General features: G+C 34.2%; 4 protein-coding genes, 1 long non-coding RNA gene and 2 pseudogenes across 6 annotated transcripts; 4 read left to right on the forward strand and 3 right to left on the reverse strand.

The window, feature by feature from the left end:
- The first annotated feature begins 7,426 nt into the window (after positions 1 to 7,426).
- On the forward strand, positions 7,427 to 11,213 carry LOC120190869 (PXMP2/4 family protein 4-like). Of its 2 annotated transcripts, none has more exons than XM_039193912.1 (4): positions 7,427 to 7,804; positions 8,233 to 8,455; positions 8,906 to 9,030; positions 11,055 to 11,213. In XM_039193912.1, the coding sequence occupies exons 1-4, from the start codon at positions 7,481 to 7,483 to the stop codon at positions 11,136 to 11,138; spliced, it is 756 nt and encodes a 251-aa protein (XP_039049843.1). In that variant the 5' UTR covers positions 7,427 to 7,480; the 3' UTR covers positions 11,139 to 11,213. The 2 variants fall into 2 exon arrangements, with proteins under 2 accessions (XP_039049843.1, XP_039049842.1); XM_039193911.1 differs by lacking the exon at positions 11,055 to 11,213 and adding an exon at positions 9,126 to 9,373 and having other exon boundaries at positions 7,430 to 7,804.
- Positions 11,214 to 16,871: 5,658 nt separating this feature from the next.
- LOC120191097 lies at positions 16,872 to 21,323 on the forward strand (annotated as a pseudogene).
- Positions 21,324 to 24,160: 2,837 nt separating this feature from the next.
- LOC120191096 lies at positions 24,161 to 25,138 on the reverse strand (annotated as a pseudogene).
- A 19,987-nt stretch (positions 25,139 to 45,125) lies between these two features.
- Positions 45,126 to 46,401, reverse strand: LOC120191022 (zinc finger protein ZAT10-like). The gene has a single exon (XM_039194026.1). It carries the CDS (start codon positions 46,078 to 46,080, stop codon positions 45,271 to 45,273), a length of 810 nt encoding a protein of 269 aa, XP_039049957.1. The 5' UTR covers positions 46,081 to 46,401; the 3' UTR covers positions 45,126 to 45,270.
- Positions 46,402 to 50,321: 3,920 nt separating this feature from the next.
- Positions 50,322 to 53,756, forward strand: LOC120191023 (adenine phosphoribosyltransferase 1-like). The gene is made up of 7 exons (XM_039194027.1): positions 50,322 to 50,568; positions 51,138 to 51,248; positions 51,346 to 51,456; positions 51,721 to 51,813; positions 52,048 to 52,197; positions 52,438 to 52,496; positions 53,368 to 53,756. The coding sequence occupies exons 1-7, from the start codon at positions 50,376 to 50,378 to the stop codon at positions 53,419 to 53,421; spliced, it is 771 nt and encodes a 256-aa protein (XP_039049958.1). The 5' UTR covers positions 50,322 to 50,375; the 3' UTR covers positions 53,422 to 53,756.
- Positions 53,757 to 61,242: 7,486 nt separating this feature from the next.
- LOC120190929 lies at positions 61,243 to 62,839 on the forward strand. Its single transcript, XM_039193944.1, has 5 exons — positions 61,243 to 61,893; positions 61,990 to 62,247; positions 62,327 to 62,392; positions 62,501 to 62,566; positions 62,703 to 62,839. The coding sequence occupies exons 1-5, from the start codon at positions 61,243 to 61,245 to the stop codon at positions 62,793 to 62,795; spliced, it is 1,134 nt and encodes a 377-aa protein (XP_039049875.1). The 3' UTR covers positions 62,796 to 62,839.
- A 5,490-nt stretch (positions 62,840 to 68,329) lies between these two features.
- On the reverse strand, positions 68,330 to 69,032 carry LOC120190988. The gene is made up of 3 exons (XR_005522655.1): positions 68,963 to 69,032; positions 68,476 to 68,553; positions 68,330 to 68,394 (listed from the first exon to the last, which is right to left on the reverse strand). It is a non-coding gene; the product is annotated as an uncharacterized LOC120190988 (long non-coding RNA).
- Positions 69,033 to 72,089: the final 3,057 nt, after the last annotated feature.

Below are 72,089 nucleotides of genomic sequence, written 5' to 3' on the forward strand. Positions count from 1 at the left end.
TACCTCTATTCTCAATAATATATATGGGCAATTGAAATACAAAGTAAAGTGAAAGTGGTACAAGAAGGTAAGTTTTGTACATGCATGATATGATTATATATGTTATTGTGTAATAGATACATGCATATTGAAATGTCATGAAGGAAATGGTAAGAATGCATATTCATTTATTGCCTCACTAAGTCTATGACTTAGCGTGTAATGATTTACACATAGGTACCAAGAAATAAGAAGATTCAGAATAGCAGTGGCACGGACAGCAACATTACTAAGAAATTAGATCGGAAGTAATTGACAAAGTAGGTATTTTGTTGTGTATAAAGTGTTGGTATGTAATAATTGGTTAATTATGAATGCTCTGATCAATTTTGTATTAAGTGGTCTCTTTTATGTAAATTAAAGTATTTTGTTTTAAAGAAAGTTTTAAATTCCCGGGATTTTTCTTTAAGAATCAAAGTTTGAAAAGTCAATGTGACATCTCGAACTTGTATTCGGGTCAAATATGAGTTAGGGGTGTTACACTCAGAATTTGGTTGTTAAAATAAAATGAATGAATAGTATAAAGATTTACATGTAAATTATTGTGTAGGATGGAATTGAAAGGAATAAGGAATGGAAGGACAATAGAGTAATTGCAAGGAAAAATAATTAAAGAAAGGATAAGTATATATATATAAGGATACACGTGGGTGGAAGGGAAGAAAACACTCAAGGCTTCCAGAGTTCTCTTCTTCTTTTTTCTTCCTTGTGCGTGTGAACCAAAGCAAAGGTAAGATTTCTGATTATTGAGTTTCTTGTTAAATTTAAGATTGGTTTTTGATTATTAGATGATAACTAAGCTTAAGTTATCTTAACATCAAAGGATGATGGAGTTAGGAGAGATTTAAGATTTAAAGTTCTTAAATGAAATCTTGTAATAGAGTTCATAACTAGAATTTAAAGTTAAATTTGACTTGTCATCAATCTAGTTAAGATATACGAGTGTTAAAAGTGGAATTCAAACATATTGAATTATTGATGTAATTCTTGAATTACATATGAGGGATATGATTTGGAGGTTTAAGATGAAATAAATAAATATAAATTGGTTTAAGGATGTGTACTAGAGTTAAGAATGAAAAAGGGGATTAAACATGAAGGATTTAATCCAAAATGAATGAATTTTCGGGTTCAAAAAGAGGATTCTGGGCAGAGTGCATCGATGCATATTCATAGTGCATCGATGCATCAAGGTTAAAACCCAGAAATTGTTTGAAGGTGTATCGATGCACAGGTAGTGCATCGATGCACTCTTTTAAAATAAAAAGATCGAATGCAATTAGTGCATCGATGCATAAGGCATGTATCGATGCATTCCATTAATAATAAAACATCGAATACATTTTATACACCGATGCACAAGTAGTGCATCGATGCATACCTTCATTAAAAGAGGAAATTGACATTTATCTTAATCTAAAGAGTGAACCATTAGAGTATATTAGCTATAATATTGATATAGATCCATGTGTGATTATGTAGATACTAAAAGTAAGCTTATTCCGGAACGATCAAAGGATTAGAATCGAATCAAAGCAAAGCTAAGGTGAGTGCATACTATATGTATAGTATAATGGAGTAAGACTTGTGATAAGTCTAATCCCTATATTGATTTTCATAGTACAATAGTTGTGAACATGCATACATGATAATTATTGTAATACATGCATAAGGCATATATATGTTCATGTGATTGGATAAATGATGTATATATATGAATAGATTCAAATACACATGTGATATGATATGTAATATGAGAACATGACATGAGCTACATGATCACAAGAGAAATGACATGAGCTACATGATCATAAGAGAAATGACATGAACTACATGATCACAAGAGAAATGACATGAGTACATGAACATATAAAATATAAGAATAATGCCCATAGTATACGAAATGAGAGCTATAGGTGTAATTGGCATGCCAAGAGTCGAGGGTATAATAGTCCTTCGGGACATAGTCCTTTGGGATGTAGTGGTCCTACGGGACATATATAACAGTCCTTCGGGACGAATACTGAACTAAGGTTTGGTGCCCCATTAGGGAATTGATACGAGCTGTGGTGACAGTATTAGTGCACAACCTCAATGTACTCACATACCTCTATTCTCAATAATATACATGGGCAATTGAAATACAAAGTAAAGTGAAAGTGGTACAAGAAGGTAAGTTTTGTACATGCATGATATGATTATATATGTTATTGTGTAATAGATACATGCATATTGAAATGTCATGAAGGAAATGGTAAGAATGCATATTCATGAAGATATTGTTGCATATTCATTTATTGTGTCACTAAGTCTATGACTTAGTGTGTAAGTGATTTACGCGTAGGTACCAAGAAATAAGAAGATTCAGAATAGAAGTGGCACAGACAACAACATTACTAAGAAATCAGATCAGAAGTAATTGACAAAGTAGGTATTTTGTTGTGTATAGAGTGTTGGTATGTAATAAGTGATTAATTACGAATGCTCTGATCGATTTTGTATTAAGTGGTCTCTTTTATGTAAATTAAAGTATTGTGTTTTAATGAAAGTTTTAAATTCCCGGGTTTTTTTTTCTTTTCTTTTCTTTAAGAATCAAAGTTTGAAAAGTCAATGTGACATCTAGGATTTGTATTCGGGTCGAATATGAGTTAGGGTGTTACATTTAGGCTACTTTTCTTTCCTCCAACAAAAGATTTATATGGATGAGATGGGTTTTGAGTTATTGGAATGTTTAATCACAGTGGAAACGAAAGGTTTGTTTCTCCCACCTTTATCAGATTGAATATATACTTGAGTGGCAATTTGATGGAAATGGACCCCTACTTCTCTAATGATATCCATTTATTTTCAGGATCAATGTCGTTTAGCAACAATTCTCCAATAATTCTTGTCTAAACTAGTATTAAGTTTTTAAAGTTATTCCATTTTCTTAACTTCACTCCTTTTGAAGGTAAATAGAATAAACAAACCAAGGAAAAAAAGAGAATAAACTCTACCTTTTTAGATATCATCTCTTGAAAGTATCATACAGTTTTAATATTTTTCATACGACGCTCTTAATTCATTGATCACTAGGTTTCATCTAAACTAATCTTAGCTGACTCAGGAAATTTAATTTTGGACCTCAAAAAACTTGGGTTATCTCAGGGTTAACAACCTTATTAAGATATTTTATGTAGTACATCATATTCGATCAATAGTGCACATTGGACCATTTAGCGTTGAAGGTGGTTGAATTTCAATTTCATGTGGGTATCTTATCAAATTTGGTTCCCATTCAATCATGTTGGCAAGCTAAAAGGTTTCTGCATTTACCTTGTTATGATCTTTATTCAGTTCAGTTTGTAAAATGGAAAGCTGACTGTGGTTTCAGATTTCAGAATCCTCGATCTTTATATATTCAGCTCACCAGCGTTGCTTTCCATCAATCAACATATTTGATATTTTATGTTTCTAAACAAAGTTTAGTTGCTTTCATTTTCTAAACTCTTTTACGCTCCAGTTTGCTTTCTAAAGATTGTATTATGGCTCAAGTTACATGCAACTTAGTAACAAGGGTTTATTTCTTGGGGAAAAAGCTTTGGCGTTTGCTGGTATGTCACTTTCTGAAATTCAGCAATGTGCTGCCCTTTTATTTGGGAAGTCTCACGTGCACCAGGGAAAGACAATACCATAAATGTTATTATTTTTTTAATATTTTTGATAAAAAAATTATTTAAAAAATTATTATTAGACGTTTTACCGAGTTTGTTAAAATCTCCGATAAAGTATTGCCTAAAACATTATTTTTTTTACCGAAAATATTAATATTAGACACTTTATCAAAAATATTAAAAAACATTAATGTTTCAGATAAAAAAATAATTTTTTAAATTTTTTTACCAAAAATATTAATAAAATAATAACATTTCTAATAATATCTTTAATTAATGGTATTTTAAAACTATTGTACGGCAATACTTCCCTTTTATTTGGGAACTTCTGTAGTGTGGCGATTAAAAAAGGGCTAAAAAACGGCATGACATGTTAAATAAGTGATCGGTTAAAATTTAGACTGGTTATGTTATATCATTTAACCGGAAATATTATTAAGTACAATAATATATTAGGTAGCGCTTATATAATGTAATAGGTAGCTCTTATATAATGTAATAGGTAGCGCTTATATTAACATATTTTCTAACTAAACATGTATATTTAAACCGATATCATTGCAAATTTACCTATTACATTATATTATTGGTTTTGATGTTTTTGGGATTGATACAATTTTAAATGTATTGACACTTTATGTGTGCACCTCGTCGTGCTTTCATTTTTAGAAAAAAATATCGACACATATTTAAAGAGTGTCGATACATAATGTAAACATATTTGCTAATTAACCAGTATATTTTTACCGGTTATATTGTAAATTTACCTGTTACATAATAATTATCGATTTCGATATTTTTTGGATCGACACTTATGCGTGCACCAGTTTGAGTTCTTCAATCAACAGTTTCAATGACACAAAATCTTAACAAAAAAAATAAAACTAAAACTTACATAACTTTATCCTATCGAGATAATAAAAGTATATCATAAATTTGCGTTTAGAGATGTCTGTTTCTGGGTTTTTTGTTCTTTGAGAAACTGATAACATGGTGGGTTTCCCAGTGTTATTCTTTTGTTACTGTAAAGTTTTTGTTCTTTTCTTACTGGGTTTTGCTTAAAATATCCAACTTTTTATATTAAAAAATAAAAATTCTGAAATAAAAATGATCACACAAGCATACTTTTTTACTACCGGTTTTGTCATTTCGAGACCGATTTTGTCATATTTTTACCTGTTATATTGTTATAGATCGATACATTTTTATAAAGCATCGACACTTTATTAGTGTTATAACTTCTTTTCTTTTAAATTCCAAAAGTGGCGATACTTATAATAAAGTATCGACACTTTCAACATATCTGGTAGCTCTTTACCAGTTTTGTCATTTCGATACCGGTTTTATCATTTCGAGACCGGTTTTGTCATATTTGTATATGTTATATTGTTATGGATTAATACATTTTTATAAAGTATCGACACTTTATTAGCGCTATAATTTCTTCTCTTTTAAATTTCAAAAGTGTCAATATTTATAATAAAGTATCGACACTATCAATATATCCGGTAGCGCTTTACCTGTTTTGTCATTTATAAAACGGTTTTGTCATTTTTTACCTGTTATATTGTTATAGATTAATATATTTTTATAAAGTATCGACACTTTCAACATATCCGGTAGCGCTTTACCTATTTTGTCATTTATAGACCGGTTTTGTCATTCTTTTACCTGTTATATTGTTATGGATCGATACATTTTTATAAAGTATCGACACTTTCAATATATCCGGTAGCGTTTTACATGTTTTGTCATTTATAGACCGGTTTTGTCATTTTTTTACCTGTTATATTGTTATGGATCGATATATTTTTATAAAGTATCAACACTTTTAATATATCCGGTAGTGCTTTACCTGTTTTGTCATTTATAGACCAGTTTTGTCATTTTTTTTACTTGTTATATTGTTATGGATCAATATATTTTTATAAAGTATCGACACTTGCAATATATCCGGTAGCGCTTTACCTGTTTTGTCATTTATAGACCGGTTTTGTCATTTTTTTATCTGTTATATTATTATGGATCAATATATTTTTATAAAGTATCGACACAAACCGACAAATTAAATTTGTCGGTTGCTAAATTTTTTAATATTTCTTCATGATTTCCACCTATTATATTATTATTACTCGATATTTCCGGTAATGCTAAATCAAATTTATCAAATATCTTTTAATATATCTAGTAACGTCATATATTAACCGTATATTAATCTACCTTTCCAAAACAATCCCCTTTTGATTTGCTTTTCGTAAAGACATTTTCTTTATTGAATTGACACCCATCTAATCTGCTTGTAAGCGTAAGTTCAAAGCCATAAGCCCATCATTAATTATAGGAACGGGTATATACATAGGAAAAATGGTAAAAATAATACTCAACATTTTACTGACTTTCAATTTAACTCTTGATTTTTTAAACCATCACTTGAGGATGATGACGTGAATAACATATCATCAATAGTGGTAGATCTAAAAATTAAAAAATTGGGTTTAATATTTTAATATTTTATTCTCAAAATTTTGAGATATGTAATTTTTTTTCAATCCTATTAATAAATTAAACTAAATTTAATATTTTTCTCAAAATAATAAGTATGCAATTGTTCTCTTAGGAAGTCACATATATCCACTCATGATCATCAATGACATAAAATTTTATTAATATCGTATCATACTATTTTTATACTATATTTTTAATTTCTTTAAAAATACAAAAACATTCTTACACCAAAATAAGTAAGTGTTTTAAGTATCAAGATATTGGAAGATGCACATACTTATATCAACGTAGGTATGTGTTATTTGCTACATTTTTTTTTTTTTACTAATGTTATATGTATGATTTGTATAACGAAATATCATATTGAATTATTTGATAAAATTAATAGAATACGTTAAAAACATAACATAGAAAACCTTTTATTATATGCATCATATTATTTTATAATAAGTATTAAATTTATTAGAACCACAATTTTAAAAAAAGAAATAAAATAATTTTGTATCATAATAATAATATTTTTATTTTATAATATTTAAAATTATATAATATCTAACATAAATTAACAACTGAAGAAGAAAGTAAATTGCAAAATTAGAGATTATCATAAGATTTAAAGAAATAAAGAAGATTGTAGTTTTGAAATAATTCATTTCAACTTTAGATATTGGAGGGAGTGGGATTCTGGGGAATCCAAGTCAAAAATTATATCGTAGTTAATTTCAATACCTTTGAAGGGAATGTTCTTGAACCAAATAAGAATGTGATTCCGGAAAATATTATTGATTCAAATACCCCTTAAGATCTTAGATTTGAAAACATATAATCGAGAGTTTTTCAGTTAAATATTATTTTATAATCATCTCATCCTAATAAAAAAAATTGTTTTATTAACTCTCTTATCAGCTTGAAGTGATTAAAACAACTTTGTGATTAATCAATGTAGACTTTGAAACAAAGTGGTGTTTCTAATCGGCACCAGCAAGAGCATCCAGAACTAAACATATCGAAATGTTTAAGAGTCGAGTGTTTTTTTTTTTTTTTGCTTGCTATAGAAAAGAAGCCAATTCTACAAACACTGCTCTGAAAACTCATCTGCAATTGGGTCGGGTTTTTTACAATCGCTTGCTATAGAAATGTGGTTCCTAGCATTTCAAATGTTGACCCTATTAGTAAGGGATCAGAGCCCATTACAAATATTGGTTGATTGGCCTCTAATCGCTAGATCATATTTCATAACACCGGACCAGGCTGTGTCATCGGTTGAAGAGAGCGTTGCAGAAATGGCCAGTGGCGGCAGCACTCTCAAAAGCTTAACCAAACGCTGCCTTCTTCGACTCTCTTCCGATAGCCATTCGCTATTCCATGGAAAAAGCTTCAACGAATCTCCTCACATCAGTCAAAGATGGAGAGTTTACTCTTTTTCCTTCCCTCGTAAACTCACAAGTTTCAAAGGTTCTCCTACTCTGCGTACCTTTTCAACCTCGTCATCGTCGTCAAAGGTGGGATTATTGGGATGGTATTTAGGGAAGCTCGAATCGAACCCAATTATAACAAAATCTATCACAACTTCTATTATATTTGCTTCTGCTGATTTTACTTCTCAGGTGAATCCCGTTTCTTTACGTTTTCGCTTATCCCAAATTGACAATTCAAAATTTCAATATTGCGAACAAGGGTCTGATTTTTTTTTTCTTTTGCATTTTAATTGCTTTATGGAAATAGAAGCAACTTGTTTTAATGAAGTTGCCGTTGAATTTTAGGTGTTTATTGATGGTTGCATTAACAATTTGTTATATATTGAAGGAATTGCCTTGCAGTAATGCAATTATTTTATCTTGTTGAATTTATCTGTTACTTTTTCTTGAGTTAAATTAACTTCCAAAATACCTTTGAGCTAATCAGGTTCCAAACATGGTACTTCTTTATTATATTGTTTTTTATATCTTCATTTCTATAATGCTATTGCTTTATTATATGGTGATTTACCATAATTACGTTTCCTTCGCACATTTTGTAATTAACATCTTCGTAGATGATCGCATCATCTTCTGGTTATGACTTCATACGGACATTACGGATGGCTGGATATGGATTGCTTCTCTTGGGGCCATCGCAGCATCTTTGGTTTAACTTTTTGTCAAAAGCTTTGTCTAAACGAGATATGCTGACTACCTTCAAGAAAATGTTTTTGGGGCAGGCTGTCTTTGGACCTCTGACCACTTCCGTTTTCTTCTCCTACAATGCGGCATTACAAGGTAACTCATCCTTAACCCTTTTTTTTTCTTTAAGCAAGTTATTGTAAGTGCAATGTTGGGACTTGGGGCTTTCTAAAAACTATATTCTCCGAATCTCTGCTTGATTGGGAATTCTATTGTCCTCATGGAGTTCAGCAGGTGACATAGCAAAGGTATCAACCATCATTATTTCATAAATTCTCTTCAGCTGAAAACCGGAGACCTCGTCTTGGATGAATTGTAGCTCTAATGGGGCCTTGTTATTGTTTTTGTCCTTTATTGGCTAGTTTCAGAAGTTGAACCCATCCTCGAAAATGGAGCATGATAGCTTAGTGCTTATCACAAGGGTTTCAAAGATGAAGCCCCAGTTATTTTCTTGTACTTATTTTATATAACTAAGTTCCAGGTTGTTTGATGTTGGTGTTCCTATAATAAAGCGTTGCCCTTTGACTTCTTATTGTGTTTCCTTAGGTGAAAATGCTGAAGAGATTGCTGCTAGATTGAAGCGCGACCTCCTCCCAACATTGATAAATGGTGCTATGTTCTGGCCATCCTGTGATTTTGTTACTTATAAATTTGTGCCTGTTCATCTCCAGGTATTTCTGGGTTACCGCCATCTGTGTTTTCAACTTTCCCATATCCAATTGCTGTGTGACTATTGACTAATACCTTGGCTAACATTTTCTGGCAGCCCCTAATGAACAGTTCATGTGCCTATATATGGACAATCTATTTGACATACATGGCAAGCTTAAACAAAGTGAGCATGGAGTAGTGAAAATCTTTTAGTTTACTCAACTATCAAACTGAAATTTGTCCTGGAAGACATGAACGACAACTGAAAAGCAACCTTTAGTATTGAATATTTCCTATAATCGATAAATATGCCTCTAGTTTTGTAGAGTTAGAATTATATTGTCAGCGTTGCTCTCATTCAGTTTTTGGGTCCTCTATTTTCTTTATTCATTTATTTGAGCAATTTACATCTATTGAAATCGGACTGGCTGGTTGCTGCCTTGTTCTGTCTGATTAGTAATATGTTAAAAACCTGTTAATAAATCTGGATTGAAATGTTCAATCAGTTAAACAATCTATTTTCCATGCGTGTGTGTATATATATTTGTAGTTAATTTGAAACGCGATCCAGGATAGAGGAAGACCGAGCCATATATTAAACTATTGGTCTGCATGAGCCATGAGCTGTCTACCAAGTGAATATAAATTACAAGGATCAAGGAAGGATGGGTTTTATGGGATTGCTCCTCTCCCTTTTTCTTTTTTTTTTAAATTAAACTATTTATATATATCAGCTGTCTACCAAGTGTTCCATCTTCCATCAATGTTTTGGTATTTGGTTGATGTTTGAATCTTTATGGCCTTATTTATTCACTTCACTTCATCAATCTTGATTTGCTTAAAATTTGTAAAGGTAAAATAACTAATATGAGAGGAAGATAAGCTAAAAATTAACTGTATTTGTAAAAGACAATATTCAATGATGTATAGCTTTTTTTACTATAAAAATCACAAATTCTCTTATATTAAAATTTTGCGAGGGATTGCATTTTTTAAGCCTTCTAATTCTAAAGATTAAATTTCATTATTTATTTATATGACATGTTACTTATTAAGAGTACTTAATCATCCAAAAATCTTATTCATTGAAGTTTACTTTCTTTTAATAATATATATTGCAATACATAAACTTAATTATCTAATAATATATATTGCATTACTTAAACTTAATTATCTAATCGAACATTATGAATGTTAAGAATATGGACGTTCAAAGTCAAACGGGTGAGAGTATTTTTATAATATATATTATCTTATACTTACCCCGTATTAAGTTTCTTTTTTACGGTTTAACACTGGATTCAACTAAGGGATTTGATATTCAGCAGTGTTCTAGGTTTTGAGATGATTGTTTTGTAGTTAATCAAGCATATTTATCTTTCATACGTTGGCGGCGGTTTTGTCTGAAGTTGTGTGCCAAAGCTTCTTTTAGTTAGGAGAGTTGTTTTAACAAAACAAAAAGTTCTTCCGAGTTTTAATGGTTGGTGATGTCTGAGAAAAAGGAAACAGGCGGTGGGGAAACAAAGTGCCTTGGCAGTTGTCACAAACAAAATGCTAAAGGATATCGGAGTCAAGAGCGTGCTCGCATCCTCGCCACATATTTTTCTTCTTCTTCTTCTTTTTTTCTTCTGCCGCTTTGAAGTCTTCATTCATTTCTCACAATGACACTGTTCCTCCCCTGCAAAAACAATGGCAATTACTCCCTTCTCCGCATCCCTACAGCCAGAAGAGACCAGACAATGAAACTCACGTGCTTTATTTTATTATTCACTTACCCACCATTAAAGTTTCAAGCATTTATATTATATATATTTATGTATATTTACATGTTCAATCCCCTCAAAGGCATGGCATGGGCAGCTCTTAGGCACTAGAGACAGTAATCACTAGCCACATATTTCATCTCCTTATCTCCACGGGTTTTCTGGACGACCTTGGAGTTTCTCAAATCTGGGGTACTGACGAATGCTTGTTTCTTTTTTCTTTAAATATATTTTGGTAGCTGAAACATATTCATGCGCTCACTGTTGCTTCATATAAAGAGTTCTTCAGAGTTTTTTTTTTTCAAGGGTTGCAGTTAAGAAAAACTAACTCTTTGTTCGGAGGAGAACTCATCATCAGCCGTTGACATTGCCATTATGAAGTACCCTGGGATTTGGGTTTTCTTCTTTGTGGTGGGGGCAGCGTTGGTTGCCTTTACCATCATCTTCAGCAGCTCCTCCATTTCTGGTAAAAGTTTTAACTCGTACTCTTCTGTTTTTTCTTCTATTAAATTAACATAATCCATTTGTCCTTTTAAGAGAAAATTTCTGGGTTTGTTCTCGTAAATGGACCACGGGTAATTGCTGCATTGGGAGCTGGAGTGAGTAATATTATAGATAAATGCAATAATGCAAGGGTTTTTAACCTTCTTCCATCTGATATTAGTTATAGTTGAAGAATACTATTTTGCATGAAGACTGAAAAGTCATTTAAACCATATTATTTTGAATTTCTTTATTTGTTAATTATCTGATTATATTATCATAATACTTTTAACTTCAAGGTTGCGTGGGTTTTTTTTTTCTTTCTTTCTAAACACAGAACTCATATTTTATCATGGATCATCTTAAAATTCTAAAAAAATATAATACTTCGTTAAAGGAGAAATAAACACATACAATCTCATTTGTTTATGTGCACCAATGGCAGTCGTGGAGTCGGTTAAGTGAATTTTTTTTCTGTAACTATGAATAATGTAAACATCTAATATGTCAAATCAATCATCCCAATTATCATAACACTACAGATGTTAGCTTTAATGCACAAACTTTGGTAACTGCACTTGGCTGGTTGCCATTTAATGAATTAAATGACCTCACTACATCCTATTTCTTGTATAAAAAAAAGGTTTACGGTAATAATTTTGGTCAATCGTCTTAAATTCGTTATTCTCAAGCTGTCTTTAACTTCAACTCGTCTTTGTTTCTTTTTTTTGAGTTGTTGCCTTGCTGGCTTAGGGTTATGCAATTATTTATTGCTCAAATTCAGTGGTATTTATAACTAGTTGATCCACTTATAGGCTATGTTTGGCCCATATCTAAATCATGCCAATAAAACAATGTAGCTTAAAATTGCAGCTTTGAATGTCAATGTCAATTGATGATAATCAAGCAACGCTTTCACGGACTTGATTATCAGAATTATCTTCTTTTCTTAGCCAATGATCAAATGCTTCTTGCTGAAGTTAATGCATTGTGTTAGTAAATCTAGTAAAAAAAAGTAGCAGCAACCAGAGACATATATCACTATAGGAATCAATGATAATTACATGGAAGCAAATTCTTAAATGCCCTCTCATCCCAGATATGGAGTTTTTGCAGCATGGTGATGTTACGAGGGTAACTGGAACAAGTAGGAAGCTGAAGGTATCATCTATGGCCACAACCAGCTAAGAGAACCCTTGTTTTTGTTAGAATTTTGAGACGTTTTCTCATCTGAAATTGCAGGGGATTGGCGATAGTCCAAGCAATGAAAAGCAGAGGAATGTAGATATGGAAGATTACAGTCCCATTGATCCAGATCCAAGCTCAAAGGCATCTATAAAACCGGGCCCTATTGAGCATGGTAGTCCTCTTATTCCATATATTCCAAAGCCCTCACCTCCTGATAATCCCAAGATTGGTGGTTCCACTTAGCCATCTGAAAGTCAATTCTATCATTTGAAGAATGTGGCTATGGAATCTGCATCATCTCGTATTTTAACCAGCCGTGTTTTCGAATCCTCTCCACTCGATAACTTCAAGTTGCATATGTATACAGCTTATTGTGTTTGTGTATTGACCTTGCATTGTTAATGTCATTTCTATTTTAATGGATTAACAAGCATATCTATTATCTGCTGACTTATTCCTCAGTTTGCAAAAGTATGTTGGTTTCTACTTTGGTGCTTTGTCAATGAATATTTGATGAATATAAGCTGTAATTTTCCTACGTACTGGGGTTGAGCTACCATGCAACTAACAGAAAACAAGCAATGAACACGGATAGGAAACAATCATGGTGCGGCGCATGGGGTGCCTGCTTAACCAAAGACTAATGCTAATATAAGAAGAGAAGGTGACCAAATCAACTACCCTCAGAAAGGAACGAAACTGGAATTGTTTATGTCACCAACCCCATTGACTATAACACACAAATTAACCACATTTCTCTGCTTTTACTTCAAGTTCATGCCAGTACTGTTTTTATTGGTTTTCCTTTATATTTTCAAAGTGACACACTTTGGCCTATCACCTATTGAAAAAAGCTCATAGCTTTAAGTGTCAATTTCTTTCTTGATCCCAACAGCTGAATGGAAATAAAAGAGTTGCAAAAGCCACTGCATTCATTTACCTTTCTTTTGGTTAGCTGTGCCTTGTGGAAAGTGGAAAGTAGATATCAATCTCATAATCACCAAAGCAATGGGACCGTAAAAAACTCATTTATCTTGGCCATTGCTTCACCTACCATGTGGTTGAGTTTAAAAGCATTTCTTGAACAGGGATTAGTTCCTTTGCCTGCAATGACATTTTGGATCTTCAACTTTGACTCCGATTTTAATCGACTCTTCATCTATACCCACCTATAGTTGTTAGGCAGATGTCAGATTTCTGACCAAATAGATTAAACTATACCCATATGCTATCTTAGTCAATCATTTTCCGAACTGGCAACTCAATTCATGTTGATAGACTTATTATCCAGCTTATGTAGTGAAAAAGAAAACTGTCTTTGCTTAACTGGAGTTGTAAATGGTGCTGCTGGAGGAACCGTTAATCTCTCTTTATTGCCGGATTGGGTGATCATGGAGAGCAAACCAGTGGAGATAACTTTAATACCAATTACAGAAGGCTTGTTTTTCATGTGTTCAAAAAGGAAAGGAAACTCTATACGAGTGGGGAACAAATGTTTTTGTGCGTCTGCTGCAAGCAATAGCTTCATTAAGCAAAGCTAAAAGCCATGATATCATATTGGAAACAGCAGACATAGTGATAAGTTAGACAGACTACTCTGATCACATGTGTTTTTCTTTTTGATCAAAAAGCACAAACCATCAAGGTTTCGTCGATCCTTTTCTTTCTCTGCCATGTTATCCATTTGGGTTTGATAACCTTTTTCCTCTTTTTTCTGTCAGCTTTGTGGGGTTAATGCATGCAAGATTCAGAATTCAGCTTTTTAATATCTTTGAATCTTATTTATAATTTTATCACTGCCCAGATGATAGGCCCACCAGCCTACCACAAAAGCTTTAAACTCCAAATCCTGGTCCCTGAAAATTCTGAGAAATATATATATATATATATATATATATATATATATATATATATATATATATATATGATATGTAGGACAGATGGGAAGATAGAGTGGCACCGAAACACTACAAAAGAGTTGTCTAGGAAACTCGAGTGCAAGAGAAGGAAAATTGCTTTTTTTCTTCTTGGGGATGGTCCTTTGATGGAATTTAATGGAAGCTTGTGTTGGTGTCCCGAAACATTGTGATTATAATTTGTAACACTTTGGGAATTTTAGGTCTTCATCTTTTTTTCTTTCTGTAGTTCATCGAATCAAATTTGTCCATGACAGATTCTTTGAGAGATGCTTTGGACAAAACTTTAGGACCTCACACACACAAAAAGGAAGAAAAGAAAAAGAGAATTGAGTTCAGTACTTAAATGCCTTACGAGCCTGACTTAACGCACAAACAATAAAATTTCAACGTACGTATAAAGATTGTTTAACTATGTATTTATTTATTTATATATGGATGATATTTTATTTTTATTTTTAATTTTTTAACTACCGGAGATCTTCCACGAAAACTACTCTCAACCTGGTGTTGACCTACCTCTCCTTACCCCAATACATATGAGAATAGGATTTTGTTATTGTTGATGTAATAAGCGTACAGTAAAGACAAATGATTAACAACACATGTCTGCTAGGGCGCGACCACACCGCTAATTAAATTGACTAAGATTCCTAATACAATCAGTCTTTTCAAACATTTTTAGGGCTGAAAGATTAAGCAAAATTTTAAAATTGTCTATATAATGAAAATATAATATATTATTTTGGATAATTAATTTAATATTTTAAAAAATAATTAAATTTTATCAAATATATTTTTTTTAAGAAAATACAACTAAAACTAGTCCATTAAGTTTTTCTTGTAACATTAGATTACGCAAGTAAGATTTGAGCAATTTTAATTTTAAAAAACTTTTTTCAATTATTGTAACTGTCAGAGAATGATTAATAATATCACACATGCAATAATTGCATTGAAAAAATAATTAACACGTTTCAAAAATTTTAAAATATCAAGAGCCTCAATTTTTCTTTAAGTAAAAATTCTTGAAGTAACTTTAAGTCAGCATATAAGTCATAAACATGAATATCATATTAACCACCATTCTTAAGTGCATCTTCTAAACGGTTACAACAATATTTTAAATTTAAATATTCTAATGAATGTAATTTGTCATAATAAAATAAAAAAACATAACATATTTTCATATTGTTTAAACCTCCTATCAAATTTAAACCTCATATTATCCGTATTGTTCAAACCTTCTAACCAATTGAGTATATCGTAAATTTGTATGTGAGAAATGAGCTTTTAGGAATGAAATTAAAAGGGGACCATAATAAAAGTTATTAGGATTCAATAAATATGATATAAGGGCCCATGGTAAAAATTTTAATGGGATTTAATAAATATAGGATAGGAACTTACAGTAAAAATTAAAAGGGACCCTAAACAATTGTTTAGGGTATTTTCTTTAAAGTCGACTCTGATACCAGTATAACGAGTAGATACATATGTAAAAAAAAATCAATTGTTAAAATAGTAATATCTTACTTATATTGATGGTCATTTATAGGTAGCGGTAAAGATGTGGTACGAAGAATAGAGCATGCTCCGGTTGCTACTTGTTACCTCCATTTCCCCACCCTAAGAGCAACGGATGGAGGCTTTTTGTGTGTCTTGATAGACTTTGGACCTTTGTTGCTTGGTCATTCCTTTTCTTAAGATTGTTTTTTCCTACATGTATCCTTTTGCATTTGTAAAGTAAACGCAATCCTAAAGTTGGGATATGTCCTTGTTGGACTTCACAGCATCACAACAACCATTGGGGTAGTAAGATTGATAGATTAATAGTCACTAGCAAAATTGATCTCACTACAAATAACAATTAAGCTTCTTCTCTTTTTTTCTTCTTTGAGATAATTGCAAAAAATTCATTAACCATAGAAAGCTACAATAAAACCAATGACCACCACAAGGTAGCCAACCAATCAACCTATACAAACAAATTACTGCTTAATTACAATGCCCCATTCATTAAACAATCTATTATTTAACACACGAACAGAAGTGTCCAGCAACCGCAGCCGGACCTCCTCAACAACACTCCTCCGAGTTCCCCCAAAATCACGAGGCTTTTGTTCCGCCGACTGGTAGCTATTTAATCCTGCTCCATTCTGATTATTTGTAATCGCCTTTCTTTGTATTTTTTTACTGTTCTCAGTCTTAATCCAATGAAATCCATGGCATTGACCTTAAAGATAACGGTCATGCAATAATAATAATTTAACGCTCTCTTAAAATAATTTAAATTCGAGCGTCGTTAGCATTAGCGTAACGTCTCTGAAAATTTTCACAGTTTTCTTCCCAACATTCCCAAATCCACCTCACTTTCTCCTAAACTTATCCCCCACTACCACTCGCCTCCACGTGTAATTATTTTCTAATATTACCATCATCTACAGATGTTACCACTTTTCTAAGCCTCTACGCGATTTCTTAGAAAAACGACGACGTGATGCACTCACAATTTCGCCTAAAATGCTCACTCCTTTCTTGCTTTCTCGCTCTTCCTCTCGTTAGTAGCTAACGGTCATTTAGTGTTTCTGCTTCGTTTGTTTTCCCTCCCCGAGATTTCCACCTACACCCCCAGCACTAGGAAAATATGTTAAAGTGGGAATTCTTTTTAATTAACTTTAAACTCTGATTTTTCTTCTTCTTTTTTGTTGGATGTGAGAATTTTCAGGAGGGTTTATTGGGTTTTGGTGGAGAGTGAGATTAAAAATCACTGAGATTGGGGGGATTCAATTTTGTGAGTGTACCAATGGTACCTACAGTGTCCCCAGAGGTAAACCCCAAACAGCGTGGTGGAGGGCCACTGTCACACGGCCAATGCCAAAACCCATCACGGCCTCCTTTAATGCCGTCCGACCCCGACAATGCTATCGCTCCCCGCCGTCAGAAGTTCCGTGAAGTCACTTCTCGTTATTTTTCCACGTCGTCATCCTCCTCAAATTCCTCAATGTCATCGTCTTCTTCTTCAGCGGCTTCTACCAAGTGGTGCCCGTCTCCGTTTGTTTCGAAGTCAACGACTCCATCAACTATGAAGCGCTCGCAATCGGTGGAGCGGAGACAGGCGGTGACGCCACGGCCTAACAATTATATGAATTTGAGAAGTAGTGACGGTAACAATAACGGCGAATTATCCGCCGCTCAGAAGTTGCTCTTCACTTCAGCGAGAAGCTTATCTGTTTCGTTTCAGGGAGATTCGTTTTCCTATCAGTTTACCAAAGCTAAACCAGCTCCATCTCCAAGCGCGGAAAGGAAAGGTACTTCGGAGAAGCGAAAGTCAACGACGATCACAACGACACCGGGCAGAGCAACAGATCAAACGGGGAATTCAAAGACGGAGCGGTTGCCAGTACGCTTTAGTCAATCGAATTCGATGACTCAAACCGTGGATTGCACCGACGAGAGGAAGAGGTTAAACGGATCCGTTAACGGCAATGTAGTTAGGGCACTACAAAATTCCATGATTGACACTAGAGATTCAACGGGCGTTACAGCCATTGGATCCGAGGCTCAATTTGATCCCTCGGCTTCGGATACTGAAAGTGTTTCTTCTGGTAGTGCAGGAGCTCCTGAAAGTTCTTGTAACGTCTACAGATACTTTAAGCATGGGACTCGTGGGATAATAGTTCCGGCCAGGTTTTTGCAAGAGACTAATAGTCGGTTAAGCCGGGCCGATCCTGTGTCGCCCGTTTCTAAGAAAAATACGGCTCATTCCAAGACAATAATTCGACCAGACAAGTTCAATACTGATAGTCCGTTGTTATCTCCGAAAGGTGTAGTGAACAGAAGAGGACAGTTATCACCAATTCGTGGATCAGCTCGGCCTGCATCCCCAAGTAAACTTGGGGCGTCCTCTAATTCTCCTTCTTTGAGGGGAATGAGTCCATCTAGAGTGAGGAGTGGATCGGGCTTTACTTTGGTAAATGCTCCGTCAATTTTGAGCTTTGGTGGTGATGTTTTTAAGATGGATAAGATAGGGGAGAATAAGGCTACGGATGCTCATTTGTTGAGGCTACTTCATAATAGGCTGTTGCAATGTCGTTTTGCTAATGCTAGAGCAGATGCTGCTATGTCTTCCCAGACGTCTAATGCAGAGGTATGTGTGAATTGCTCTCATGTTGCGTTTTACCATTATATTTGCATGAAGTATCTACTATGCTTGCCAGTGTTGTGTGCTTCTGTTTTGCATTATGTATTGTTGCATCATTGCTTGGAATTCACCCTTAAAATTTAGTTTAGATTCTATAATAAAAATTGGCACAGTGTTCTTAGCAAAATTGGAACTCTCAAGGTCAGTTCTGCTTGAGAAGGCTTGGCACTTGGCCTTTTAGTTATTCTTTTGATTGAATATAATTGCTTTCATGTTATAGAAGTAGTTTTGTTATTGCTTTCAAACAGTCCGTGAGAGTCATTTTGTAGCTTAAAATGATAAGAAGTTTAGGTGAAGGGCTGGATTATTTACATGTAAACTGCATTTCCATTTTAAACTCTCAAGTTTTTCTTCCCCTCTGTAAACAGTTTTCCATTATAAATTCTTACTTCTGCTTGTTTAAATGGATATCTTAATGTGAATCTTTAATAAGTGAAAGGATGAAGATACTAGAATGAAAGAGGGAGCTTAATGATAGAATGGTATAAAATGAGAATGCTAATGCTTATCAAAGCCACCTGAAAGACACTTAATTCAATAGATTGTGATTTCCAATTCAGAATGGAAGTTCAAAAAGCCGAACGTCTGAAAGGCGGGGCTGCCTTATAAGTTGCTGATCTTCATGCTTTAAGTAATTAATCAAAGAGGACTTTCACTGTATTTGGGATGATCTGATCACATTAGAGGCAAGCAGGTGTTCTGGACTATATGTTCCAATGAAACGGCAATGGTTGAATGATTTTAGTCCGAGAAAGGAGAAACAGGGGAAATAAGACCTGCATTCACTATATCTGGAACAATCTGATCAAATTAGAGGCAAACAGAGTTTCCACACTAGGTGTGCCATAGAAACAGCAATGGTTGAATGATTTTATTCTCAGAAAGGAGAAGCAGGGGAAATAAGAATTAGATTTAGATCTTTCATGTTTTAATAGTTGATGTAATTAACATTCATTGTAATTATTATTATTAATTATTATTATTATTTTGCATTGTGTAAGGACCTTGGTGTAACTATCGTATTGTTTCTGAGGTCACGTACATTAGTTAAAATCTGATGAAAGAACTTTTCTTTTGCAATTTATTGCCACAGAAAAGTCTATAGCGCATGGAAACTACCTCAAAACTTCGAGAATCTGTTAGAGCCAAAAGAACTGAGTTACAGTTTCTTAGGCAAGACTTGAAGCTGATTTTGATCCTCAAGGGGCAAGTAAGAACCATCTCTTCATTTTGGAATTGTATCTTGTTGACTTGACCTTTTGATCTTCATAAAATTGATTATCTCTAGTTTCTCATTGTTGACCTTTTCCATCACATTTCAAACTGTGTATCTCTCTCTCTCTGATCTGCTCTATCTTTGCCATCTCTTCCCCATCCCATTTCCTCTCATCCTCTTTTCTTGTCCTTGTAATTGAAAGTATAATGGATTTACATTCAAGTTGCTCCTATCTAAAGAAACCTGATACATATTCGTGTCAACTATTATTGCATGTTTCATTTCATGTATTTACATCTTTTTTATTTATGAGTTCAGATGATGCTTTGGATGAATGGGATGCCCTGGACCATGATTATTGCAGTTCATTGTCTGCAGTACCGAAGCTTTGATGGCTAGCACACTCCGCCTTCCAGTTGTTGCTGGGGCAAGGGTAATTTCGGTCTTGGGAATTTGTCAATCTCCTTTAAGCTGTGATATTTCAGTTGCCAAACGTATTACTGTATTAGCTTTTTTGGTAAAAGGAACATCTTGGTTGGTCTTCGTTGTACAGGCTGATATCCCAAAATTGAAGGATCCTATATGTTCAGCAGTTGACATAATGCAGGGAATTTCATCCTCCATATGCTCATTGTTCTCCAAGGTAATTCTTCTTTGTTTCTTTCATCCTTAGCCGCTGTTTCCTCTTGTACCCTTCCCACGTTTCTTTGTATATGCTAATTGAATTTGTCGATTGTCCCTCTTTTACATGCAGAGCACAAACTTTATCTTTCCTAATGTCCTGATAAACTGTTTGTACTCTATGTAGAATCTTTTCTTACTTGACCAAGGCAACCAGAAATTGGTTTGTATAATTAGAAATGCTGTATACACGTATCAAGAAGTTTTCATGCACCACAGTGTGAAAGGTTGATCATGTTATAAGAATAAGCCTTGAGCTTGTATTATCTTTCGAGTCAACTGGATTGTGATCATATTGGTTGATGTTAGTTTTGGCAGTTTGCTTTTTCCATCAGTTCTACAGTACTAAGGATGACACAGGTTGATCAATTATGCATCTTGCTCTGGGTTAAGGATGACAATGATAAATACAAGCTCACTTGCTTTAATGACAATGGAGATATTACCTTTGTTTTTTGGTTTGTCGTTTTATGCTTTGATCTAATGCCTTTATTTTATTTTTTGGTTGATAGGTTGTGAAGTCAACTCTTTGGTGGGAGAACTTGGAGGTGTAAGTGGAAATGAGATTGCTTTACTTGATCACTGCCAAGTACTTGTATCAACAGTTGCAGCCGTGCAGGTGAAAGAATGTAGCCTCCGAACACACATTTTACAGCTAAATCAATTACCTCTACCATGACAACAAGTTCACGTGATTTTCATTGCTCCTCTAATAACTAACATGGCATCAACCACCATTTCCGCCTCATCCGAATTTGGGCTTAAATATAAGAAGGCTACTCTTGAACTATAATCCAATAATCATTTATACCCATATCGTTTTATTGCAAGCAATTGTGCCTTAAAGCACCTATTTTCATCCATTGAAGGATTAATTGTGTGAAAGTAAGTGTTTGAAGATTTAATTGATTTGCATAAAGGCTTGGGGCTTTTTTTCGTATTCATGTCCTGAATTTATGGCGCAAAGGTAAATAAGCAAGTTTTCAATGATCAATCCAATTTACAAAGCTTGAGAGCGATTATTTGGTCTTTTTTTTTTTTGTTGCTATACATGGAATTTGCCGTGTATTTAGGCGAAAAGGAAAGTGCGTATTTAATGTGTAAATGATGCTTCAGGTTTTAATCAAAGGTTCTTATATTGTCTTTGAATTGCCCATCCAGCTCAGCTGGTAAAAGCGTAAGGCTCTTAACCTTGTGGTCATGGGATTGAATCCCATTCATAATTTTGATTGTCTGAGGTATCTCACGGAAGTTGCTCTCCCCTGGTGGGGGCAGTCTATATCCTAAATCCTATGTCTTTAATTGTTTATTTAGATTATTTCATAACATGTAATAATAAAATAAATGATGCTTCAGGTTTTAATCAAAGGTTCTTATATTGTCTTTGAATTGCCCATCCAGCTCAGCTGGTAAAAGCGTAAGGCTCTTAACCTTGTGGTCATGGGATTGAATCCCATTCATAATTTTGATTGTCTGAGGTATCTCACGGAAGTTGCTCTCCCCCTGATGTTGGGGGCAGTCTATTATCATAACTCCTATGTCTTTAATTGTTTATTTAGATATTATTTCATAACATGTAATAATAAAATAAAACCTTATAAAATTTAAATTTCTTTTCGGTTAGTTATCTATTTTATTGATTATGTTCACTTGAAATTATTTATATTTATTTTATATAAAAAAATTATTAATATATATGTACTAATCTTAAAAAAAATTAAATTCGTCACTGCTCATAATTAATATATACAATCAATGTTATATCTGAAAAAGATTAAAAACCATCAAAACCAACAGTACATGACAACGCTGGGCCACAATTTGTGGATCACGAAAACAATTTATACTTTGGTATTGCAGAAGAATATGAAACAAATGCCTAAAAGTCAAAGTGACGTGTAAATGAGGGGAAGAAAAGAAGTGAAGTATTTTTTTTGTATTCAAAAAGAAAAAAGAAAAACTCATTTGTGTGATCCACACAGCATATGCAAAGAGACGCGGCGAAGCGATTGAATGGAAGAATAAGGTTTGCTTTATGGGTAGCTAATTGTGTTTGTAGTTCCTTTCCCATCAAGAGCTTTTGTCTTTGTTAAAAAGAGATGGGTTATGCCGTGGAAGCCACTTCCAATGGAGGAGGACTTGGGGCGGCACAGTGGGCGGGGCACCCTGACGTGCACCGCACTATCCTTTCCCTCTCTTTTAACAAAACAAAATATATAAACTTTGGGATCCACTCCCTTCTCTTCTTCTCCCTGCGGTGCCCACCATGGTTTAATAATTAAATGTATCAAGTTTTAAGACGCTTATTAAACGTAACAAACCACGCCTCATGTCTTCCTTAATCAATAATTTCTCTTTCTTTGTTGCATGAAAAATGACTTCTCCTGGGAATCAGCTGACTTCATCTTCGCGTGAGTTTAGGTTAAAATGAAAGGCATGTTAGAAAAGGACATATATAATTAACAAACGTGACTGCAGGCTCAAGAGTTTCGTCTCCTCATCAATCATCATCTTGAGTTTCCGGAGTAAAATTATAGTTCAAATACTCTATCATGTTAGAATCAATATAAAGAGGACATAGTAATTAAATCATCTTCAGCTTGTGGCTATACATATTAATAAAGAAAAGAGCTTAAGAATAAATATAACCTTAAGAGTCCTTGTCAAACCTCTTAAAGAAGTTCAGTACATGCATTAGACCCATAATTTTATCATCGACTGCTTTTTTTCTCTCTTATCAACTCTACTTTAGAAATCACAACTCATATTTATATTAAATTATGTAAAATGCCACATATTATAAATGCGGCTTTATCTTGGGTTATATTAGAGAATCATATGCGTTTTTAACCTTGGTTTATCTTCTTCTTTTTTTATTTGTACGGTCGGTAGTCTTTTTTTCTGTTTTATCTCTATAATCGGCATCAATACTAATATTAGTATTGATCGTCGATAATCGGTATTCATTCTTTTCTTTTTTTTATTAGATTGTATCTTTATATTTTTTTTTATTTTAAATTTTAATAACTTATCTTTATGATACATTTTTCTCTATCTTTATGAAACGTTTCATCTACCTTTTGACACGTTTTCAATCGTTTGGTCGTTATCTTCGTTTATCTTTTTTTCTTCAGGGATTGATTTAATATCTTCACGACTATTCAAGATGGCGCTCATTTGTTGTCATGTTGATCTTCTTTGTTTTTAACTCTTAGATTGGATTTGGATACACGATTTGCATTCGTGGATGATTTTCTCACGTCGTTCGATTTTAGTTTGCGATGTGTCGGTGATATTTCAATAGTTTGATATTTTTTATGATTTATTTGATCATACGATCAAATGTTTATACTTACATTTTATTCGAATTTATTTGATTAGAATTTTAATTTTTTTAGATGGTTCATATGATATTAAACGGTTAGTTTTATTATAATTTAGAAATTTTTCTAATTTTAATAAAATTAACAACGTTTATTGTAAAAAATGCAGCTTCTAATTTCTATTATACAATGTTTATATTTTCTATTTTTCTTACGTAATATCTAAACTAAACATATATTTTGAAATTTATAAATAAAAAATAATCATATATTTTATAAATTTGTATTTATAATTTTTAAAAGATATTAACACAATAAAAACTCAATTATATACTTAATACTTTTATTATCTTTCTCGTATTATGTAAAATGTTATGTTAAGTAATGAAAAGGTAGAAAAACTCTCTCAAGTCTTTATTATTTTCTCTTCGTTATTCACTACATGATCGCCGGCTTATCAAAAAAGACCGTTTTTTTTCTTTCCATTTTCAAGTCTGAACTTTTCTCAGACGAAGAGTTTCAAAATCTTTCTCTTCTGGTACCTTCATTTTCGTTGCTCCCAGAAGTAGTTATCTCGGATTCCTCCGAATAAAGAGACGGCGTTTTGCTCTTCTTTTCTTCCTCGTATCGCCTTCCGCCACGTCTTCCTCCGCCTGGCATCGTCATCAAAGACAGGCTTAGATCCGACGCCGTTGAACCGGATTGATTCTCCATCAACATCCTCATCAAAGGCTTCGACTCAGCGTATCGGTGGAAGTTGTACGAATTGTTGCCAAAAAAGGATCATATGACTCATCGCAACTCGGCGTCCAAACCCCCGGAATAGGCCTTAACGCTCCGCCTTGAAGAACCGTCTCCACCGCTGCCTGGCAGATATGCCAGTTTCCACTGGATAACAGCCCAACCGCTCCGTTCACCGGATTCACAGTACGACCACATGCCTCGAACAATAAAGACTGAAACAAAGCTATAAAAAATCCAGAAAACAAGGAAACACTTAAATATACGTAAAAGAATCAAAACAGAAATCGATAACGTAAATAGAAAATAAAGTAATTTAGAAAGAGTACGGGGGCGTTGGGATTCAGGGACGGAAGAGATAAGAGAGGAGGTCGCTGCGGCCGAAACTTCGCGAGAAATAAGGTGGCGTTGCCTTGTGCTTCGGAGGATTCGATCCAACGTAAGCTTGACCGTAACACACATGTCTCCTTGCACCCTTTTCGGAGCACTCGGCAACCGTTGCAGCTCATTTTTCCTCAATAACCACGTCTGATCTTTAAGACAAAAGAAAAAAATATTATCTTTTTGTTCACCGTGAATGACTTGGATTTCAAGCAAGTAGGAAGAAAGTGGGATAAAGGAATGAGCTTGAAAAAACAGAGGGAAAGAAGAGGGGGTATTTTAATTAACGTTAACCATGGTTGGGTTAAGGGGTATTATTTTATCTATGACGGTGGGAAATACGAGGATATCTTCCAAACTCTGGGTACGACACGAGCTGCTCCGTGTCTCCGCTTCCTATTTGATGTTTTTATGTCCACCGTTGGATTCCAAATTTGTTTTATTGATGTGGATCGTTGGATTAGTTTTGTCCATCCATTTCCCCATCTTTTTTGTACTTCCCTCTTAGTACGAATTATCAAACAGTGGAAGCGTGCAGAACCTGATCCTTGATCTTCGACTCTAACCTTTCAATTCAAAATTTGACTATTAAATGAAAATTATAATATTTGTATTTTTGTTTATCATAAAATGAATTACGGAATTAGTTTTTTTTTTTAAATTTCGTGTTTGTTTCATATAATTTGTTTTTTGAAAAATATTTTACCGTGTTTGTTTCACGTAATTTGTTTTTCGAAAAATATTTTTCAGTATTTGGTTGGAGGAAAACTGGTTGGTCAACGTAATTCATTTTCTTAGTCAACAGAATTTCCTTTGTATTTTCTGAAAAATGACTTACAGTCTGATTTTTCGTAAGTTATTTTCCGAACTTTTCACTTCAAAAAATAAATACTCAAAATAATTTTATTTTATGGATTTAATATAATAAATTTTAATATCATTTTCATCAAAATATTAATTATAAAATATTAAAATATATTTATTAATTTAATAATAAATATATTTTTAATATTATAATAAAATAATCAATTATATTATAATAATATAAGATATTATATTTTTATTTTAAAATATATAATAAATTTTATATATTTAATAATTAATAATTTATTATATATTAATATAAATATAATCTAATAATATTTAATAAAGATATTTAAAAAATACTAATTAATATTTTTAAAATATAATATAACACTATTACTTTAATAAATAATTAATAATTTATTATATTTTTATCTCACTAAAATATCAATATTAATATTTTTATTAATAAAATTATAAAAATAATATTTAATAATAAATAAATTATTTTAAAATTTTAAAATAATAATATTAAGTTTTATGATAAACAATATTACTTATTATATTTAATATTTATAATAAATAATTTTTAAAAAATTCATCAACTAGTGGAAAAAAATGTTTAAATAATATATTCCAAACATCATAAAACGTTTTCCAGATGTTTTTCAGAAAAATGTAATTCATTTTACGGAAAACATTTTTCGAAAATGTAATTCATTTTCCATAATTCAAATTCTAGTAATTCAAATTCTAGTAATTCATTTTTCCAGAAAACTAATTACAACCAAACAAACAGACACTTAATAAAACTTTTAGTGGACAGTCGAGAATAGGATTTACATATAGGTTGGTTGAAAACAGGGACTGAGCTCCATTAGGTACAAGGTATTCCGAATCTTTTAAAATTTGTATATTTAATATAATTTTAATTTAATGGTATTATAATTTTTAGTTTAATTAAATTTTAGGTCATTTTTAGTTTAAATATTAAACAAATTAAAAGTTGTCTTATGAATTTTAAGTTTTTTTATTATAAATTAAGGTGAATACAAGGTAGTATATGTTCAAAGACTTTCAACTATTTGAAAATGAACGCTCATACCCCTACATACGTAATTCTTGAACTCGAGACTTCAAGGATAACAACAATCCCCTTAATCACTAAGGTCGCTTGTTCATGCTGAATTTCGAGTTTAAATACCTAATAGTTTATATTTTTCTTAAATAATCTTATTTTTCGACCCTGTCAATTTAATTTTAGCTATGTCCATGATTGAAAACTAATATGAGATTTATTAATTTTTTTTAGAGTTGTAAGTACTAGGGAAAATTATATAAGTTGTCTTTTGATTTTTTGTTGAGTCCCTTGATTATTGAAGGTTATAGAAATTTCTTTAGTTATAAGACATGAAATGACCATCAAGCTCAGTTGATAGAGCACAAGGTTCTAATCTGAGGTCATGGGATCGAGTCTCATTGAGGGTATTTCATAATTTGGAGGTCTCCTACGGAAGTTGCTCTCAACCTAGTGTTGGGGGCAACCTACTTTTACCTCCCCTTATCCCATTACATATATGGAAAAAGGGACTACCATTTAATTATAAGACATTGTTTGTTAAGTCTCAATTCTTAAAAATATAAAATGATCACGACTATTCATATATTCTAAAATTATTTTTTCGTTAAAATTTGCCGACCGTTAGCGTTAGATGTACCATGTTAACTAAGGTATGATAAATTATATTTTAATAAATTATTAGTATCTTCGTTGCTTTCAAATACCGACTCGCCACATAATATTTCAAACATTAGTTCGATGACATAATATAACAAATATTTGTGTCACAAAGTACAACTAAAATGAATTTTAGATCAATCACAGTCAACAAGTTAGCATTCATCTCATATGGTCGCTAATTTTTAAACGTAAAATGACAAGTTTAGAACATATGAATAGTCGGGTGAGCATTTTGTAACTTTTAATAATTAAAAAACTTAACAAAATAACATATTATAGTCCTAAGATCATTTTGTAACTTTTAATAATTAAGAAATTTAATAATAGTTAAAAGACATGAGTTGAGTCGATGATTAAATAAGCGTGGGTATTCTCATTGTCTTGTCTTCGAACTCTGCAAACAGGTCTTTGGATAGCCTTTTGAGCTTAGCATGATTTTATTTAAATCTAGTAAATTTAATTCATATTAGATTATTTGAATTGATTATTAAATTTAAAATTAAATCTAATAATTTAATTTAATTTAAAATATGAAATAAATTAAATTAAATCATTTTTAATATTAATTAGACCAATATAAATCAATTAGAGATGATCATGGTAATGGTCAAGTCAAGATTGAATTTTGGCTCACACAAACTCAATCTGAAAAACAAACCCTTCCACCGGCATTTGACCTAGAGTTAGGAGAATCTCACCCGATTTAAAATATGACCCAAATTTTAAATTAAAACTAGCATTAACCTGACCTGACACCATCCCTAAAATAACCCGAAAACTCAAATTTTCAAAAATAATAAAATAATCAAATTGTGTCGAAACCTGTATGAAATACCTATCCTAAAACCATTACTCAAGTTGGCCCGAACCAAAAACAACTCCAATTGAAAGCACCATTAATTAAAAATAAATTAGATGAAATCAAACCGAACTAAAAATAACATGAATTAATTTACTCAAATCCATATGAACGGATATCGATTTGATTTTAACCTGATAGCCGAATCAAAGTGAACATATATCTTTTTTATTATTATCTAATTTTAGTGATGTGAGAAACACTGAAATGATGTATATTATTTATTTTTATACAAGAATATATCAACAATTATATATGTTTGATTAGACTCATATCAAACTATATTCGAATTGATCAAAAGATCTAAAAATTGACCTGAACTTAAAATTGATCGATTTGATATTGATTCGACTCAAAAATCAATTTGAAATGACCCGATCTAAATAACTCGATTATCACCTCTAATTTTATCGGTAGACCGGTGTAACAGAGTCCCTCCTTAGTCGAACGAGTGTTACACGGTAATTCCAGCTTAGACTTTTTGTATTCTTCATGAAGTCCTCGCTCGGCAGGATTTTTAGGCTTACAAAGACTTTGCGGCTTCTGGGCTTAATAGGGGTTTGTCGGTGGGCTCATATAATATAAAGTGAATACAATCTTAAGGCTTCAGTAACTATGGGTTTAATCGATGTAAATCAAGTGTATTTCTATGATCGAAGATGTGGTTAACCGTGAACCAATGGGATGTTGCTGAAGGTAGAAAATCAAGCTTCTTAGTTATAATAAAAAAGAAACCTTTGATTCTCTACTAATTGAACTTATTGTGTGGATTAAACACAGTAAATTTAAAAGTAGCAAATAAGGAATTATAGCCTTAAAATGAGTATATTAAAGAAGGGGTAACGATGATAAATGATAATATCAGTGGGGGAATAAAATCTTAATGGATATGGGGATTGAAATTACGTATGTAGAGTATTTGAGGACAAAACCAGACAACGATATCCTTATCAGAAACAAAAAAAGGTTCTTCCTTTTAGCATTAGTCAAGAAATGGTACCGGAACATGTTGGTTGCTATAGGAATATAGTTTTGATTTTGTCGACAAAACTACTTCTTAGGTAAGCTCAACTCGATCCAGCCTTTCTTTTTAAATTCTATTGCTGCATACACAGATCAGTGTCTTACAAGTTTCTCTCACCATCAACAAAATAAGCTCCAAGATATCCTCTTTCAAAGCCTTATCTTTAGGAAATGATTATTGTCATTATTTACACTATAACAAAACTGGTCTGTAGCGGCTTTTTTTAGAGGAAACTCCGTTAAATTTGTACATTTCGTAGTGTTTACCCACACAGCGCCACTAAATGACAAAATTCATGATGTTTATAGGAACGCGCAGCAGTATTCATAAACGTATTGTGTCATTTGTAGTAAAAACGTCGTAATAGACTGATATATGATCGCATTTTTACAAAAACGTCACTATATACTCGTATTTTGTCAGTCTAGGTACTGTGATTTGTAGCCGGTCGATGGTAGATTGGGAGGGAGAGAGCTGCCCATTCCATGACAGATAACATAGAATAATCGGTTGCAAGCATCCATATTCTATGTTGAGGTATTGGGTGAGGAATTTATATTCCTCTACTGCACATCAAACTTTTGTCTCATTAATTCTAATTGTAAGATTATCAGTTAAAATTTTCATGTTAATTCAGATATTAACTCAATTTAGATATCATGTTTGATTCTTCTAACTCATACACACACATATAAAATAGTAACTCAATCTAGATACAAATAAAACACGAGAACATCAAACCTGTGCAGACTCCTCACCTCCTCGCTACAAAGCAGCTTAGTGGATCTCACCAGGAGCCACAAGAAAACTCAAATTCAGTTCACACACACACTCTTGATGTTTGTATTTTTCCTTTTGAGCAAGTCTAGTGGTGGTTATTGGGGAAGGTGAACAATGAAGTGTGTGGGTGTCCATGAAAATGACATTATCATTTTCTTGGGAAATTATCCGCGTATAATTTACTGGTATGTAGCAATCGAAGCCCTCTACTCTATAGCATATATATATGCTATTATCTTAGAATTTGAATTATCAGATATTACAGAAGTTAAGAAATGTGTCTCATTTAAATGTCATTACGTCGTTTAGTTTTCTTAAGTCTTAACACTGCGTGATATAATTGTTATTTTTAGTTTGAATAATTTATTCCAAATAATATATGAATGGATAATGAAAGATAGAACATTAGACTAAGCTTGCCTGCTTTATTTTTATGCAATGAACATCCAAAAAGAGCCTAGACGGAAGCTAATACGGCATTGGATGTCTAATATTAACACAGATGGAAGCATCTAATGACTCAGTTAAAGCCTGCACCTGCCATATTCTTTAAGCCCAGTTTGGATTTCGCTGTACTTTATGTTTTATGTATTTAGAATTGCTAGCCCGACTATCTCAGTCTGTAGAGCGCAAGATTCTTATCCTTGAGGTTGTGGGTTCGAGTTCTATAGTAGGCGATATTTCTTTTTCCGTATTTTTCCTGCTGGAGGAAGTTCTTCCACTTCATTGTAACTTTGAATGAAAAAAAACAAAGCACAAAATCGGATTATGTCCACTATCTTGGAGTTCCCACTCCACATTTGAAGGCATTTGTCTATTTTCTATTCTATTGTTTGGAACCTATTTTCAGCGAAGCACGTCGTCGTGCATGATCATTACTTTCTTTTCTCTTTCGTCCTTAAATAAATACGAGTGAAAATTGAAACCCTTTGATGTATATTGTCACGGGGCTAGACTTTTGCTAGTCGATTCGTGCGGCACTTAGACGATTTCCAGGTCAAAATGGCGCCTAAGTCAGCCTTATCCACGTCCTTGTGAGTCTCTGGCTCACTAAGCGACGAACAAACCCTCAAGGGTTAAACAACAATGCGGAAACGACACTTAATCGGGGCTAATCCAAGCCACTTGGGTTGAAGCGGATCTCCGAAGCACGAGCACTGTGGGAATTCCTAAGTCACCAAGACTTGATTAACTTTGGCACTTTGAAAGAACTCGGAAAAGAACATTCTCGAGGCTATCTCAGCCCTCAAGATCAGTAATACAAGCCACAAAGGCTTAAGCACAAAGGAGAACAAGCCGACAAGGCTAGAAAGCTAGCAAGCTAGAAAGCTAGAAAGAATGAACTCAGAGAGAGTGATAGGGAAGCGGTGGCGGGTTGATGAACGCTGCTCTTGTTGAGAATCAACTAGAAAGCTCTATACTCGATTAAGAACAAAGGGGATGAATAGGGAAGGTGGCGGTAGTAACTAGGATTCTTTAGGGTTTTTCAGGTTTTAAGAACAAAATAAACAAAAGATAAAGAAATTGAAAATAAAATAGATAAGATAATAAAGAAATCAAAGATCTCCTTTCGAAGGTGACGGTAAAGATGATTGATGGTGCAGATGGATTTGTGGAAAAATAGATGGATAAGTGTCCTATCGAACCCTCCTAGTCGCAATGAAAAGGCAAACTCGATAAATGACTATAACCAACCCTCCTAGTCGCGATGAAAAGGCAAATTGGAGTGTGAAGATTAATCTCCCTCACAGGAACTTGAAAGAACTCCAGGAGAAGAAGCTTCGAAGGCACAAGACAATCAACACTTGCAAAAACGAACTCTCGTTGTATTATTAATCAAAGAAATCTTGAATTACAAAGTTTAATGAAGCCTCATTTATATAGGGGCTGAGTTCTAAAGGTCCTAAATAACTAATGAATAAATAATATAACTAAACATATCTTAACTCTAATTCCTAATAAAATAATAATAACTAAAGATAATATTTTTAACCCACCTTAATTCCTAATAAAATAATAAATCTAATCCTAAAAGATAATGCATCATCCTATATTAAGTTATATTACAAATAATCAATAAAAATATTGAAAATTCGTAATATTTACAAAATCTCGTATAGGATTTTCTGCATGCATCGTCTTCAGTAAAATAGCCATATCTTGAATTCCCGATATCGGATTGATGCGATTAAAGAACCGTTGGAAAGATAAGAGACAGAAGGTCGTATCTCCAAAAGACATATTGACTAAATAAGATCAGGATCCCATTCAAAAAGTCGTCGTAAGTCTGCTTCTGTTCTGATCTTCTTTTCCAATGCTTGGACGAGTGGATCATTTGGAAGAGTTATTACTTCTTCCTTTGATGTGAGCCTTGTGATGCATGTACATCCTCCCTTTCTTCAAAAGATTCGACCTCGATCTGAAACATTAAAGGGAGCAACATTAGAATCGTTTAATGATTCATTCACATTATACTTACCGAATAGATATGCTTTGAATCTTCGAGACTTTGTTCTTCTAATAGGTTCGAGTAGAAACATTAGTCCAAAGAAGCATGTATTATGGACTCTGGTGCATGTATCATTCCCCACTCCTCAAAAGGATTCGTCCTCGAATCTGAAAATCCAAAGAAAGAGATTTAGATGTGTTGAAAGAAAAACTTGTGAACATTTACCAGGATCAATGTGATGTGTCTTATGCGTTTTAGTCGAGGTTTCTTCTTTGTAGGAACTGATTTCTTGAAGTCTTGAAATCCTCTTTTGCATACAAGTCTTGTAATATGATATTTTGGTTGAAATTCAACATGGCGCCGGCCACTGTTGGCTTTATGTATGATTATTTCAGATAATTTCTCCATGGTTTTATTTGTATGTGGCGAGAATGAGTGTTTAAAAACTATGTCAACTGGTTTGTTAAAGTAATCCCTTAAGTATCCTAAGTGGGGTTCATGAATTAATGATTCCCGGGAGGAGTTTTGTGGACTGTAGAACCTGTTTAGTTGGCAAGGAAACCCATATACAAGATAAAGCTCATTAAAAGCACTTTTAAAAGTATGGGTAGAAATATAAAAAATATCCGAGTTATCATGATATAAATCTTTGATATGTTCAATTCTTGGAATAGTAGTATGAGTTTGATAGGTAAGAGTATACCTTCGTGGTAGTCTATCGTCTAATGTGTTTTGCTTACCTCGGTATGTTACGCACTTAAAGGAGTTGTGTTTAGTATGGATGACAACTTCACGAGCCTTACCTTGTAAGAAGGAGAAGAAGTATGTTACAATGTCATTAAAATGAGTAATAAAATACTTACCTTTGGACTCTCGTAAATCATAACTCTTCATTGATATAGCATAGTGATTAGGGCTTTCAGGTGGTAACCCGTCAGGAGGGTCACCTAGCACTATTAGACAACTCTTGGCGATAGAAGATGGTGTGGGTCAATCTCGTGTTGCTTTTACTTTCTCATCATGTACATGGATTCCCTGTGCATGAACTATAAAGCATGTGGAGTTGTTCAAGTCATGTTTCATCATTAAGATGACGTTACGACTAAGGCTTTCATGGATGTAGCCTTTTGTAACAAATTTAACTCTTTGGTTTCTTCGAGATTGTATGTTTGACGAGGTATGATGGAACCTTGAATTAGATTGGTTTGGTGTTGTTTTCCTTTTTCTAGTGGTAATCCGTCAGGTGGATCACCTAATTCTTCTTGAAAATCCTGTAACAAAGATGAAAACACACTAGGCAAATCCTTGTTAATGTTAGAAATTGAAACAATTGATTCTCTAAAGTGAACAAGGATGGAAGGCTGTTTGTAAAGAATGTTCTCTCTCAATTCTTTTGTGCTCACACATAGATTTTGAGTCACTCTTTTCTTCTCACAATTAGGTTCACTCACCTCCCATGGGTCATTATTCTTTTGGCTTTTGTAACTAGTGACCTCTTTTTCTTTTGCCTCTTTCTCAGCTTTTTCTTTTTTTGCTTTCCCTACATCCTCACAAATTATCATTTGATCTTTAGGGGCTGGAAGTGTGTCATTCTTTGCTGGTTGTTCTTTCTCCTTGTCAGGTTTGTCATCTCTTAGCTTTTTTAGAGAAGATGGAGCAAAAGACGAGGAAGGATTTGAAGGATTACCTTGGTAAGAGGATGAAGTACCTTGGTAATGTTCTCGAAATCTCCTTTGGATTTGTACTTCGATTGTCATTGCTTTCTTTAGTGTATCTTCAAGGTTTTCGTACCCATGGAGGTCAAGAAGATAAGTGATGTTTGAGTTCAAGCCGACAACGAATCTTAACACGGTGACTTCTTCTTTTTCGGTTATGTTAGCCCTATTGAGTAAGGACTGCATCTCCTTGTAGTAGTCTTCAACTGAACTTCTACCTTGTCGAAGTCGGTGTAGTCATAGTTTAACTTCTCGTGTATAATGTGTCGGTAGGAATCGCTTCCTCATGGTTTGTTTGAGGTCGGTCCAAGAAGTGATTGTTAGAATTTAGAAATTCTGGATCTTTTTTCCTTGTTTGCATCCACCAAGTTCGAGCATATCCTTCTAATTGCATGGTGATGAGGGGAACTTGTTTAGCTTGGGGGTAGTCATGGTATGCGAATATGAGATCAACTTTTCCTTCCCAACCGATGTACCTGTCCGGATCGTTGTTTCCTTTAAAAGACGGGATCATGAACTTTGGTTTTGCAAAGAGTTTGGGTGCTTGGAAACGTGGTTGTTCTCGCCTGGGTACCAAAAGTTCAACATTGTTTAGTCTTGGATTCTGGTTTGGTAGATCCAGTTGTGGTTCTTGTCTTTCTCTCACGGTATTGGTAAGTTCATCAAATCTTTCAACTTGAGTCGTGAGTCGTGCAAGTGCGGCTAAGATAGCCGTAAGTGTCTTGTTGTTGTTGTCACACATCCTGAAATCATAACACTCGAAAGAAAATTTTAAAGTAAAATAAAAATAAAAGAAAGAAAATTCAACAAAGCAAGAAACCTCACAAGTCACTCCAAGAAAGTAACACAACGAGAGGCAAGTAAGCCGATCTTGTACTCTTTAAAACTCACTTTACCAAGTAGTCTTCCACAGTTCGTATTGGAGTTTGATTACTAGCAAAGGCGATAAGAAAAAACCTAAAAGCTCTAAGAGGCCAAACAAAGGTTAGACTCCAAGAGAACGAGAATGCAAAGAAGGAAGAAGTATGCAAACTCTTTAGTCCTACTAACACAAGGAAGATAATGTGTTAGATAATGCAAAAGAACAATAATAGGGAAAAACAAAAGAACCTAAAGCACTAAGAGTCAAAGAAAAAGGGACCAAACCAGAAAACCTAGAAAACGCTGGATCAACTTGAGCAACGTTTTTTAGGGGGTTACCGGTGTCCAAAAATTCTGGAAAAATTCTTGAATGTCTTTAAATGCGTCAAGAAACCATCTGTAAAATTTCAGAACCAAATACCTTCAGTAGTATCCAGTAGACTCTGTTGAACGGTGAGTCATCAAACAATCTATTTTTCTTGATCGCTTTGTTTGAAGTTTTTCTTGATCTCCAAAAATTCTGATTTTTTTGTGTGAATTATATTCAATATATGAAGTTGCAATATGGAAATTTTCACCACAAAATTCTTCCTGTAGAATTTTCAAGAAATTCGACAATATTCTAGACCGAATCTACCGATAAAACTTGAATGATGTATTTGAAGGATCTAATGAACTCTGATCGAAGTGAATTTTGGACTGGAGATTAAACTTAAGACGAATCTGATATCTGGAGAAAATCAGCCCTAAATACTTTCGTTTGCAATTTTTTTTGAAATTTTGGTTTTTTTGTCTTTTTTTGTTTTTTTTTAAACAAATAGCAAACTAACAAGAAGGATTTGAATCTAAATTAAAATTAAATAAAAATAACCTGAAACGATAAATCTTCTCTGAACTAGCTCCGTTGGGGTACCTTGATGGTGTTGTGTGCAAGAACAAACAAGATTGCTTGCTTCTTTCCAAGAGTCGGCCCAACTCTGATACCAATTGATAGGGAAGCAGTGGCGGGTTGATGAACGTTGCTCTTGTTGAAGAATCAAACATAGAAAGCTCTATACTCGATTAAGAACAAAGGGGATGAATAGGGGAAGGTGGCGGTAGTAACTAGGATTTTTTAGGGTTTTTTCAAGGCAACAAGATTAGAACAAAATAAACAAAAGATAAAGAAATTGAAAATAAAATAAGATAAGATAATAAAGAAATCAAAAGATCTCCTTTACGAAGGTGGACGGTAAAGATGATTGATGGTGCAGATGGATTTGTGGAAAAATAGATGGATAAATGTCCTATCGAACCCTCCTAGTCACAATGAAAAGACAAACTCGATAAATGGCTCTAACCAACCCTCCTAGTCGCGATGAAAAGACAAATTGGAGTGTGAAGATTAATCTCCCTCACAAGAACTTGAAAGAACTCCAGAAGAAGAAGCTTCGAAGGCACAAGGCAATCAGCACTTGCAAAAACGAACTCTCGTTGTATTATTAATCAAAGAAATCTTGAATTACAAAGTTTAATGAAGCCTGAAAAGGCAAACTCGATAAATGGCTCTAACCAACCCTCCTAGTCGCGATGAAAAGACAAATTGGAGTGTGAAGATTAATCTCCCTCACAAGAACTTGAAAGAACTCCAGGAGAAGAAGCTTCGAAGGCACAAGGCAATCAGCACTTGCAAAAACAAACTCTCGTTGTATTATTAATCAAAGAAATATTGAATTACAAAGTTTAATGAAGCCTCCTTTATATAGGGGCTGAGTTCTAAAGGTCTAATAATAATGAATAAAATAATAATAAACTAAACATATATTAACTCTAATTCCTAATAAAATATAATAACTAAAGATAATATTTTTAACCCAACCTTAATTCCTAATAAAATAATAAATTTAATCCTAAAAGATAATGCATCATCCTATATTAAGTTATATTACAAATAATCAATAAAAATATTGAAAATTCGTAATATTTACAAAATTCCGTATTAATCTCGTATAGGATTTTCTGCATGCACCGTCTTCAGTAAAATAGCCATATCTTGAGTTCTCGATATCGGATTGATGCGATTCAAGAACCGTTGGAAAGATAAGAGACAGACGGTCGTATCTCTAGAAAACATATTGACTAAATAAGATCAGAATCCCATTCAAAAAGTCGTCGTAAGTTTGCTTCTGTTCTAATCTTCTTTTCCAATGCTTGGACGAGTGGATCATTTGGAAGATTTATTACTTCTTCATTTGATGTGAGCCTTGTGATGCATGTATCAGAGAGTAAGAGTAAATGCCTGAGTTTTATTACTCTGAAGAGAATGAATGAAGTGAATTGATTACAAATGAGGGGAGGAGCTCTCTATTTATAGTTGAGGCCCTCAAGATCCAACGGTCTAGATCAAAGTACATCGACGGCTTAGAATGAATCATACGTTAACAAGAACTCTATCTCTAAGGTATTTGAATTCAAATAAAACATTATCCATAATTAAATCCTTAATTATTGGATAATAATATCCTTTCTAGAATCTTCCAAGGAACGGGCCAGGTCTGATGGTTCTGAGCAAGCCCAACACTCTGTATTATTTTTCTACACAAATTTGCGCACACATGTCTTGGACCGAATCCACGAGCCTCGACAAAATTGCCCCCATCGAACATGTAACACCCTCGTCGCTTCTCTCGGACGCCTCGGACTTGATCCTTCACAAACTCGAGCCTTTACGGACTCGTAAGCATTCTCCAAGAACCAGGCCAACTCGCCATGTCCAACAAGCCCAAAGTCTGCGCAATAGAACCCCTTCTGTGAACCTTTGTGCCAATGTCCATGGACCTAAAAGTTTAGTCCGTGACAATCTCCCCCACTTGATCTAGTGACGCCCTCGTCGCTAGGTGAGAACACTTGGTCTTGATCACCTTGGACGCTTTATCAAAACACCTTGGCTTTCTCACCTTGGTTAACACCGTCATGTCTTATCACCATCTAGCACACCGTGGCATTCATCTCGAACGTAGGAAATCCATCCTACCCGTTTGCATTCACCCCGAACAAGGATACTTTTGATCCAGTGGAAAAGAATTGGATACTCCGACAACATACAACACGACAACTCAGATTCGTCGGTAACACTCGCTTGTCCCTAATAACTCTGAAAGTCTCATATGTCCCTTCCAACCTTTGATAACTCCGCAAAAAGATGGTTAGGTCCTCGACCTATGCTCATCAACGATGGTGAATCAAACTCAACATTTGGAATGTGTTTGAGATGTCCCTCGATTTCCCTCAGCACATTTACTCTATGTGTCAGCCCTTCTTACTCCTCGAAGTCTGGCACTCCACACACCAACACTTATATCCAGAAGTCTGGTGTTTCTACTCGCATCGACACTTCTTCCCTTGAAGTCCGGTGCGACTTCCACCCTCTTACATGGGTGGAAAGCTCTCGCTCATCATGTCTCTGGAAAGCTTGGACTCCATTAACCTCTTCTCGGTTGTCTGTTCAATGGTAGTCCCTAAAACAATATTCTTCTCACTTGGAACCTCTTCGGAATTGACAGTCTTGCTCGCCCCCTTCTATGGTTTGGCTTTCAACCCAAGATTGTCGGCATCCTTCTTCGACATGAATAGATCAGTTGCCCCCGTGTCTACTAAGGCAACTCCCGATGGTTCGGAAACGTTGATGTTCGCACATATCAACCCATTCTGTTTTCGGCCTCTACTTGCCTTGGCAGAACTCAAGTTCATTGAGCCAAGTCATGTAGCCTCACTAACCTTGTCTTCACCCATGTCCTTGGGTAACTCGATCCTGGGCTTCTCCATCTTCTCAGACCACTCGGCTTTATCCCGGCAAGCTTGCAACTCTTGTTTACTTCGCCCTTCGTAAGGCACTTGTTCGCTTTACTTGTGCCAATACCATACATGTCTTTTCTAGACATTTGTTCACCACTTGAACGATCAATGCTCAAATGCTCACCATTCGAACAAACTTCACTCGAACAAGCATCACTCAAAGAGCCTTGCTCCTCATCATTGTTGGACTGACCCTCATCTCGGATACTTTTACCATTACCCTCGGCTTTCAACTTTGGCTTGGACGTCTTCTTAACTCCAAGTTCTATGATGGACTCGGCGGCTATCAAGGCTTTAGACAACTCCTTGATTCCCATTCTCTCCTTCGTCGCCTTTGCCCATGGCTTCAATCCATCTGTGAAGGTGAAGAATGCATCTTCTTCAGTCAACTCTGGAACTTGGAGCATGAGTTCCTCGAACTCTCTCGCATACTCCTTCAACGTCCCCTCATGTCTAAGATTCATCAACTTAAACCATGCCTCACTCTCGGCATGCACTGAGCACGACTGCTCTTGAAATGTCCCAGACTCTTTTGGTTATTTGCCAACTCCATCTTTCACAACAACGGCTACCTCCTCGGTATCCTTGGCAAACTCCGTGGCAACATTGGGTTTGGGCAACCCGTTCTGCTTCTGGTTCTGACTAACCTTGACAGAAGTAAACACCATTGAACCAAGCTTAGCAGGCTCGCTACTCTTGGCCTTGTCCTTTCCCTTGGATTGCTTGATTCGATTTGGGCATTCCCGCACTATGTGTGGGCCTTTACACCGGAAACACTCAGTTGCTCTTGTTTCTTTAGCCTCAGTTTCTTGCTTGGCCCTTGGCTCTCGCACCGAACTTTACTCCATTGGTGCAATATCGCACCTTGTGTTTTCCTCCACACTGGAAACACTTCAATGGCTCTCGCTTCTTTACCCTCGGCTTCTCAGCTTCGCCACTTGCATTGGCACCGAGCTTTTCTGTATTGGGCAACTCCTGGCCCTATGTGCTCCTTGACATAGGTAACACTTCAGTGGATCTCGCTTGTTTACCCTCGGCTTTCCTGCACCACTAGCATTCGCACCGAGCCTCGCTCCTGGCTTGACTGCTTTGACTCCCGCAATGCACCATCTTTGGCTACTTCCTCTTCTGACTTGTCTTCTCCTCTGACAATAGAAGCAAGACGATTCTTCTCGGGACATCCTCTTATCATGTGAGGACCATCACAGAAGTAGCATTTAAGAGGCTTGCTACTCACCTTCTTCTTTGACACGGACTTGGCCTTGCCATGATTTCCCGATGGCTTTATCCGACCACGATCAGTCGGTGCCACTTCTTGGCTACTGGAAGAGTTTTCTCTGCCATCTATCCACTGTCCCTTGTCATGGTCTCCCCCATTTTCACCACTATCTTCGGGCATGGGTCTGGATGACTCATGTTTGGCTGGCTTGGCTCCTGCAAGCTCGCACCTTGACTTGGCTACAGCTCCGGCTCCGAACAACTCTGGGTATCACCTTGCTCACTGGCAAGCATCACTCCTGGTCTAAGTCCTTTGATGAAGGTATTGCACGAACCACCATCACTCATTGTTGTTTTTCACATGAGTATCTCACTCTTGAGCCCATCCATCTCTTCTCTCAAGGCCATCAACTCGACCCTGAGCGCATTACTCATCTCTATCAACATCCAACCGTGAAGACTCTGTTGCGCGACATCCTTGAACCCATCCCTCATGGATTCTAACTGTTCAAGATGAGACTCCACAACTCCTTGGACCTTCTTGGCTTCTTCCGTGAAGCTCTCAAGGTTCTTGATCCTCGACTCCAACGATCCTGGGATAACACCCACACTTTGTTTCTCTAGCTTAACCCAACATCATGGCTCTTCGCGCCATTCTCTGTGAGAACAACTCCCTTTTATTGTACCATCTCGTTTCCTTTCCACAACCTGTCTGGAACACTTGTTGAATCCACAACAGCTTCCATCAACTCGCTAAAATGCTTCTTGTCACAAGACAAGCTCGGATCACTGTTGAATCCACAACACCTACACTCCGACTTGCTTTGACTCGCTTTCACTAACCACGTACGCAGTGATCGTTGTCTGCCTCCAATGATTCACTCGGTCACTTCTAGTAGCGGGCTACGTTATCCGGTAACGTAACACGCTCTGATACCACATGTCACGGGGCTAGACTTCTGCTAGTCGATTCGTGTGACACTTAGACGATTTCAGGTCGAAATGGCGCCTAAGTCAGCCTTATCCACGTCCTTGTGAGTCTCTGGCTCACTAAGCGACGAACAAACCCTCAAGGGTTAAACAACAATGCGGAAATGACACTTAATCGGGGCTAATCCAAGCCACTTGGGTTGAAGCGATCTCCGAAGCACGAGCACTGTGGGAACTTCCTAAGTCACCAAGACTTGATTAACTTTGGCACTTTGAAAGAACTCGGAAAAGAACACTCTCGAGGCTATCTCAGCCCTCACGATCGGTAACACAAGCCACAAAGGCTTAAGCACAAAGGAGAACAAACCGACAAGGCTAGAAAGCTAGCAAGCTAGAAAGCTGGAAAGAATGAACTCAGAGAGAGTAAGAGTAAATGCCTGAGTTTTATTACTCTGAAGAGAATGAATAAAGTGAATTGATTACAAATGAGGGGAGGAGCTCTCTATTTATAGTTGAGGCCCTCAAGATCCAACGGTCTAGATCAAAGTACATCGACGGCTTAGAATGAATCCTACCTTAACAAGAACTCTATCTCTAAGGTATTTGAATTCAAATAAAACATTATCCATAATTAAATCCTTAATTATTGGATAATAATATCCTTTCTAGAATCTTCCAAGGAACGGGCCAGGTCTGATGGTTCTGGGCAAGCCCAACACTCTGTATTATTTTCTACAGAAATCTGCGCACACATGTCTCGGACAGAATCCACGAGCCTCGACAACATTGCCCCCATCGAACATGTAACACCCTCGTCGCTTCTCTCGGATGCCTCAGACTTGATCCTTCACGAACTCGAGCCTTTACGGACTCGTAAGCATTCTCCAAGAACCAGGCCAACTCGCCATGCCCAACAAGCCCAAAGTCTGAACAATAGAACCCCTTCTGTGAACCTTTGCGCCAATGTCCATGGACCCAAAAGTTTAGTCCGTGACATATATATACCATTTCTTTTATTAATGGTAAATGTGGAAGCCAGGTATCCTCCACTTGATGATCAGATTCCCATCCCAGAATGGGCAACAAAATGCACTACTCATCTAATACACTAACAAGAACAAGAAAAAGCTCCCTTCCCCCTTAATTCCACTAACAAGAATAAGAACTGGTCAGGGTGGGAAGGTGGACTTTCAACACTTGAAGGTTCTGCTTGAATTCTTCAGCCATATCCGTTGAAAACAATAACAAAATGAAGTTGACGTTAGAGATGTGTTTAAACTATTCCATTTGGATTCAATTTCTTATACATAATTTATACATCACAAACTGTATAACAGGATATAAACGAAAATAGTTTATGAAATTGCAAGTGAATACCGCATCATATGTTAAACTGAAGATGCCTAGCTTAAGAATGTTGGTTAGGCATGGAGTAGCCGACTATGTTACAATATTCCTACATTTAAAACTTATATTCAAAATACTATATATATATTTATATAATTTTGATCTTATGATATATAGTTATTAGGTAATTTTATGCATTAAAATCAGATACATGTCATGTACAAAATAGCTAGGCCGGACCACCTTTTTGTTTGGATATATAGAGGTGGGGGAGAACAAGTAAATTTTAATATAGTTTGTGGAATTACATTGAATCTGGTCTGGTCTTCGATATATAGAGAGGGGGAGAACAAGTGCTAACCCGCTTGCCTAATACATATTCCTCAATCATCGTTGTTGAGAAAGATACATTCAAGTCAACGTTAGACTTGAGATTGCTCAGTTTGGTTTGTTTACTTTGAATTGTCTTCGGCCACCGATCTAGAACGCCGACGTTTTGTCAAAAGTCATACCGTACGGTCAAATACAAAGAACTCGGAGGAGATCAAGTAAGGATTTTAGGTATTTTGACACAACTAATATTCGAATCCGACTAATTGGGGACCAGCCTGATTGCTCATGGCCTCATTTTTTATAGTGCCCATATTTTAATCATATTTTTCATTTTATAATTATGATTCTTAATTTTTTAATTACATTTTCTATTTTTATAATTGAGACATCTATTTTTTTAAATCTTATTTTTTACCTTTATAATTGAGGCTCTTGACTTTTTTAATCTCACTTTCTACCTTAATAATTAAGGCCTCTAATTTTTTCAATCCCACTTTTTACCTTCATAATCGAGTTCCCTATTTTTTCAATTCCATAAAATTTTCAATTTCCTATCACCGTCTCAATCCCTCTCATTAATACATTAAGTTTTGAATTAAATCTAACCATATTTTTCTCTCTTTTTATCAAATTGCATTCTTCAATTTATCAACTATTCTTTAACTCTTACTCTTCTCCAATCTCAACCTAAGTAAAATAATATATTATTATTTATTTTTTCATTTATTGTTTAAAATCAATACCCAAATTCAATTTTTATTTATTCTCTTAGTTGTATTTAAGGTATTTTCTTAATAAAATAATTAAAATAATGTTTGACAAAATTAAATCATTTTTCTACTATTTATTAATATAATATTAAATTAATGTTGAAAGTAATATAATATACTTTTATTTTATAAGAATTTATTTTTAAGTTTTACTTAGAGTCCCAAAAATGTTTGAGATGACTCTGTTAAGATTATTACCATCATCCTCCCGTTACTGGGCTGGTTTAATTTCTTAAGCAGCAGCTAGTAAAATTAAGAGTATTATAAACTATATATATAGCTGAAATGCATTTGGTATATAGCGCCATTTAATTTGTCAAACAAAATATTCCGCCATTCTTTTTCTTATAGAATATGAAGAGAGTCGGTTTGCCAACAACCTTACATTAATCATTGGGCAACTATGTACCCCATTCTACTTGTTAAGTGATTTATCTGACCGCCCTACTGTCAGTGTGACGACACCCACAAATGCATTTATCAAAGCCTGCCTTATCTCTTCCCAACCCTGTTTAATTATACTTTATCCTCAAAGAAAACACTCCATTTCACAGTCTACTATCTAGTTGACTTCATCATAAATTCTATTAAAACTTATATATATATATATTTAAATCCTTAGATGATTTAAGTTTAAATGTATTAAATACTTTGATATTAATCGCGGCTAAACTTGGGCATCTTAATACGCTTTGTTGTATATCTCAATTTCTTTAGGCGGAAAATTCGCTTGGGGAACAAAATGGGAGTGGAACTACTAGAAGAGGAATTGCCAAGTCACCAAATTCCTTGTAATCAGGTATTAATCTTCTCATAGGTTGAGACGGAAATCTAAACAAGGAATTAAACCACCGATGCCCTTGCCTTGATTATGCTTACAAGTTAAAACTAGTCTTGTATATACGTTTTCTAAGCGAGTAAATAAATAATAACATGGGTGGCCATTAGCCAACAAGACAGCGCACTAAAATCCTTGGCACTTGGAGTAGACAAATGGTGGCATCACAACTCACAAAGAAGAATCTAAAACTCCTCAAGGAATCCGAATCACCATCCCATCAATTATTCACTGAATAACTACGACCAATAATAAAGGTTTTTTTTTTAAAAAAAAAATATTGAAGAGAATAGAAGAAGAAAAGGAGGTCCCTTAAGCAAAGCCATGCACCTGTCATCCTAATCTAACGGCGTGCCAAAAGAAAACAAAGCCCCTCAGCAAGCACCCCGTTCCTATCTGATCTTATCCCCATGACATGCGCCGAGCATCCCCCTATCCACTTTTTAATTAAATCAACTATATATTTCGGAATATTAGGCCAACAACATCAGCAACGGTGGCCTAGAATTGCTGCTGTTTATAACCACTCTTTTAAGTGTAGCTACTGCACGTCCTTTTCATGCAACAAAGTTTCAGCACCCCTTCATTTGCCAGCTGCTTGCTACCACCCACAACCCCGTCTTTTATTGCGCATGTTAAGAGTACAAGAACAAAGCAAAATTATACAACAGTGAGCTGAAGATAAGGACCAAATAGTATTGAATTGAGTTGAGTAATAAATAAGCTCAGTAGAATTGGCACAGATGAATCGTTCCAGTGCTATGTACAGAGGGGAAACAATGTCTCACGATCTATCAAAACAAATACATTCTATCTGGCTATAAAATTTAATTAATTCATATGCTTCTAACGTAGAATTGTTTAGTTGACTTCAATTTTGGGTGGCATCTGCATCAACCCACGCGGTTTCTTTGCTGGGTGTGGGCTTTCCACTTCATCATCAGCACCGGTTACAAAGAAATTAGCCGGTGAGAATTCTGGCAAAGCCGGAAGGTTGAGGTCAAACTCGACCCGCTGACTGATATGGTTCATGTTATTGGTTGAGCCCACTCCTTCAGATGTTACGCCGCTAGCGCTAGCGCTAGCGATGGCACTGTTCCCAGACCCACCTTCATAGTGGCATCGCTTGTGGCCTCCCAAGGCCTGGCCAGTAGGGAAGCTTTTGTGGCAGATGGAACACTCGTGGGATTTTCCGCTTGGGTTCAAAGCGGCTGAAATAACTCCACCGGCAATCGCAGAGTTGGTTGTTGACGTTGACTGGTCGTCGTTGCCACCTGAAAGCTTACGGTGGCTGGCTTTGTGGCCACCCAAAGCCTGGTAAGAGTTAAAGGACTTGTTGCAAACGCTACACTTGTAGCTAACCTTCTGCTCTGTTAAGGTCGGTGGTGGTGCTGGTGCTGGTGCTGACACTGGAGTGAGCGAGACAGCAGGAGTCGGAGAGCGATGGCGGTGTGGGACTGAAGAAGTGTTGGCGGAGTTGGGTTCGCCACCGCGTGCGAGCATGATGAGACACAGAGCAAGGTATTCTTCCTCGGAGGTAACATGATCGAAACGCGGTCGCTTAGAACGCTTACGCTTGGTGAATGATTCCAGGCAGTGTAAGTTGCTATCTTCAAATTGGAAAGGAGGCGTAGCAGCTGTTGTGGGAGAGTTGAGAGCTTCTAAAGCCATCTGATTTCCGAACACAATAAAAGAAACAAGTTTTTCTTGTAATTGGAGCTGGAGAGAGAGACGTAGAGGAAAGCAGTAGTAGTGAAAATGAGAAATGAGAGTTGAAGGGCAGTGAGAAGTGAGGAGGACGGGTTTAAAAGGGGAGTGGGGAAGGGAAGTTGCGTGACAAGTGGTGTGAACTAACAAAAGTGATGCAAGTGTTACAAAATTGACAAATAGTTGGTTATTTGGCGATTGGCAAGAGGCTAAATGCAGTTGAGTTTTCTTGGTGGGTAGCTAACCTCAGTGGGTCAAACAAACAAGATTGAATAAATCCAAGACTCGTAAGAAACCGAGAGCCGTCCCTCTTTCTTTCTTCTTTTATATAAAGTGACAACACTTGGAAAGATATTATACAAAAGCAGAGCACCCCTAAACAGAGTACGAAATAAATAAATAAAAACGCGGTGAAATCGCCAGCTAGACAGGCAGGCCCTATGTCAAAGCAGCTGATTGCTGCTAAGACTCGTCTTTGGCTGCCGGCTCAATTAATTGTATTGCCCAACGATTATGATTCCCCCAATCAATTCCATGATTCCCCAATCAATTCCATGATTCTTAACAAACATAAATCCTTCCAGATTATAGTTTTGATGATCAATGATTAATAATGTGACCCTATACATTGGCAATTATCTGGAATTGGAAAAATAATTCCTATAAAATTTTAATTTGATTAGTTAATTAGATTTTAACTTGTTTGACATTATGAGATTCTAATTTAAATATGTTTAAGCACATTGATCTAATCATATTTTTAATATTATATGATACAACTCACCTTAAAAAAGTATAGTGATTAATTATGGTGTTCAAAAATGGTTTGCAACATGACTTGTGATTCGCGAGAAATTCGAATGGAAATACATATTTAATCACAGGTTAGTTAAGAATTGGGTTTGGTTCTATGCTTTGGAAAAGTAGGTTAAACAAATTGATCTGTTAAAACTTTTTCATGAAATAACTGCAACATTTTTTTTTGGCCAGTGGAATAGCGACCAATTTTGTTCTCTGGAAAACGAAAGACAATTTGGTTACTGATGGTAGTCTTACAACATACTTACCGTGCAAGAAACGAAGAAAGCCGGTTGATTATTCAGAGAAAAAAATTATTTACATTTGAGTTTGAGCTTGTAGCTGCCTTGGAAGTTACTCGAAACATCCGAATACAACAGGAACACGTGCGCGCCGACTAATGGTTGATCATGAACTGTCCATTTCACAAAAAATGTCACTGTTATTTGTCATTTGCCAAAAATGCTTAGCCCTTCAGTAAAATTAATAAAATAAATGGTCGTCGAAATTTTGTATCATTTTATCTTTTGCAGTCCAACAAGTTTAATTTCTTTTCTGCCTTGTCTTAAAATTTGGGTTCGATTTTGATAAAGAAAATACACCGATTGCACAAATCAATATAAAAATGTATCGCTAAGACCGTTGAAAAACCAATACAAAGCAAAAGGAAACCCATTTGCCCAAACACAAGAATTCTGATGCTTTCAAGTGGCTTTTACTATATAGGTCATTGCTTACATAGTCAAATAATTTTTATTCTTGTAGTTGGGTGGGTGCAAAACAAAGGCGACTGTTGCAGAGTACAAAAGCACCACACGTGGGATTCTCGTTTTTAGATTCATTGTCCAAATCAATTAGTGAAGAGTCATTGAACTTACCACATAATTTAGAAGCTTGTCGTTGTGAATTTATTAGTTAAACAAGAGGAAAGGTGAGTCTTAATTTATTAACTTTCAGTTTTTTTTTATTAAATACATTTGACCGATTAATCAAGTTGTTCATCTTTATTTTTACATGGTTCTTTTAAGTAATGAATTTTAAATTTACTCCGAACACTTTTTCTTTCCCTTAGAGTATCACTTCTATTTTTATGATTAGATTTAGAATTTATATATATAAAAAAGGCTTTCAAGTTTTTCCTTTATCTACAGAGAAAAATTCAGGGATATGCAAATTGAAGGCTGCAAGCTTAAGATGCTAAAGAGCGAAGCAGTGTTCTTCCAATGGACGAAGGCATAAAAGATTGTTGCGATGGGAACTATTTAAGATGGGACTCTTGCGCAACAAGATTGCGACCTTGTTAAAGTTATTTTTTTCCACGCCACTTGTTTGATTTGGACCATGCCTTGCTTTGCCTAGCCACCTTGGCCTTTGATAGTATCTGGTCTAATTCTAGACGCTTGCCTATATCAGCAATTTGGTCATGTTTAGAGGTTAACCATTTGCCTAAACCCAAGGCGTCCCCTTTTAAAATTTTAAATTCTTATATTTTTTATTGAAAAATTAGTTTTGTTCTTTGAAATTTATAAGTTTATCCCCTGAAAATTTTATAATTCGTTCCCCTAACATAAAAATATGCATCCATCCCTGCCTAAACCTAGAATTATATACATATATAAATACACACACTTTATATTTCAATCTCATTTAATTATTGTTTCAATGCAAAATAAATGTTTCAATTATAATTTTTTAAAATATTTAATTTTTATATTAAAATATGTGTCTAATGTTTGATTAAATTATTTTATTTGTTTTTTCCTTCAATTTTTTAAGAAACAAACAAAAATAAAGTGTAAATTTTTTAAAATTGGTTCGTTTTTAAAAAATCAAACAATCTAAGTCTCAAATACTTAAATTTTCAGAACACGTCACACTTAGAGTCTCCATTCTCATTTTAAAAAAATAAAAAACACTAAATTTTAAAAATTATCCCCAAAACACTTATAGTACAAAAATTCATCCACTCAAAAGTAAAATCAAAATCTAAATTCTCATGCATATATTTAAATTGCAATTGCGGCCACGATTTCGATCGCGTTGCATTTATCGTGGTTGTAGACATAACATATACTTTTGCGATCATTGCAGGTATCGTAGTTGTGAATCTTTTATATAAAAATATTTTTTAAAAATTAGAATTGTCGAACAATAACAGGAATAACGATTTACTATTATCATAATGGTCGCTACCCGTTAAATTACGATCGTGATCCGTCGCTATTATTGTGATTTCACTTTACACCATTATTTTTTCACAATAAAAATTTCGATCACTGTAGTGACCGTTATATAATAATTGTTATTCCATTATATGATCATTATTTAAATCCCTACTCTCAAGAAATTAATCTCAAAACACTCAAATTTTATTTATAATAACGAGTTGACTAAAAAAAGTCAGAGATTGAATAACTTATCAATAAAAATAATAATTTTTTAATAAGTAAATTAAAAATAATTAAATAATAAAACATTAGTCATCCCTTTTTAAAAAAAAATAGTCATCTAAAATTAAAATAATATAATTTTAAAAAATATTTATATAATAAATCATTTTATGTTGTCACCCCAACTAACAAAAAAATATTTATTTTATATTAAAATCTTTTGTCTATTACACGAATATATATATATATATATATATATATATGAAAGGATAAAGTATACAAATGGTCTATGATAATAGGATGAAACTTTGTTGAGTCTCATGATTATTGAAAGTTACAAGATAGTCATCTGGCTATAAGATATTGTTTTGTTGAGTCCCTCAACTATTAAAAGTTACAAAATAATCACCCGATCATTTATATATTCCAAACTCATCCTTTTTTATTAGAAAATTTGACAATCGTCTAAGTTGGAAGTCGAGTCAGTACTTAAAATATTATGTCGTCAAAATAGTGCTTAAAAGCAACGAGAATACCAATAGACATCGATTTTTATCATATTCCAATCAACATGTTAACGTTCAACTCAATCGGTCGTCAATTTTTAACGAAAAATGATGAGTTTAGAACATATGAATAGTCAAGTGACTATTTTATAACTTTTGATAGTCAGAATACTCGACAAAACAACGTTCTATAATCGAATAATTATTTTGTAACTTCTAATAGTCGAGAGACTAAATAAAATAATATTTTATAGTCAATGGACCATTTACACCCTTCACCCTATATAAAAATATAAAAATTATTTAAATAAATTTTTTTCCCCTAGTGAATAATCAAGCGATATAGAGTTGGCATTTGATCCTGTATAATGAGATCCTATTTGGTGAGCGCTTTCAGACATTATTGGCTTATAGACCAAACTACCCTCTATAATTCGGTGAATTTGTGCGTTACCGTCAAAGATATTGTAACAACATTCGAAAATCGGGTGATCTTTTCTAATCTCTTCCACCTTGACTCTGTTTTTTCTCTTTTGTTTTTTTATATAGTCGTCGGTGGTGCAGAATGATGCAAAGGGCTTTAATATTCTCTTGTTCAAACCCAATCTATTCTCAATTTTCAACAACGACAGCTCCACCTGACTACGCTGTGTTCCCCAAACGAGACGGCGGTTGGATCTCTCCTTCCTCTTCCCACCAATTACCGGTATATCGTTTGCGAGATTACAGGCGTACATTCCCTCCTCTACTCAACTCCGGTAATGTTTTGTTTCCTTGGCTTACTCTCTTCGGTACAATAAATAGTGTGTTTGTTGAAGGCTATTAATGTAAAAATAACATCGGATGTAGATATTTAAGCTCAGCTTAAGTTTTTTTAACCGTATATTAAGATGATGCACCTTATACATCCCGGCATCTTAGGAGCTGTTTGTTTACTTTATAATATTAAGCGTCGAATAATTCAAATGTTGAATAATTCAGAGGTTCTGTATGAATTAACTCTGAATGTGATATGCTATTTGATAATGACTCTGAATCATTCAAGATGTACTTCTTTTCTGAATTATTCAATACAATTTTATTGAATCAGTCAACACTAATCATTCAGAAGTACGAAACAAATGCTTTCTATTAAGATATAATCAAACATACCGTTAGGCTTATAAACATAAATGGATTTTTAGTGGTTACTTTTTATTTTTATTATTTTATATAAACTTTAGGGTGCTTTTTTGTTGGTAAGATGAGTGTCAACCGGCAGTCTTTCTCTTTCACACACACCGTCTTACCTATCTGATTCGTTGCCTTCTGTGTTGAGTTGGAGCAGCGATTGACTCAGTTGCAAATCAACCAAAAATGGCATCTCAAGATGAACAAGACCCTCGGATTTCCAAAATTTCTTCAGCGATTCGTGTCATCCCAAACTTCCCCAAACCTGGTAAAAAAGAAAACCACCCTTCACTCTTCTTTGCCGTTGGCTTTTTTTTTTTTTTGGACTTTATTAATTCTTTAGGGTTACACTTGCTTTTTGTCAGGGATAATGTTTCAGGACATAACAACTTTGCTTCTTGATACCAAGGCATTTCGTGATACTATCGATTTGTTTGTTGAGAGGTACAGAGGGAAAGATATCTCTGTTGTTGCAGGTAAATCTCCCCTTAATACACAGTATAAATCTGTTTTTGAACACAAGAAAATCACTTGATTTATGGGCTTGGTTACTAATAAGCTTTAAGTTCAAGAATCTAACAACTGATATTATAATGCTTATGTGAAACTGGCTGAATTTCATTCATTCAATGTTGTCTGACCTTTCTCTTGCTGTAATGATGTTTGTGCATTTTCTTGAGATATGTTGTGTATGTGTCTGGGATTTTTGTAGTTGATGAAATACTGATAGCAAAATGCAGGTATAGAAGCAAGGGGATTCATTTTTGGCCCACCTATTGCATTGGCTATTGGGGCGAAGTTTGTTCCTATGAGGAAACCCAATAAATTGCCTGGTATGATTTCCGCTTCTTACTTTGTATCATAATGAACTGTACGTTTCTATCACTTAAAGTTGTTAATAGCATTGAAGCTTCGATTAGCTATTAAAGATCCACAATGCTGAACTGTTGTTTATGATTTTGCGTTCTGTTCAGTTCCAGTTATTGCCCGTTTCTGCAAGAGATTCACGAACAATACAAAAGACCTTGATCTTTTTATTATCTGTTAAATGTTTTGATCTTTATTAGGGGAGGTTATATCAGAGGAGTATTCTTTGGAGTATGGAACAGATAAAATGGAGATGCATGTCGGTGCCGTCCAAGCAGGAGAACGTGCTTTGATAATAGATGATCTTATTGCTACTGGTGGAACATTGTGTGCCGCAATCAGGCTACTTGGTACTTCAATTTAATCTGGACTTCGGGACTTTGCTTATTTCCATCTTTTTGTTCCATAATATGATAGAGAGTGGCTTTGTTGATCACAATCAATTATGTTGTCAACTATAAGTGGGCCTATGATTTTAAGAACGATGATGAAGTGCCTTAGGGTTGTCTTCTCCTTTCGTTTGAACACCCTCTCGCTCCTGTTTATCTTGTTAGGGCATTGATGTTTATATGATTGGTTGTTTTTTGCAGAGCGTGTAGGAGTGCATGTTGTGGAGTGTGCTTGTGTTATTGAATTACCCGAGTTGAAGGTATGTGTTGCTAATCTCAGACCCACCTGCTTCCTGTTAGTCACTAATCTATAAGCTAATTCTTCTTTTACCTTCCAAATTGGTCTCTACAATAATGCATTTGTTTACACAGACTCGATAATTTGAAATTCTATGACTGATAAAAATACAGGTTGAGTTCCCAGACTTATTCCATAAATGTACGATGGAAAATAGAAAATAACAAAATAAAAAAGCAAATGTTAATGCATTGTAAAAAAGGAAAAAGTCTGCCAGATACTAGGTTGGAGAATGAATATCTGTGCTAGTTTAATATGGCAGGCCTATGCTTGAGCATGTTGCACCGGACAATAAGTTCTTAAAGATATAACAATTTCAGTGTTTTCTTTATTACAACCATACCTGTTCTTTATAAACATGATGTGAGGTTCCAAAAGGCACATTACTAATCACATTCTTTCACTTGTTTTTGTCTGTCATGTTCATTGGAGATTTATGCAATAGGGGCCTATGTCAATTATATTAAAATAAAACTAGCAAAGTTTATGGCAATAAATTCCATATAATCATTATTAGTAATAGCAAATTCTACTACAGCATTGAGGCATGGTTGAATGGATTTAAGTCTGCATGGGAATTTTGGCCTGTGTTGATGAAAAGGCAATTACTACAGCTATTGGAGCTCTGAAATATAGCTTCATTTCGGTCTTTGCTGAATGTCTTTCTCAATGTATGAACTGGTAGAACTTTGAAATCACTGACTTGTGCTTTCTGTTGTTTTCAGACATCTCATGTGCTATGAGTCGAGCATAAAATATACTGTATATTTCTCCTGTCATTTATGCCTTTTTCATTCACTTTCATGTTAATGTTTTCTTGATTTATATTTCAGGGCCGGGAACGGTTAGGAGACAAACCACTGTTTGTTCTTGTAAGCTCCACTTGATCTCACGAATTTTGTGGTGGAACCTTTGTTGAGTGTTGCAACAGAGCTTGAACTTTAGCCAAAAGCCTAAGAAAACTACTTTGTTGAATAAGAGGGCTACATTTGGTAAATTAAGGTCACATTAGATTGAACTCAGAAGTATGATAACTTTGATTTGGGAGTTATTGTTCCCTGTTTCTCTAAAGAGCTAGTTTGGAGGACAGTTTTATTTTACGGCTTGTAACAATGGTTGATTTGCCTTTTATCGTTGTATGAGTGGAGCCAGTGGCATTCATCGATATGACTCGTTGGTTTACACTACAAGACATCATGTTATTAATGACATCGTCATGTTTCCAAGCTGAGTTCACTTCTTCACTATTGATCTCATTGGTGCTATTTTGCCTTTTTTTTCCTAGGGCTAGTGAACAAAAGAAAACCAAAGAGCCTTCAAGAGAACAAGTTCTGAAGTGAAAACAGAAACAGAAACATGAAACTTGTTCCTAAAAGAAGAAAATTTACATAGTAGAATGGCAGGGGAAGAGATTCTTTTTAACTAACATGATAGTTAAAGGTAACGAGGCCACCTTAAACACTCATTGTACACTGTTTAAGACAACAGTGGGCAACACAGTTGAATGTTCTTTTACTAGAAAATCTTAAGCAGAAGTCTCGATAGGAACTCGAAAAAGTAAGAACTAGAAGATGAGAATAAGAGTAGTATCTGCGTAATTATGCTCGCCAAGCATTTTGATCTTCGAACCGAAGGCAAGCTTGATCTCATAATTTGACAGGTGAATTCTCGTAATTAGCAGCATGATAAATGCGTTCAAAATGTTGTATATTGTGCATAAGTTATGTTATATAGAACCACTTCTTTGAGCTATCCATCTTAGTTTAATTGTCCAAATCCAATCATAATTCTTCAAATTCACCAAAACTTACCAGAATCTCTATTAGCTAATTGAGGCATTTTCACATGTGTTTAATTGATGATATAGTATGTGTCATGTCATTCAAAGTAGTGATACGAAATATATTAAGTCATCAATTAAATACATATAAAAATATCAAGTCAGTAACATTTGTTGACCGTTAGTCAATTAATGATTTCCATCCAACAGGGGTTATTTGGACAAAAAATTAAAATGTTGGGACTAAAATGCTCTAGAAAAAGAATAAGAGATACTAATTTTGTCATTATGCCAAAAGAATTTACAAAAAAGTTGTAGTTAAAGGACCAATTCAAATAAAACATAAAGTTTTAAAGACTAAATTGAAAGATAGAAAAATTGTTGTAAACATAAGAACTAAAATTATAAGGATGCTCTACAGTGGTTGTGTGAAAATGTGGTTCAATTTTTTAATTAATCATTGGTATCTGATCTATTGATTAACTAATCTATATCGGGTTTTGCAGAGATTCATTATGACGCAACCCTTCCAACCTAATTTTCTCCATTTGTAAATGTCAAAGTGCGAACATATGACCTTACTTAAAAAATCTAATGTCTCGTCCCACTAAATCAACTAGTTGTTGGTACATGTAATTCAAATTTGATTAAATTAAACTTAAATAAAGAAGAAGTTGGAGAAACAAGAAAATAAGAGATTGAATCACAAAATAATTAAATTACTTAGTTAAAGATAAATAATAAAATAATTTTAATATTTAATATTTTATTATTTAAACTTTTAAATTCAAATAGGACCTAAACTCAAGATCTAAGTAACTAATTTGAATTAATTCAAACAATTTAAAATAAAAAATAAATTCTCAAGTCAATTTGATTTTTGAATACCCTTACATTCCAAAGCATTTATTCTCAGATTCCCCCCTAAAATATATAAACTAAACAAAGCAAAATTCTTAGATCTTTTTGTTAAATAGGGGAAAATCTTAGTTAATTGTACGATTTATTTTAGTCGGCCACCCCCAAGAAAAAAAGAGAGCTGAAGTCTGTAATTGACTTAATTTGGAATTTGTCCCCTTTTCTTTATTATTTTGTGGGTATATATAAAATGTTCATTTATTTCATTATTATTTTTATTTAATTTACCTTCCAACCAATGTATTAATTTCCATATTACTCATGAAATAATGTATAATCTTTAGAAAAATTCTACAACGCTCGTCGAGTGTGGATGAGCATCGTTAACGATGAGCACCATTAAATTAATTTATAAAATCTTAAATTATAAAACACTAAATAAATACTTATAAATTAGTTAAAAATCTAAATTTAATTTAATTAAAATATAATATTTATAAAACATTAGTTTTTAGGATAAATTATACCAATGACCACCTAACTATCTACCCCTTTTACTTTAACCATCGATTTTTTAATTTTGTCAATTGAGTCACCTAACTATTTAAATCTTTTCAATCAAGCCACATGTCGTTAAATATTAACAGAGGAGATGACGTGGTAGTTAATAAAATTTATATAATTACACATTTAGTCCTTATTACTTACACATTCTATTAATTTGGTCCTAACTTTTAATTAATTCTATAAATTTAATCCTCAATCAGATGATGACATGTGTCATTATGTGATTGTATTTTTTTATTAATATTTGTATTTAATTTAATAAATTTTTCATCCAAACAAATGGTGTCACGTATCACCAATTGAATGAATAGAAAATAAATGTAATCAATAATTGTTGTTGGTGGGATTTAACCCAAGACGTGAAGAGATGAAGTAGACGCCCCAACCACTGGGTTGCACCATTCAAATGACAAACCTATCACGACATAATATATATAGTTAATGACAATAAAGAGAGAGAGAAAATGGCCTAATAAGAACTCCAACATGAAATAATTGAATAATATGATAATATGATATATATATATATATACACACACAAATATTATAACTAACTAATATGTGAATATATTTTATTTATATTTTAAATCATTTTAATGAAAAAATAATAATGTTAATATATTATAATTGAAATATAACAAAGAGTTTCGTTGACTTAGAATTTTCTTTATAGTTGAGGGCTTATTCTAGTAAGCATTTTAACTTATGCATTGACTTGTTTATACCCTATTTAGATTAAGAATTTTATATTTTATTGTTTTTTCATTATATATTTGAAGAAAATTTTAGGGGAAACTTGATTTTATTGAATTGGTCTATTTTAATATAGAGTTGTTAAATATGATTAGAATCCGATCGACATTATAATACTTTAAAATATAAGATATGATACATTACAGTTCAATAAAATTATAATAATGAAGGCAATTTATTGCTTTAAAATATGTAAAGTGATATATTTCAATTATAACATATTAAATTTACTTTTATTTTAATTTTTGTATTAAATGTGATTTAAAATATAAATAAAACATATTCTTTTATTTATCAATTATAATATTATTTATTACCATTAAATATATTATAAATTATATAGTTTATGTTCTGTATACTAGACAAATTTAGTGGTCAAACTTAGTAGCTAGGGCGCTCAATTCTTCAGTTTGCGTCCCAGGTTCAAATCCCTCAAGAAGTGGTTATTTATTTAATTTATTTTTCATTCATTCAATTGGTGACACATGTCATTATCGGATTGAGGATTAAATTTATTGAATTAATTAAAAGTTAGGGCCAAATTAATAGAATTGTAAGTAATGAGGACTAAATGTGTAATTATATAAATTTTATTAACTGCCACATCATCTCCTCTATTAATATTTAATGGCAGGTGGTTTGATTGACCTGATTTAAATAGTTAGGTGACCCGATTGACAAAATTGAAAAATCGATGCTCAAAGTAAAAAGGGTAAATAGTTAGGTGGTCAATTGTATAGTTTACCCTAAAAACTAATGTTTTATAAATATATTATTTTAATTAAATTATATTTAAGTTTTTAACTAATTTATAATTACACGTTTAATACTTTATAATTTAACATTTTATAAATTAATTTAATAGTGTTCATCATCAACGGTGTTTATCCGTATTCGTCGAACGTGACCACATCACCCTAATATTTACTAATAAAAGTTGACATTTGATAAAAAAAAAAAAAAGAGAGTTGACATTGTACTATAATTACTTGCATCTAGAAGACTAGAAATAAGAGCATTGAATTTATTTAGTTTATTTTTTACAAGAAAAAGATAAGGCAAATAGAAAATGTTTAAGAATAATTAAATCACAATTCTTGAAGAGGAAATAATCCTAGACACATGCTTTTTCTTTAAAAAAATATATAATTTCAAGTATTAATATACCTAATATTTCTGAAGCAGACCATTTTGATTTGTTTTTTCAATCGTATAAGATTCTTTTTATTAAAAATTAAAGAATATTTAGTCCTCTCATGAAAGCAAAATAATTCATTATTTAATTATTGCTAAAAGACTGAAAATTTGTAATTATACATAATATTTCATGAAAATCGAAAAAATAAAAATTGATCTGAATTATAATATTTGGATAATTCATAACTTATAAATTTAAATACCATAATTGTTTTCTTAAAGTTTCTGATCAATAGGAAATTTTAAACAATCGGATTAGTTTCAATATTTCCCATGAAATAATATATATTCTCAAGTAATAATAGTTGACATTTGAAATAATATTAATAATGATAAAAGCCGACAATTCACTTTTTTTTATAAAAAATTGACTTTTACAAGTTTACCAATTTTAAAACCATAATTACAAGCACCTATAAAAATATATATTCAGTGAGCATTGACCTTATATGGTTTGTTTATTACAAGCAAAAGTTAAAGCAAATAAAAAATTATATCAAAATAAATGTCTTAATGGTTTTTTTAATAAACTCAAATTATTAACATTTTTTTTCTTTTTAATTATATTAGTTTTGTTTTAAAACTCGTTTAATTGTAACAATTTTATTCTATGATAAATGTTAATTATTATAATATTGACATAACAATTTATTATGTTGGCCTGACGTTCATGTGTGAATGATAATGCAATAAAAGGATTTAGCTGATTGTTTTAACTTAGTTCAAGGGCATAATTGATTTTTTTCACTTCGAATTCAGCCAAAAAATTCAATTATAAACCATCGGTCAAAAAAATCAATTAAGTCCTTATATCAATCATATTCACGTGGATTGTCATGTTAGCATCATGGACCGTCACATATATCTAGTGGACAACACCATTAGTTGCTATAGCAATACATTAATGGTCAACATAAGTCAAATAAAAAATTAATGTAATTAAATGAGTTCTAAAATACGATTAATATAATTAATATATGATTATTAATTTGAATTTACCATGATAACAATTCTTTGAGTTTTAAGTTAAAATAATTAAATCATTTATGTTATTTCCTTTTATTTTTTTTACTCGCTTCATCAATCCTTTCAAATTTTTTTACTTAACTAAATTAAACCTTTGCCTCATGAAAATAATATAAATTTGCTATATAATTATACCTAATAGACAGAAAATGATAATTATGCATATAATTATAACTCGGTACCATTGGAAAACTATATGTACATATCTATAATATACATTCCTTGACTAATTTTTGTTATTTTTTTCGATCCATGCGCCTTGACTAAGTTGTATATTCAATGTATCATCATAATAGTATGAAAATGCGTATTAAATGTAAATTTTAATTCAATTAACATTTATTATTTGTTTAGTTAACTAGATTTTTTTCGTTATGGTGCATTCAAAATTTAAATTTCGAATAATTATTAATTAATAATAAAATACGATTTATAACCGACTAAGTGTTTCTTAATTAAACTTTGCAGACTTTATTATATATAAAAAATCCTTTGTAGACTAAAGTGCAAAAACAAGTTTAAATTTTTGTAAGCGTGGACCGACAGTAGCTCATGCATATAATGTTGATGAAGAAAGGCAAGTTTTACCAACCATTGACATTTTTATGAGATAATATTAATTTTCACACTCTCCCATATTTAGTATTAATATAAGTAAAATACTTTAATATACATGAATACAACTAATTAAGTCTTAATTAAATTAATTAAGTTCACTATCTCTTCCATATTTGTCAAGCGAAGTGGTTTCCTTGCTTGTTATTGCACTTTTTAACGAGGGAATTAGTAATACTAATTAGAGTTCAATGTCTTTTATAAGAGTAACAATAATTTAAAAGGGTAACTTGCACTTTAGATCACCCAATTTAATATCAATTTTCATATAAGTCACAAATCTTTGGTTTTATCAAATTATACCGTTGAACTTCTATTGTTAACAAATTAGGTCATCTATGCCAATTTCATTGAATGTTTTTAATGTAAAAGTTACTTCAACATGCATTCCTAACTTATGTTTTAAATATAATTAATATTGGGAAATTATGGAAGTCATGGGTGGGTGTTGAGTGAACATTTCCATTAGAATTACCTAATAGAGTTGGTATAAGTGATTTAATTTGTTAATTATAAAACTTCGATGTAATTGGTGGCTTAAATGAAAACCGATGCTAAATTAAATGACTTATAATGTAAATTATCCTTGACACGTGACACGAATGCAGCAAACTCTGCTATTTGGTTCAAGGTGAGAAGTGAGGAAAATCTAATTCTAAATTTCCAATGAAGAATATTATCAGATTGTGACAACTTAACGATCCCACTTTTCTTCAAGTCCCCCCGACATGTTTGTTTGGAGAGGTCGTGCAATGGCCGGTGCAAGCTCCAAACAATACGTAAATAATCTACTCTGTCTCACACGTCAGGGTTTCAACCGTATCATACGGCCGAAAGTTCAATAATGTCAGTTTGTGTAATTTGCTCATTGATCTATTACAGCGGGTTCTTATTAGTATTTATTCCTGAATAACATATCACATCTGTCATTGTATTTTGAGTTTATCCACATATGTGACCCGAGTTTGTGCTGCTACAATATCAGCAAGCTTGGTGCATATGAATTTTCCTCTGCAATGGCTTAAGGATTGAACTGTTAAAACTGATCAGCTGTAAAGAGATGATTTTGTACTCGGGGCGGACACAGAATTTTATATTAAAGGTATAAATTTAGAAGTTATATTAGAAATTTAGAGATACAAATTACAGAAATTCAGAAATACAAAATTAGATAATCAATAAAATATTAAAAAAATTACCTAAAGAATTTGAAATTTCCAAGAGGTGCAACGGCACTCCCAATACCACGAGATCCATCCACGATCTTATCAATATATAATATTTGGTTGATCATAGCTAGCAAGTTAAAAGCAAAGACAACACGGTTAGGATTTTGCCAGGACAGGGGAGGAGTTTGGTCGTTACCGTGTCGGGATTTTTAAGTTCATTTTGATTAAAGAATGTCAGACTCGATTCCCACGATGTGCAGGGCCGTTCTGTAGCTGCACTTGTTTGTTTAATCCGCTTAACATTCCTGGTGTTTTATTATATTCAAAGGAAGGGTAGTCTACTTCTTACGCGTACTTCATTCTCTTCCCGAGCCTCCCTGCTTAATCTAACCTATCCAGGTAATCACATTTAGTCATCTTTTAATCATTGTTATTAGACCATTAAGTCAATTTAACTACAATTTTAATTATCAGGTCCAAGGACTGAGCCTTTTGGATTAATTTAATGGATGAATGGACGAACTTAGACATCCTATGAGTTGTACTTCGCCTGTTTAGTAACAGAATAATAATTTTGGTATTAAGAACTCAATAAACTAATGTAAGTCAATACATGTTAACAGTCTCCTTATGATTTGGTGGTATAAATGTGTGTCTAGTTTTTTGCTCATCTCAACCATCACACAGAAACAAAAAATCTCTTTGTTTTCCACCGCAGGCTTCTCAGTTTACAAGAGATAAAGATGGAGTCGCTTGCAGCATTTCATGATGAAGATTGTGATTCATTTAACAGAATGTTCTCCAATGAAGATCAGTTTGATTTCATGCAGCAGATTCTCCATCAGTTTTCCTTTCCCCCGGAGCATGACGAGCGGTTGAGCTTCATTAATCCATCGACCTTTTGTCCTAATCCTGAAGCCAATATGAGCATTGGCGGAGTCAGTGAGAGTTTGTTCTGTGCTTCCAATGCTCTTGATTCTAATTTTCACTACAAAATTCACGACAGTAGTCAGTGTAGCAATTCAAGCAATAGTGCTTTTGCTCCCCAGCCAAATCATGAAACCTATTTCCTTGGTGGTTCTAATCATATTACTGTAACAAATGATATCACCATGTCCTTGGATATTTCAATGGATATTGACGGGGTACACGACAAAATTACTGACTCGTTTGCCCTGGCATTCCCGAACATTGCAATGGAAGACGCTGCTAATGTCATTAAAGACTTGAGTGCTGACTGCTTTCCAGAGTTAGATGGTAGGCATCCTGCTGATAATGCTAACGAATTGCTGCTCAAGAGGAAGCTTGATGTGCTGGAGCTGCATGATGATGTGGATAAAATCAATACCAATTCATCTCAGACTACAGAGAAAAGAACCCGGCTTCCAAAAGATGTAAGAGAAAAAAAATGAATTGTAAGCTATTACATACATACACACACATGTATAATCTTCATTATTGAGGTTGTAATTCATGGTTTCGAAATGCAGGCAGAAAAAGATAGGAGGAATGTGCAGTCGAATAAGAACCGGAAGAACAATTTAAACGGCAATGAAGAGAGCAACATCGGTTCGGACGGACAGAGTTCTATCACCTCTAGTTCCGATGATGACGACATCTCTCAGGATAATACTAATGGGGGCGTATTGGCAACCTCAGATTCCAAAGCAGCTCAAGCCCTTAACTTGAATGGAAAGAAAAGAGCCAGCAGAGGGTCTGCAATTGATCCCCAAAGCCTCTATGCAAGGGTAAGAAATTTCCTAGCTATATCATGATCCCATTGGCGTTAGCCGAAATATCTGAATCTTTTTTGCTTGATTATTGCAGAAACGAAGAGAGAGGATTAATGAGAGATTGAGAATTTTACAGAACCTCGTCCCAAACGGAACAAAGGTAATTAAGCAACATTATAGTTTCATATATATTTCGTAAATGAGATTTACTTAGCTACTTTATAATGAAGATCCACAAAACTCATGTTCATTGATGTTGATAATACAGGTTGATATCAGCACTATGCTTGAAGAGGCTGTTCATTATGTGAAGTTCATGCAGCTACAAATTAAGGTAATTTGGTAAAGAAAACAACGGATGGATGAAATAAAACCTTTAAAACAAACTATGAAGAGGTTTGCTTTAGTCTAGGCACAGAAAGGATTTGAAGTAAAATTAATCTATGGTTCCTTTTTTACCATGATTGCAGCTTTTAAGCTCTGATGAACTCTGGATGTATGCTCCCATTGCTTACAATGGCGTCGATATCGGTCTCGACAAGAAAATCTGCACTCTTTTATGACCCTCGAAGTAGCCACCCTACAGAGTTGTTTTAAGTTAATATTTGACAACAAATTCTTATCGGTTGTACGATTCAATGTTCGTAGCTTCTCCTCCCAACAAAAAATTATTTGACTTGTATTATCGTGAAATCTGTACGAAATTAATTACATTTTTGGATCTGGAGGAGCAATTATCTCCCTTAATTTGATTCGCAACTGATAATTTGAGAAAATAAAATTGAAGATAAAAGAGACACAAAATTTACGTGGAAAACCCCTAAAATATTTAGGGTAAAAACCACGGGCAATGGTAGAAGAATTTCACTATGAGAAAATAGGAATTACAACCTCTCTCGATCTACCAAGGAGAAAACAATGATAATTCTCTCTAGATAAAAAGGAGAAAACAACTCTCAAGAAACTTTCTAAAATCTCTCTAGTATTAGAAGAAAGCTAGAATGCTTTGGGATGATTTTGAAGCTAAATGAGCTAGGGTATTTATAGTTGAAAACTAAGGACTAATTTGTAAATACCCTAAAGTTTAATGACTAAATTATGATTTAGCCATTGTCCAAAAAATCAACAAAACAGCTCATTTTTTTCGGTGCATTTAATATGCACCTTTCGGTGCTTAGTCAACAATCTCCCACTTGAAGATATGATTGGAACAATCATATCTTCACACCATTCTTTCTACCTTGTACCATCATGTTGCTTACGTCTCTGACAGGCCACAAGAGGATCGACACCAAGTAAATTTATCGGTATTGATCGCTTTCGTCATGAAATCTGCTATGTTGTCTTTGGTATGAATCTTCTGCATATCTACCGTCCATTCTTCCACCTTTTCACGAATGAAATGGTATTGAACTCGTATGTGATTTGTCCTTGAATGAAATGTTGGATTCCTTGCTAGATGCAAGGCGCTTTGACTGTCACAAAACAGAGAAACATACTCTTGATTGTGCCCAAGCTCCTCCAATAGCATCTTCAACCAAATTGCTTCTTTACTGGCTTGTGTAGATGCTACATATTCTGCCTCTGTTGTGGACGTAGCCACGACTGACTGCAATTTTGAAACCCAACTTACAGCTCCACCAGATATTTTAAACACATATCCTGTAGTAGATTTGCTTTTATCCAAATCCCCTGCATAGTCAGAATCTACATAACCATTGATTAGTAAGTTTGATCCTCCGTAACATAATGCAACATTTGAGGTCCCTTTGATGTATCTCAGGATCCTCTTCACTGTATTCCAATGCTATTTGCCTGGATTCGCCATGTACCGACTAACCACTACCACTGCTTGTGCAATGTCTGGTCTTGTGCATATCATAGCGAACATTAAACTTCCCACTGCTGATGCATACGGTACTCGAGACATCTCCATCCTCTCTTCTTCACTGCCAGGACTCATACTGGAGGATAATTTGAAGTTAATAGGAAGAGGGGTAGAAATTGGCTTACAATCTTGCATGTTGAATCGTGACAAGATCTTCTTCAAGTAATTCTTTTGTGAAAGCCAAATCTTCCTATTACTTCTGTCTCGGTGAATTTGCATCCCTAGAATCTTGTTTGCTGATCCCAAGTCCTTTATTTCAAATTCCCTAGCCAGTTGTGCCTTCAATTCTTCAATATGATCTTTGTTGGGTCCTGCAACCAACATGTCATCTACATACAACAGCAATATAACAAAATCGTTATCACCAGACCTCTTGAAATAAGCATAAGGGTCTGCATTAAGTCTGTTGTATCCAAGGCACATAATGAAGGAATCAAATCTCTTATACCAACACCTCGGCGCCTGCTTTAGACCGTACAGAGATTTGTTCAACCTGCAAACCAAGTTCTTCTTTTCGTCTTCTTCAAAACCTTCAGGTTGGAGCATATAAATCTCTTCTTCAAGATTTCCATGAAGAAAAGCTGTTTTAACATCTAGCTGCTCTAGATGTAAGTCCAATGTAGCACACATTGCCAAAACTACTCGAACTGTTGTTAGTCGAACCACAGGAGAAAATATTTCATTGAAATCAATACCTTCCTTTTGAGCATATCCTTTGACCACCAGTCTTGCACGATACCTCTCAACTTGATCGTCACCATTTCGCTTGATTTTGAAGACCCATTTATTACCAATTGGATTCCTTCCTTGTGGTAGTGACACAAGGTCCCATGTATTATTTTTATGAATGGCTTCGATTTCTTCTTGCATCGCCATCATCCACAGTGAAGCATCTGAGCTGTTTATTGCCTCATGGTATGTTGATGGCTCACCGTCCTCTGTTAAAAGGCAGTATGCAATATTACCTTCTATAACATAATCCGAGTGCCAATTGGGACGTCTTCTCACACGATCTGATTGACGAGTTGTTGGAGCTTCAGAACTCTCTGGTACTTGTTCATCATGTGCTGGTTCTGCTTCAGAAGAATCTCATTCTTCAAACTCTTTTTCCACATGTATCTGAGTAGTCTCTAACTTTTCAGCGCTATCATCGTCTTCTTTTCTTTGTAGTTTACCTTCTACAAAGATAACATCCCTGCTAATGATCACTTTGCGGGCAGTGGGATCCCACAAGCGATACCTCTTTACTCCATCAGCATACCCCAAGAATTTGCATTTCCTGGATTTTGGATCCAGCTTTGAAATTTCTTGGGCGTTGTACATCACGTACACAATACTTCCAAATACATGGAGGTTTGAATAATCAACTGGTTTACCAGTCCACATCTCCATTGGTGTCTTCAGCTCTATTGCAGTTGATGGAGCTCGATTCACCAAAAAACAGGCGGTATTGACTGCTTCTGCCCAGAATGATTTTCTAGGCCTGCGTCCCTCAACATTGCTCTTGTTCTTTCTAACAAGGTTCTGTTCATCCGCTCTGCCACTCCATTTTGTTGAGGAGTGTTCGCCACTGTGAACTGTCTTTTGATGCCTTCTTTCTTGTAAAAGTCATCAAATTCTTCGCTTGTGTATTCTCCTCCATTATCTGTTCTGAAACACTTGATCTTATTTCCAGAATCAAGTTCCACCCGCGCTTTGAAGTTTTTTGAAAGTTGAAAACACGTCTGACTTCTTCTTAATAGGGTGCACCCAACATCTCCTGGAGTAGTCATCAATAAATGAGACAAAGTATTTTGCTCCACCTAGGGACGTTACTGGTGCTTGCCATACGTCAAAGTGAACCAATTCTAGAACACTTTTGCCTCTAGAATTTGATGTGTTGAATTTCAACCGGTGCTGCTTACTTGTTATGCAATGCTCACACAAAGGAAGTGATACCTTTGTTAAGCCTGGAAGTAGTTTTTGCTCCACAAGGACTTTCATTCCTTGTTCTGACATGTGTCCAAGTTTCTGATGCCATAGCATTGCCGAATCTGAACTACATGAGGCAACAGAGGCTTCTGCTTCTACCAAAGTCTCTCCCTTCAGCATGTACAAGTTTGCATCTATTTTTTCGCCTTTCAGTACCACAAGCGCTCCACTGAACACTTTCATGATTCCTTTCCGTGTTTCAATCTTGCTTGCATTATTATCCAACAATCTGTAGGATAATAAATTTTTCTTCAGGCCTTTCACGTGCCGCACATCTCGAACAACTTTAATTGTTCCGTCATACATCTTCAATTTGATGGTTCCCACGCCAACAATCTCTAAGGCATGATCATTGCAACTATAAACAGATCCTCCTGAGACAGGTTCATAATGATGGAATCATTCTCTTCTTGAGGTCATGTGATATGTTGCTCCCGAATCAATGAGCCATATATCTGCAAATCGATTTCTTCCTTCCACGGTGGTTGACGCTTCACAGCATAGAGCATCTCCATCATCTGAAGTGTTTGCGGTATTGCCTTGTGGATTGGAGTTTTTATTTAGACTCCAACAATCCTTCTTCAGATGACCCTTCTTCCCACAGTTGTAACACTTTAAATTCTTCTTGCTCCTCGACTTCGATCTACCATGTTTGTGACTGCTGCTTTGGCCACGTTCTGTTGATCTCCCTCTCATCGTTGTCATCGTTGTCAACGCTTCTGCTTGTTGCAGATTTACTTGTCTGTCTTCCTTGTTCTTGCGCCGATTTTCTTCTTGTAGAACAGCAGCTGCAACGTCATCGAAGACTAGACTGGTGACATTACTGTTTGTCAAGTTGATGATGAGTTGATCATACGAATCCGGTAAACTTTGAAGTAGAAGTTCAACACGTTCTTGTTCTCCTATTTTACAGCTTAAAGATGTAAGCTGAGAAAATAAAGTGTTCAGTGTATTTAAGTGCTCCGTCATTGAAGTAGATTCTGGCATACGGAGAGTGTACAATTTTCTCTTAAGGAAAATTTTATTGTGCAACGATGTGGCCTCGTACAGTTTGGTGAGATGATCTCATATCTCCTTAGCTGTCTTTTTCTCCTCGATGCTTGACAATACTTCATCTGCTAATGCTAGATGAAAGTTTGCCATAGCATTTCCGTCCATTTTGATCCATTTGTTGTCATCTGCAAAATCCATCGGCCTTTCACTGATAGCCGCTAGACACCCGTCTTTCCTCAGGATGGCCTTCATCTTTAATTTCCACAATGAGAAATTTCTCCCATTGAACTTTTCAATATCAAATTTCGTTGCCATAGCTTCTTTTACGGATAGCTCCCACTATTTCACTATCGTGAATAGTTCTCTGGAACCTTCAAAGAATGGGTAATAACTTCTTACTTTCTTATGTTGGAGGATCCACCTTTTTGTGGCAACCACAAAGACAATAAGCAGATATTACACACTCTAATCTAGCTCGGATACCAATTGTTGCGGAAGACGGCTATCGGATAGAGCAAAATCGCAACTGATAATTTGAGAAAATAAAATTGAAGATAAAAGAGACACAAAATTTACGTGGAAAACCCCTAAAATATTTAGGGTAAAAACCACGGGCAATGGTAGAAGAATTTCACTATGAGAAAATAGGAATTACAACCTCTCTCGATCTACCAAGGAGAAAACAATGATAATTCTCTCTAGATAAAAAGGAGAAAACAACTCTCAAGAAACTTTCTAAAATCTCTCTAGTATTGGAAGAAAGCTAGAATGTTTTGGGATGATTTTGAAGCTAAATGAGCTAGGGTATTTATATGTGAAAACTAAGGACTAATTTATAAATACCCTAAAGTTTAATGACTAAATTATGATTTAGCCATTGTCCAAAAAATCAACAAAACAGCTCATTTTTTTCGGTGCATTTAATATGCACCTTTCGGTGCTTAGTCAACTTATAGTTATCAAAAATGAATGTCCTTGTTTTCGTAATTTAAATAAAAAGTGCTACTGTTATTGCAGAATTGTTAGACCCACACGTATTTTTCGTCTCACAACTTTACTAATCTATTTCAAACAATCACTGAATATTTTTATAAAATTTGGTAGAGATTGATTGCAACGAATAGTGGTCTAAAGAGTACAACAAGAATGACATTTTATCTGTTGCATATGAAGCCATAGCCGATATAACAAAACCAAAATGGTTACTAATTTATCAGTTAGAGAGATTTGGATTTCAGTATATCTGGCCGGGCAGCAGCTTATGAATCTTCATCACCTCCATTGACAGCATAGTGCCCGATGTTCCTACCCTGAATACAAAGAAGTCATACATGCATTCATAATGCACTTTACTGACACATCATTTAGAAAATCAACTTCATTGGAGATACCGCAGATGGCATCAGCTGCTTGTTCAATAGCTGCGTTCTTGCTTTGTTCAGGGCTGAATTTGGTGAATTGTACATTCTCTGAACCACAGAATGGAAAGAATTCAGTATTAGTTTCATACCATTTGGTAATTCAAGGCATCTATACTAACTTAAAACCATCGACTGTGACTGAGTTTGGCATCTTAAGTTAACCGGAAATTAAGTCATTCATTGAAACTACAAAAGTTCAAATCGTAAACTAAAATGTGTATAATTATAAAGACATTAATGTCTTTTAGACTTTTACTATTTCAAAATTTAAAATAACAAATAACTCTCTTTTTCGAAACTACAAATGTCATAGCCAGCAATGAATGGTGGGTTCAAATTTTACCATAAAATCAAAATATAAAAGAAATAACCGAGAAATAAAAAAGGCAAGTTAGCATGGTTACAGAAGCACACTAATGAGGATAAAAAATTTAATGATGAAGAAATACAAACCAACCTTTTCACCATTGGATATATGTTCACCGCCTATAAGATTCCTTTTAGTTGGAGTGAACCCCAAAAATATTCCAATGTAAAATCAAGTTTGAATTTTAACACTCCCCTCAAACTTGATTTTTCATTTCAAGCTTTTCTATGTGGAATACGTCTCCTATTAATGGCTTCGTGAAAATATTTGCTTATTGATCTTCAATTTTACAAAATGTTAATTCCACATTTTTGTTCTTCCCATGCTCTTGTATAAAGTGATACTTTGTATCAATATACTTGCTTTAACTATGGGAGACAAGATCCTTGGTAAGAGAAATTGTAGACTTATTGTCGACATAAATTGTAGTAAGTTCTTCTTGTGCCAAGTTTAGCTCGTTCAAAATATTTTTTAACCACATTGCTTGGCAAGTGCACGCTGTTGCAGCTATGTATTATGCTTCACATGTCGAAAGAGCTTTATTTGTTTTTTGCCAACACATCATTCTTTGCTGCAGTGAAAAAGAACTTGAAGTGAAAGAGAAACCTGTATCAACTGAGACCATGATGATGTCTGCAGTGAATCCCTCCACCAATCTTCATTGATGTCTCAGGACACTAGGGCAGTAACCATCCTAACAACATTAAGATAAATACCAGTTAACTTGAGAAGTTCCAAGAACCATAAGCTCACAAACAGAAGGACCACAATAATGATGCCTCAAGGAACTCCAATACATCCTTAAACAAGTTCCTTTGATTGTTAAGATCTTTCTTGGCAGAACCTTTACCACCAGCTTCCATAGAGAGGTCTCTGATTTGATTCAGAATTAACCAATTAGCCATCAAAGTACGAGTTCTATTTTATTTTGGTCATTAAACTAAAACTTATAAAATTAGCCACTAATATTTTAAATTATTATTAATGTAGTCATTACCCGTTAAATAATTGGGTAAAGTATAAAAATGATCTCCCGAATATATGATGGTGTTTTGTTGAGTCATCTAACTATTAAAAGTTGTAAAATGGTCATCTGATTATTTATATGTTCAAAATTCGTCATTTTCCGTTCAAAATTTGACGATCGTCTGAGCTGGATATTAACCTACTAACTGAGATATGATAAAATCATATGATGTCTATTGGCATCGTCGTTGCTTTCAAGCATTGGCTCAACGACATAATGTTTCAAGCACTAACTCGACGATATAATATAAATAGAGAGCCGATCCATAAGATACAATTCAAATGGTTATGAGATCGAATTTTATCATATCACAATTAACATGTTAATGTTCAGCTTAGGCGGCTGTCAATTTTTTAACGAAAAATGATTAGTTTGGAATATATGAATAGTTGGGTGATCATTTAATAAGTATTAATAGTCGGGAAAATCAAGAAAGCATCACCCTATAACCAGTAGACCATTTTATAACTTTTAATAATTGAGTGACTCAATAAAGTGACATCCAAACTGTATCTAGACGAATTCAAAATATTGTTGCCTGAATGACGAATAAACCTTTGGTTGTAAACAAAATGCGACGTATAGTGCTCGATATGAAATGGAGTGGTGTGGATGATTTGCACACTTCTTTAATGAAAATACGTAGAAAGTCACATTCTCCATTGCAAAGTACTCAATACTAAGAGCTCCATTTATGAATGACAATTACAAAAGAGAAGCAAAGCATTTTTATAACTAACTTGCTTTCCAACACTTGCAACTTACCCTACAAAAGCTGAGTTCATCAAGAAGAAACTTGTCTACTCATAAATTGCAACTAATAAACATGGTTTGATTATTTTATGTATAAAATAATACATTGATTAAAAACCTTATGAAGTGAAACGTAAGGTTGAGATTGATGGCAAATGGACCCCCAAGCTGTCTTCATCAGATTAGAAAGGTCTAAGTGTAAAGTTTCGTACCCACCTAACAATCAAGTAGGACACGACACCACATCTTCTAGGCCTTTGATCCTTGGAACCCAAATGAATGCATCTTTATTACCAGATATAATAAAAGTAAATTAAATATATTTTTCTGAAAAAGAAAGAAAGATAGTTATGTTCTTTTAAGCCCACTTGGAAGAATATCCGGGAATCAAATTGAGCAGTTAAGCAACAAGTAAAGCATGTTCAATCATTGTTCTTCAGGCGTGGACCGGGTAAACAATTCCGGGGTCGCAAGTTGGCCAGCTTTGGTTGTGTGGCTGCAACCAATAATTTTCAGGCCACGCAACTTCAATCGCTTATAATCAGAGTTGGCTTAGTAAAAATTAAAGCTCTTTACCTTTTAAGGTAAAATAAGGATTGGACTTTTATCCTTCCCTATTTGGCTTTTGCCATCACTGTTGAGTTTAAACCATTTCACTTGAAAGGAACTTGGAGGGCTGGAGTTTTCTGAGAGGGCAAAAGCTGCTTTTGCCAAGGATCTTGGAATGGTTTGCTGCAAATTGGAGACATTGTTGAACACGACAGCGTTTCTATAGATCAATATGTCACGGATTCAATACATGAACACAAGGTACCTAGGAATTCTCGGTTTGATGCAAAAGAATTTATATATAAAAAAAAAGATTGATCTTGATCCAGTCTTGAAAAGGAAGGTTGAAAGATTGGAGCAAATTGGGAATAGGAAGTTGGTTACAAATATTTGCGATGATCCCACAGCCTCAGGGTATGTTGTCAATGGATTCCTTATGTAAAAGCCTCGATAACGAAGAAATACCTTGTAGGAATGATCTTTTTTTTTTGTTGTTGGGATAAGTTTGTAGGAATGATTTTATGATTCGTTTAAAAAAAAATTTGGGGTGAGAGTGGTTTAAATGAAAGTTGAAATTAAATACAAGGATATAAATTATTTTAATTTTTTAAAATAAACTGTATTAATTATTAAATTTATTTAAATAATAATTTTAATTAATCAACTTTCAAAAGTTATAAAATAATAATTAATATATTAAATTATTATAAAGTGTTGACTACAATATAATAATAATTTTTTGATGAATTTAGTAATTATTTTATGATAATTTAATTAAATTTATTAATTATTTTTATAATAATTTAATAGATTTAATAATTATTTTTAAATTTTTATAATTAAAATAATAATTTAAATTAATTAAATAAATTTTAATATATGTTACAT

The sequence above is a fragment of the Hibiscus syriacus genome, unplaced genomic scaffold (assembly GCF_006381635.1).
Source record: "Hibiscus syriacus cultivar Baekdansim isolate YM2019G1 unplaced genomic scaffold, ASM638163v2 tig00116964_pilon, whole genome shotgun sequence".
Lineage (NCBI taxonomy): Eukaryota > Viridiplantae > Streptophyta > Magnoliopsida > Malvales > Malvaceae > Hibiscus > Hibiscus syriacus.

Bases quoted from the DNA above. Each gene is read 5' to 3' on its own strand.
- LOC120190869 (XM_039193912.1), top strand. From the start codon at position 7,481: ATGGCCAGTGGCGGCAGCACTCTCAAAAGCTTAACCAAACGCTGCCTT. The intron at 7,805-8,232 runs GTGAATCCCGTT...ACATCTTCGTAG, and splicing joins CTGCTGATTTTACTTCTCAG to ATGATCGCATCATCTTCTGG. The intron at 8,456-8,905 runs GTAACTCATCCT...GTGTTTCCTTAG, and splicing joins CTACAATGCGGCATTACAAG to GTGAAAATGCTGAAGAGATT.
- LOC120191023 (XM_039194027.1), top strand. From the start codon at position 50,376: ATGATGCAAAGGGCTTTAATATTCTCTTGTTCAAACCCAATCTATTCT. The intron at 51,457-51,720 runs GTAAATCTCCCC...AGCAAAATGCAG, and splicing joins AGATATCTCTGTTGTTGCAG to GTATAGAAGCAAGGGGATTC. The intron at 52,497-53,367 runs GTATGTGTTGCT...TTTATATTTCAG, and splicing joins TTGAATTACCCGAGTTGAAG to GGCCGGGAACGGTTAGGAGA.
- LOC120191022 (XM_039194026.1), bottom strand. From the start codon at position 46,080: ATGGCTTTAGAAGCTCTCAACTCTCCCACAACAGCTGCTACGCCTCCT.
- LOC120190929 (XM_039193944.1), top strand. From the start codon at position 61,243: ATGGAGTCGCTTGCAGCATTTCATGATGAAGATTGTGATTCATTTAAC. The intron at 62,248-62,326 runs GTAAGAAATTTC...TGATTATTGCAG, and splicing joins CCCAAAGCCTCTATGCAAGG to AAACGAAGAGAGAGGATTAA. The intron at 62,567-62,702 runs GTAATTTGGTAA...CCATGATTGCAG, and splicing joins TCATGCAGCTACAAATTAAG to CTTTTAAGCTCTGATGAACT.